Raw genomic sequence first — 72,089 nt, forward strand, 5'->3', positions numbered from 1 at the left:
TTTATTCAATGTATCTTGGCAAATTTAATTTCTTAGACTTTGGTCACATATACTCTAAGAAGCTAAGAATCTTTAAAAAAAAAAAAAACACAAAATCATTGCTTTTCAAATCACTAGTTAAGAAACTCCTTTCTATAGCACCTTATTCACATGGGTGGAAGTGAAGGAGGAAAAGATTGCAGTAATTACTATTTTAATTCTTATTATTTGATCTTATTATTTGGTGTCTTTGTTTTCCTGTGGTGTTTGTTTTAGGACTTTGTGGTCTTTTCTGATTCTTTTATTAGTAGGGAGGGGCTGACTGCACAAAGACCCTTGGATTTTGTGCTTTTGAGCTTTCTGGGTCTTTGGTCTGGGCTATAGCCTGCAGCATGTGTATTGATCACCTGGGTACAGCACAGTGCAGCATCCCTCCAAGATAGAGCCAAGTACAGCAGGGGGAACCAGGTCATGTTATCACCTCTGGGGGGTGGGGCAAGTGAAGGTGTGAAAGATAGAAAAATCATAAGTTGATCCCCTGAACCCTACTCTTAAAAGCAAAGACATAAAAACCTGTAAGTCAAACACTGTGTCGCCTCAGTCCCAGGAAATTAGCTGACCATTTGAACAGATGGCCCTAACTAAACAAACCTTAAGATTCATGGTGTCAGGATGCTATGGGCCCGAGATTAGCTTGGCCGGGCTTTGAACTAGCAGCCCTGAGACAGTTGGTGCCAGGATGCTAAAAGTTTGAGATAAGCCTGACCCCCTTGAACTGGAGCTCATGATATATAGTGTGAAACTGGTTCGAAATAGCCAATTATAAAGTGACACACCATCCATCTTAGGAATTTGAGATCAAATGTATCGATGACCTAGTGACCTGTTCCCCCTCCTTCCCCCTTCCCTAACTCCACTCTCAGCCTTCCCCCTTCCCTAACTCCACCCCCACCTGGTTTGTAGATGCCCCCTTAAAAGCTGTAAACTTCTTTTGTTCTTGTGCTGAATTCCGCTGCCCCTGCGCGGGCTTGAAGGAAAGACAGCCCTGGCTAGCCAGTAAACCTCTTGCAATTTGCATCAAGTTGTGTTTCTCGTGAGTGATTTGGGGTGCGTCTGCAGTTCTCCACGGATCGGTGAGGTCCTTTTCATTTGGGTTTTACAGGTGAAGTCTCCCTAGTTAGAGTCACTATGCCCCTCTCTGCACAGCCACAGCCATCTGAGTCTATCAGTGCCTCCAGTAACTTCTTCCCCTAAGTAGATTTTCTGCTGCCCAGAGGGAGGCAGTAGCACTCCTGTGTTTCCTCAAGGGCTCCCTCCCCCTTGGAGCCCAGGTTGAGGGTTCCAGGGTTGACATCTCTACTCCTAGGAAGGGCGTCATCCATCTAGCTGTCCCTGTGGAGTGCCTTCCAGAGCCTGAGCTCCTTGTTAGATGCTGGGAGCCTGGTAAAAGTTAGCTCCCACACTGATTCATTGCACAAAGAAGAGATTCGGTCTCTGCTCCCCCCCTCCCATACACCCCACAGTCTTTTAGTTTTTATCTTTTGCCTTGACCTGGTGGCCCCACATCAGCAATGCAGACTCCTGAATAGCCCAGGGGAGGCTGTCTTCCTTGCAGTGCTTTACAAGAGCATCAAGGGCTGTTTTAGATGTTTCCCTGGCAGGCTTTTCTCCAGTCTTTTCTCTGACCTTGACTCTGAGAGGACCCGGGTGTGACCAAAAGCATTGCTACCTTGCTCTACTGCTGGCAAAAGCAGTGCCCCACTAGAGCCGCCTGCCCCTTGAAGCCTGCTACCCCACTCGGGAATTCGGAGGCGGGGTTTGCACAGTTTCAGGTGTCTCTTGGGGGCCGCCCGTGTGCCCGTGAGTGTGCTCGTGGAGGGGGCAGGGAGGGCGGTGCGCCCTGCAGAGGCCAGAGGGCGCTTTCCTACACCTTTCATCTCTGCTGCAGTTTCTCTACCAGTGCACAGTAGGCATTCCCACATGTGCAAAAGCGTGGTGTGTGTTTGTTTGTGTGTGTGTGTGTGTATGTGTGTGTGTGTGTAAAAAGGTACCTCTTAAGACCATGTGCCCCAGGCTAGCCAGGCCTGATGATCATAGGGGGGCGGAGGCCAGCCTGGTAGTGGCTGCTGTTTCATTTTCTTCCAGCCTTTTCCCTTAGCCCTATATTCTGACTTCCTTGGGTTCTTGGTGTCTCCAGTTCTCTTCATCTGCTCACAGCCCTTGCTGGGGCAAGAGACCAGTGCTTTCCCATTGAGGTATTAGTTCATTCCCAGCCACTGAGCCCTCAACATTTAGCACGGCTCTGGCACGTGCTAAATTTAGGCACACAAGCAGACCTCTAATGCTAGTAAAGACATTGTGTCATTGGGGAAGGGAGTAGCTCCCCTACCGGAGCCAGACAAACCTTGACACCATTGCTCTGATGCAAAGCAGGGGTTGGAACTGTTGAAGGGGCCCTAGGCAATTTCAGAGTCAAGAGTCAGGGCTAGGATTTAGCAGGGCGAGCCCAGTGGTTGCAGCTGCAGTGGTTCCGGAGGCTTTCTGCCCGCGGCCCTCCTGGGCAGCCCAGAGTTGGCCGAGGCTCCTCAAAGTCACAGAGCAAGGGAGGCCTAGTGTCTGCAAGGAGGTGGTGCCCGGGCTGGAAGAGGCATACCTGGGTAGCCAGAATTCTGGCGCCCTTTCGCCTCATATGCTTCGTCTGGCCAGTGGTGCAGCCGCCTGAGAAAGAGCAGTCAAATTGCAGTCTCCCCAAAGAAGTTATGTAGGTGAGCCTGCTCCACAAGCACGCTTATAGAGGTGCCGCAGAGCCCTCCAGGGCCAGCAGGTTGAGGCTGGGAGCAGGGTGTCGTCCCAGAGGCAGTGAACCCCAGGAGCTGGTTGCTCTGCTAATGCTTTCGGGTGCAGAGAGGGGGCATGCAAAGCTCCAAAGCCTGCTTGCTCAGAACCCATGCCCGATCGGGGTGCCCCCTCCTCCCACTCTTGGAGCAATGTACCCCTCCTGCCCCTCATGCCCTCAGGGAATGAGTCGAGCATGGAGAGGTCGAGTAGCGAGGATTCTTCGATCACCTGGGTCGATCTTTGGACAGCAAGGGCTCGGACTTTGCCAAGTCGTCCACCTCTGGCCGTCTCTTTGGCCAGGGCTTCATTGCTGGCACCTTCTAAGGCACCTTTGGTTCATAGATCAGATCTGCACGGAGGCCGGCATTAAGACTGACAAGTACAGTGCGCCCAAAGGCAGCAAGTATGTGGGTTTTACCTGGACCTGTCCTTTGTGTTCCTCCTAGAATTTACAAAGTGCAGCTTGGCCAGGGGCTATCTCAGCTGCTTGAAGCACAAGATGTTCCTCTTCAATGTGATATTCTGGGTAAGTCCTCACCATTGAGTCTTCTGTTGCTTCTTCTCCTTGCTTTCCACACTATGAATATCCTCTACTTCCGCCTCTCACTATCTTACCCTTCTCTGACCAAAGGTAAGTGCTTTTAAAAACTGCAGCCCCCTCCCAACCCCTGCAGCTTTCTGTTCCCCTTTCCCTGTTGTTTATGGCTGAATGAAGGCTTCAACTTGTCTGTCTTACAGGAGAGACATGCTCTCCTAGAAAGATGGCAATGTTTGCCACTGCCTGCTTCTCCTAAGGTAAACTGAAGTTCCTGCACCAGGAAACCTGCATCCATGGGTGTGAGTCAGACCGAGCAGCTGTGCCCCTACATTGATCCGGGACAGTGAGGATTGTTTCTGAGTTTCTTCTATTGCTTCTGAAAGCAGGCACAGTCTGTAGCATGGTGGGAGTGGGATGGGGGTGTGGAGGTCACAGTCTCCTGCTCACTTAAGGCGCTCCCAGGAAGACCAGGAAGCAAGGATACAGGATGGGGGTGGGCAGGCTGCTGCTTTTGAGGGATTGCTGTGGACTGGGTAGCCAGCAGTCTGGCAACACTTTTCCAGGCTCCAGGAGGCTCCAGGATGAGAAAAAGACAAAGGGAGATGAATTTTTCTAGAGAAAGTATCAATGGATGGGCTGGCTTGGAAATATCCTGTTTTATGTGTAATACTGGTGACTGTGCATGCACAAGTACTTCCTAGTTACACAAACTGGATGAAATCGTAATTCATATCTGCTTCTTTCGTCCTCACTACTGCCTCCCCCATCTCTCTTCACCACACCTCAGACTACTCAGCAAAGATGTTTAGCTCATCCCCAGTCTCCATCCTGCCATTGGCTCAAAGCCCTCAGCTGCTAGGCCTGGTCCAGCAGGATGCCTGGGGACAGGAGAAAGACATCCTCAGGGAGGCTGCATGGCAGTCCTATGCATCTCCTGTGGCATGATCAGGATTTTAAGAGAAACTTGTGTGTGTGTGTGTGTGTGTGTGTGTGTGTGTGTGTGTGTATAGAGGAAGGAAGGAAGAAGTGTGAGTCTCATTTGCGTTCTGTTCTTTGTTAGAGTCTTGTGTGACCTTGGGTGACTCATGTGCCCCTTAAGATTGGGGCTTCTTCTCCAGTCCAGGCTGTTAGGATGGATGGTCTTCTTCAAGGCCCTTATAGTCTTAGATCTGGGATACCCTGGGGGTCAAGGAGGCACCTGAGTGCATCAGTTTTTTTTTTTCCTGTGAGACTGGTTTGAGGTGACATGGATATTTTCATAGTTGGGGGTGGGATAGTTAAGAAGGTCAGAGAGGGGGCACTGTAATGACTAGTGTTACAGTTCACATGGTTGGTGTTTTAGGAAAGCTGGGTCAGGTATTCTGATTCACTTTCTGGTGACTAGAACCATTGGGATGTTAAGAATTACTCTGTCACTGTGTTGTGGGACGAGGCCTTATGCTCTTTCCATTCCTTTGCCAGGATCTGTGTCCACCAAGTGCTTCTGTGTGTTTCCCTGGTGTCTCGGTCTACATGAGTGCTGCCATGTTTGTTGTTCCCTCCAACCTTCTCTTTCCTGTTTCAGAGTTTCATCCTACCATTTTGGTTTGCCCACTGCACTCATATTAATTATATGAAGACTCTGTGTGCATAGATGTTCATTCAGTGCCTTCTGACCAGTGACTGTCACTCAGCAGCCTGGGCTCCTGGCCACTCTCATCTCACCTCCTGCTGGCCACAGGTGGTATAACTGCCTGTGATGCCTTCAGAATGATTCTAGCTTGGTCTTTGTAGGCCATGGTCTGTGTCATGCACACAGCATGGATCTGGAACATGTTTAAAAATAAACCAAATACGTTTATCTTTTCTACAAGCATGGCAGCAGTTTGTTGGTGCACCTGCCCATTCTAGTGTGAGGTTAGAAGTTAGAGATCTTACAACCTGCTCCTAATTAGAACTCTTCCCTGGAAGAGAAGAGAATTTTACTATCCTACTACCTGTTCTAATTACTTAGTATTTTCAGAATTCCTATGACAAACCACAAACCAGAGCAAGTCGAGTTTCAATGACACATTTCTTAAATGTCATTACCACATGACATGCTGAAGGCAGGTGCGAATCCTAGGAAGAATGGGGATTCCTGCAGAAGGGGGATGGTTCCCTGTGTACTTGCCAGTGCTTTCTAGAAATTGGACGGATGCGGGGATGGTGGGTGGGTCCTCATGCTGTACTCAGGTGAGCACCTCCTCTAGGCAGGTGATCCTCAGCTTGATGGAGGGTGGAGCAGGTAAAAGTGATGAAGGAGTGGAGACAGCATGGTAGGAAGGGCTTAGCCCAGATTCAAAGCTTCCTCACTGGAACCAAAGGAGCAGGCACATGTCAGTGGGGGAAGGGAGGATCAGCACGGTGGGTGAAAAGGCAGCATGGCTCTAAAGCCAGATTACTCATCACAACAGCTTTCAGCCAAATTACACAGCAAGACCTGTCGTGGTGGCCTCCATCAAACACTCACACACACAAGAGACACACTGAAGAGTTTATCACCGTCTTCCACTTGTCTGGATCCTAGTCTCACCTGCTCACCTAGTTCCTATCAAAATCCAAGGGCAACTTGCTTAGCTTTGCTATCTCTGCATCTGGTCTCTACTCAGCAACATCCAGCAGGTGTGAGATGCTACAGTGTCCTTACCTAGCTTCTTGGGTACCAGGATACAGACGTCTTTTTACATGTTAACTACACATTCTTTCCCCATTTTGAATCAGGTCTACTTTTCTATTGATTTGATTTTTTTTGATTGGGGGGGGTTTCATTACTTTTTAGCTTTATGTTTGCGATGTTTCTGTACTAATTTGTCAGCAGTTGAATGCACCGCCAACACTGTTTATAGCTTCCAGTTTTAAATTTTGTTTGTTTTTATTTTCTTTGTGGAATCTTTAGATACACAGAAAAACAAAATTGTTGAGGTTTTTTTTTTGTTGTTGTTGTTGTTGTTAAATTGGACTTTCTCTGTTATTTCATGGTGCCCTCACATCCTAATAATTCTATGCTGCCTGCTATCACATGGTCACTCAGGAACTGCTGACTTAAGTGAGGAGGAGCTTTTATGTTTCTCAAAGTTTTTATTCATGTATTTAAGACCTGAATGCATGTGGATTATTATTCATGTTTGACACAGGACAGAACTCTAATTTTTACCTTCTGTGTATTCTATCTTCATTGATTAGATATCTTCCTTCTACAGATACATGATACTTCCTAGGTTTTCATATGTGCGTGGGTCTTTTTTGTGTGTTACTATAGCATTTTAAGTCTCCATGGCAAGGCAAGTCTCTAGTTTTTAAAGAGAGTTTGCCCCTTCTTGGCCCCTTGTTCTTCTGCATAAATGCTGAAATCAGTTTAAATATTTCTTACCTGAAATCAGTCGGTACCATTTCTTTGACATTTTAGTTAGCTGTTCTTTAACTGAGTGTGTTTATCAACTCCGGAGGATTTCATCTCTATATATGTTTGTGAATGTGAATTTTATAAATTATATCCCAGTCTTTCAATCTATTAATAGTTCATATTCCTTTACACACTAAATCATCTTTAATGTCAGGGGTTGTTTTGTGATATTTGAAGGTCTTACCCACCATTTGTTAAGCAAAGACTTCTGAACTTTTCTCCACTTTGCCTAATCTCCAGGGCTTGCCTACTCTACCTGTACTGAGTACATATGGAAGTAAGAGAGAACCCATAGCTACCCCTTGGCATGTTATGGTGATGGAGGGCATTACCATGCCACTTGATTGGGTTTCATGTGGGTCACTGCCTGGTCGACTTACCTGCTCCAGTACCTGATGGGATTATCCAGGGCTATCTCATTTAGCCTCTGAGGAGATGAGGGCCTGAGGAGGAGGGATTTTGCCTTGGATCACTAGGTTAGCAGTGGTGGAGCTGAGATATGAACTCAGTCTGTTGAACCTTAAAAGCCCACATTCTTTCTTTGACCTTGTCCGGGAGGTCATCCTGATGTAACTCTCCTCCCCAATCAGCTTCTAGTTGTGCTTATCTTGGGTCTATGCTGGACAATGGGTGGTCCTGTAGTGACAGGGGTGATTTGTACACATGTGGTATGATTCAGTTGACAGCTTGTTTTCTCCTTCTCCCAGCCCCATCTCCAGAAAGTGGGATAGAAAATTGCCACATGTGGTCTTTAGGGACTTTTGTAGTTGTCAGTTGTATGCAGTATAAGCTTCACGAGACACTTTGTGCTTATTTATGAGAATGTTCAAGACCAAAAAAAGTACTGCTTTCCTGTCTCCCCATGGCACAACTGCATGTCAGTTACCTCAGTACAGTGGGATTTACTATTACAGCTGTTCAGTTTTTGCTTTTGTATTTTTGCCTATGACCCCTGCCCCCACTGCTAACATCTTGCCTTTTAAAAAGCTTAGGTTTGTCTTACAACTTTATTTTTCTCGCTCATAGCAGTTCAGTGCATGCATGTTGGTTCATAGCTGGACAGTGGGCTACACAGTAGTGGTAGGCATGGGACATGGTCTGTTATGAGCCACACCCTTTAAGTAGCTATTTGGACTCATTGGAGGAGAGATTCTTCTGGGGTAGGACACCTCTGTCCTCAAACTGGCATAACCCTTTAGCCAATGGGATCCCCTCAGACATTCTCTTTGGGTCTCATCCTCCAGAGATTTGCCTGCATATTCTATCCAGCCACATGCACTTTTGGGTTCTAGAAAGAACTACTGCCTCCACTACTTCATTTCCAGAGATATTGACTCTGCTGGGCAGGCTGTCGGACTGACTATTACAGCAGGGAGCTGTAACTGTTGTTTATTGTCATGCCTTTTCTTGGTTGAATAGGATGAGTACACGGCTGCCAAGATCCAGACACTGGAGGAGCAGTTCTGCTACGCAGGAGGATGGGACACTGTCTGAAATATTTAGTGGAACACAGAGGTTGAGTACATTTTACTTTTTTGGTGCCCAAATTTATTGTGAACTTTTTAGGTTTAAGAAAAAAAATTGTTTTAATCCTCAATTATTTATAGTCTGTATTATTTAGTTTTCTGTTGCTGTAAAAAAATACTATGACCAAGGCAGTTTATGGAAGAGATTATTTTGGCTTTTGCTTCCAGAAGAATGAGACCATGATGGCAGGGAGCTGAGAGATCACATGTTAAACCCCAAACATGAATAGAAACAGTAAACTAGAATTGAGGGTAGTCTACATACTATCCTCAGAGCCTGCCCCTAGTGATGTGTAGCCTGTTAAGTCACCACCAGGGTTCAGATATTTGAGCCTATGGTAGACATTCTCATTTAATCCACTACAGTCCACTCCCAGGCCCCAAAGGCTCAGAGGCCATTGTAATAATGCAAAGTGTATTGAATCCTACTTCAGAAGCCCCCATAGTCTTCCACAGTCTCAATAAAACCCTGTCAGTTTGAATAGTGAATTAACTTCAGCATACAATGGCACAGATAGACATTACTATTCCTAAAAGGAGGAATGGGGGCATAGTCAGAAAATGCTGGACCAAACAAGACTGATAATGCAGCATGTAATCACTGAATCCCCAGCTCAGCAATTCCCAGCTGTGGGCCATGACCCATCAGAATCCAGATATTTACATGACAATTCATGACAGTAGCAAAATGATGGTCTTGAAGTAGCCACGAAAATAATTTTATAGTTGGGTGTAGCCACAACACAAGGAACTGTATTAAAGGGATACAGCATTAGGAAGGTTGAAACCCAGTTTTCTAGCTTAATATCTGATATCTGAGGGCTTAGCTGGCTCCATCCCACCATCTTTTCTGCCTGCAGAATATATATTTTTTTTCTTTTTTTTTTAAATTTTTTTTTTTTCTAGACATGGTTTCTCTGTGTAGTTTTTTCATTTTTTATTTATTTATTTATTTATTTTTTCTAGACAGCATTTCTCTGTGTAGCCCTGGCTGTCCTGGAACTCACTCTGTACATCAGGCTGGCCTCTGCCTCCCGAGTGCTGAGATTAAAGGCATGGGCCACCACTGCATGTTTTTTGGGTTTTTGTTTTTTTTTTTTTTGAATATGTCTCTAACAGGCTGGTTCCACTCTGTGTAAGCCACTCTTCCTGGCAGATGTCTCACAGCTTTGGTGCCTCCAACATCTTGGAGTCTGTAGAGTGACCCAGGCTTCACTTCATCTCTCAGGGTCTTCATGCAGGGACTCAGGATTAGGGTTGGTGTGAGGTCTTTTGGGGTGCATGCTTGTGATTTTCCTAAGAAAGGATCTGATATTCTTTTTTTGCTTGAGAAAGGGTACATATGCAGCAGAAAACATTTGGTTTTGCCAAACAAGTCAGGAGAGGGCCATATTGTCAGTCTCAAAAGGGTATCTCTAAGGAGCAAGCCCTTAACAGGACTGACTCCATATTTGTTTTTTTTTGTTTGTTTGTTTGTTTGTTTTGGTTTTTGTTTTTTTGGGGTTTTTTTTTTTTGGTTGTTGTTGTTTTTAAATTTATTTATTTTGGTTTTTGAAGACAGGGTTTCTCTGTGTAGTCCTGGCTGTCCTGGAACTCACTCTGTAGACCAGGCTGGGCTTGAACTCAGAAATCCACCTGCCTCTGCCTCCCAAGTGCTGGGATTAAAGGCATGCACCACCACTGCCCGGCTGTTGTTGTTTTTAAATTTATTTATTTTGGTTTTTGAAGACAGGGTTTCTCTGTGTAGTCCTGGCTGTCCTGGAACTCTCTGTGTAGACCAGGCTGGCCTCAAACTCAGAAATCTGCCTGCCTCTGTCTCCCAAGTGCTGGTATTAAAAGTGTGTGCCATCAATTACTGATCATTATTGGTATTGGCATCATTATTGATAATTATCAATACTAATTGGTGATTGATTACCATTTATTGATTATTGATTGGTATTGATTATTGACTGTTACTCCATCACCTTCATCCCCCTGCCTCTGCCTCCCAAGTGCTGGGATTAACTGCCGGGAACTATTTTAATTTTTATTATCTGGTCTTATTCTTTGGTGTCTTTGCTTTTCTCTGGTGTTTGGTTTAGGACTTTGTGGTCCTTTCTATGGTCCTTTCCGATTCTTTTATTAGTAGGGAGGGGCTGACTGCACAAAGACCCTTGGCTTTTGTGTTGCCAGCTCTCTGATCTTTTGTCTGGGCTGTAGCCTGCAGTGTATTGATCTCAGGCAGCCTGCAGTGTAACTATTTGTGAGAGCTGGTTTGGCTGTCCTGTGCCCTCTTTAAAAGTGTGTGAGGGTTGGGAGGGGGAATGTGAAAAATCAGAAAGCCTGCACAGGAAGGCTGACATAGGGCAGAGATGCCTAGATCAGCTCTTTGTGTCTGTGAGAAAGCTTTGGAAAGATAGCTGCTAACTTTTGAGATGCTGATCTACAGTTGTGAAGGCTGCTTCCCTGGCATCCTTGATGGTGGGTCCCAGTTTTTTCTTTCAGGGAACCCCAACTATGTTGTGACATTGGCACCACCTTGTGTCCCAGCTCAGGGTTGGGAAGCTACCTCTGGTTGTCTAGGTTTGCTTGGAGCTTGAGGAGGGAGCCTCTCAGTCAGCTCTCTGTAAACTACTTAGCCTCATTGCATGCTAAATTTCCACCCTGATGCAGCTTTAGAGTGAAGCCCTCATTGTTTATTTTGTGGGGAATAGGGGTGGATTTTCATCTCAGCATAATTCGGTTCTAAGCTGGACATAAGGTGCGCCAATTTGTTGTTAAAATTTCCAACCCTAATAACCCATATAAATGACACACAATCCAAATATTGTAATTATAAGTCATATGTCAAGATTCTGCAAATCTAATACAATACTGACTTATTTCCCAAAACTAAGACTCCTTATTAATTGTGGTTTCTCCTGGCCACGTGGTTCTGGTTCATAGTGGCTTCCTCCTCTCTTCTTCCTTCTCTCTTTTTCTTCCTCTACCTGCCACCCCCTTTTGAGCCTCCAGTCCTACCTTTCCCTGCAACTATCCAATCACAGGCTCTGTTACTTTTATTGACCAATTAAAATAGAACATTTATATGGCATCACCTAAGTACATGATGGTCTGCTTATGGGGTCTGACTTTTTAGTACAAATCCAAATAATGTTAGTTATTTAAATGTGTGGTTTACTATATTTCTAACCCAGCTGTTTTCCACATGTGTATTTCTAGTCTGCTGTAGCAGCATAGAACATGTATTGTTAATGGTGTATATTCTCTTTTTTAACTAAAAATATTTTTTTATTAGATATTTTATTTACACTTCAGATGCCATCCCCTTTCCCCATTCCCCCCCCCCTTAGAAAACCCCTATCCCATGCCCCTTTTTCCTTTTTGCATTTATACTTTTTTAAAAAAATGTTAATCATTGGCTTTATAAGTTTGGTATTGTTCAATCAGAGGTGTAACCCACTACCCAACCTAGATATAACCACTACCTTTGACTGGTGGAGATACATGAACATCTGCCTCCCTGTCTCTCCCCTCTTTCTCTCTTTCATCACCTAGCTTCTCCTCTCCTTCTTCTCCTCTTCTCCTTACTCCTCCCACCTTAGCTCCTCCTACATATCACCCTTCCTGTTAAAATGAAACTTCTCTCTCAAAATACAATTAGAGCATAAATATGCCGATTTGTACCGGTGAGAAATAAGATGGTCCTAATACCCATTCCATCGTTTTGTTGACTAACCAGCACCTCTGTCATCTATCCTAACTAAAACATTTAGTTCTGAACCTGGCTTTAGGATGAATGTCAGCTGACGACCATCCACTCAAATCTTTTCTCTCAAGGTAAATAGTCAGGATTGGCTATGAGGCTATAAGTTTTCAACCCTGTCAGAGATCCAGAGTGACTGAGTTAACTATAATTGTGGGAAGCACAAAGCATAGCTTCTAAAACCTAGCCAATTTATAGAGACCTCTGAACACCTGGACAGTCCCTCTACTTCAAAACGTGGGAGCATCTGTTCTTCTACCTTCTGGCCCAGGATCATCTGACAGACCTTAGTGCTGCAGAACTATTAAGGGCTGATTACTCTGTCTAGGCAGATATAATCAGTCAACTATTCTGCAAGTGTGTCCTTTTCTGGACAGTAACTTGTCTGTAGATGGGAAGAGGCAATTCTTGCCTAGTGGCTGTCTCACCACAACTGGAGTACTCCAAAGATGTTCAATTTCTTCTTAGAATTCAATATAGGAAGGTGTCAGGAGCAGACAGATCTCTAATCAAAATGAACATTAATACAGAAATGTTTGTCATGTCAATTCAGAACAATTTAATATATTTTAGTTTATCTCAGCATTCCTAGTAATACTGAGAATTGGGAAAAATATATAAGTATCTAGTACATAGTATCGTCAGTTAATCATCTATACAGAGTAAAACATTTTCTTTTCCATGTGTCTATTTTGAGAAAATACAGGGAACATACAAAATTTTAATAATCAGTAAAAACACGTCGTTTGCAGTTTGGACAACACATACGATTGTTGTCACCTATAGCTTTACTTTAAAAACATGATAATCAAAACAGTGAAGCCTAATTATTTTAGGGTTAAAAAAGTGAGACTCTATTTGGAAATCTGCAGGGGGCTTTTAAATTAATTGTGTGGCAGGGAGCTGTAACTGTTGTTTATTGTCTTGCCTTTTTTTGGTTGTAGGATCAGTACATGGCTGATAAGATCCAGATGCTGGAGGAGCACTTCTGCTATGCAGGAGGATGGGACACTGTCTGAAATATTTAGTGGAACACAGAGGTTGAGAATGTTTTACTTTTTTGGTGCCTAATTTTATTGTGAACTTTTTAGGATTAAGAAAAAAATTGTTTTAATACTCAATTATTTATAGTCTGTATTATTTAATTTTTAAAAAAGATTTATTTATTTTATGTATATGAGTACACCATTGCTTTCTTCAGACACATCAGCAGAGGGTATCAGATCCCATTACAGATGGCTGTCAGCCACCATGTGGTTGCTGGGAATTGAACTCAGGACCCCTAGAAGAGCAGTCGGTGCTCTTAACCACTGAGCCATCTCTCCAGCCCCTTACTTTTCTGTTGCTCTAAAATAAACTATTGACCAAGGCAATTTATGGAAGAAATTATTTTGGCTTGTGCTTCCAGAAGAATGAGACCATTATGGCAGGGAGCTGAGAGATCACATGTTAAACCCCAAACATGAGCAGAGATAGTGAACTAGAATTGAGGCTAGTCTACATACTATTCTCAGAGCCTGCCTCTAGTGAGGTGTAGCCTGTTAAGTCACCACCAGGGTTCAGATATTTGAGCCTATGGTAGACATTCTCATTCAAACCACTACAGTCCACTTCCAGGCCCCAAAGGCTCAGAGGTCATTGTTATAATGCAAAGTGTATTGAATCCTACTTCAGAAGTCCCCTTAGTCTTCCACAGTCTCAACAAAACCCTGTGAGTTCGAATAGTGAATCAATTTCAGCATAAAATGTCACAGATATACATTACTATACCTAAAAGGACAAATGGAAGCATAGTCAGAAAATGCTGGCCCCAACAAGACTGATAATGCATCATGTAATCACTGAATGCCCAGCTCAGCAATTCCCAGCTGTGGGCCTTGACCCATCTGAAACCAGATATTTACATGACAATTCATGACAGTAGCAAAATGACAGTCATGAAGTAGCAACAAAAATAATTTTATAGTTGGGTGTAGCCACAACACAAGGAACTGTATTAAAGGGATACAGCATTAGGAAGGTTGAAACCCAGTTTTCTAGCTTAATATCTGATATCAGAGGGCTTAGATGGCTCCATCCCTCCATCTTTTCTGCCTGTAGAATATGTCTCTAACAGGCTGGTTCCACTCTGTGTAAGCCAATCTCCCTGACAGATGTCTCTCACCTTTGGCGCATCCAACATCTTGGAGTCTGTAGAGCAACCTAGGCTTCACTTCATCTCTCAGGATCTTCATGCAGGGACTCAGGATTAGGGTTAACATCCTTTGTGGTGCATGCTTGTGATTTCCCTGAGAAGGGATCTGATGTTCTTTCTTTATTGAGAAAGGGTACATACACAGCAGTAACCATTTGGTTTTGCCAAAGAAGTCAGGAGAGGGCCATATTCTCAGTCTGGAAAGGGTATCACCTAATTACACCTTTGTTTTTGCTGTCTCTTCTACCAGCTCTGTCTACTCTTCCTGGGTCTAATCTCTGCAGTGGTTGAGTAGTTTGTCTTGTGGGTTGGTGAAGATATCTGGAAATTTTAAGTTATATGTAGTTTTAGCTATGTACTTCCTGTCTGAAGACTTATCTACTGTAACAGTTTGAATAAGAATGGCCCTCATAGGTTCATGTGTTTGAATGCTTGTCCCATAGGGAGCTGCACTATTAGGAGGTGTGGCCTTGTTGGAGTATGTGTGGCCATGATGGAGGAAGTGTGTCATTGTGAAGGTGGGCTTTGAGGTTTTAATAGATGTTCAAGCTATGCCCAGTGTGGACACAGTCTCCTGCTGCTGCTTACAGATCAAGATGTAGAACTCTCAGCTCCTTCAGCACCATGTCTGCCTGGATGCTGCCATGCTTCCCACCATGATGATAATGGACTGAGTCTCTGAAACTGTAAGTCAGCCCAATGAAATGTTTTCCTTATAAAAGTTTCCTTGGTCATGGTGTCTCTTCACAGTAATAAAACTCTAAGATACCTACTCACCCACTTTCTTTTGCATGGTGAGACTGTTCCATCAGTTTCTGTCCCCACTCCCAAATCATTTATTTATTTAATTTTATTTTCCTTTTTTTTTTTATTCCAAATAACCTCTTTCTCAGTTTTAATTCACCCAATCTAGATTCTTGCCTTTCTGATCATTTTAGCACTTGTCTTTGTTTATTTGGTATTACTCTCCAATTTTTTCTTAATTTTGAGTCTTCTTATGGTCACATTTGTGTATGTTTATCCCCACAGCAAATTGTTCTCAATCTGTATGTCAGTATTCCATTTTTTTTAACCTGTGCAGCTGGCTGATACACATTTTGCATTTAAGATCTCTGTTCATACACCACTGCTGATTGCCTGGTTTAGATAATTTTACATTGTTTCTTTGGGGCCAAGACTCTTAATGCATGTGCATATTAGCACTCTTCAGTGCTTAGTGTAGTTCCTTGTCATGTAGACAAAAGCTGGAGCTACATTTTCATTACTGTGGTATTGTATTGTTGTCTCTGTGATGACTGAATCATTCTGGAGAGGTGTGTTAAGATAAAATTAAGTACTAATCAATCAAAATAGTTGCTTTGCTTAATGAGGGCAGATCATACTGTTTGTTTGATTGATTGATTGATTTTTTTTTTTTTTTTTGAGACAGGGTTTCTCTGTGTAGTTCTGTCTATCCTGCAACTCACTCTGTAGACCAGGCTGGCCTCGAACTCAGAAATCCACCTGTTTCTAGCTTCCAAGTGCTGGAATTAAAGACTGCCTGGCTAGATCATACTGTTTATAATTACCAGTTTTGCTGGTAAATGTTACTTTAGAGTGAATCCTGGTATAGTTTTTAGAGTTAGTCTCTAGAATATGCAAAATTTTCTTCAATGTATCTTTGCAAATTTAATTTCTTAGACTTTGGTCACATATACTCTGAGAAACTAACAATGGTAAAAACAAAAACAAAATCACTGTTTGTTAAATCACTAATTAAAAATCTCCTTTCTATAGCACCTTACTCACATGGGAGGAAATGAAGGAGGAAAAGATTGCAATAATTACTATTTTAATTCTTATTATTTGGTGTCTTTGTTTTCCTGTGGTGTTTGGTTTAGGACTTAGTGGTCCTTTCTGATTCTTTAATTAGTAGGGAGGGGCTGACTGCACAAAGACCATTGGCTTTTGTGGTTGTGAGCCTTCTGGGTCTTTTGTCTGGGCTATAGCCTGCAGCACATGTATTGATCTTAGGCAGCCTGCAGTGTAACCATTTGCAAGAGCTGGTTTGGCTGTCCTGTGCCCTCTTTAGAAGTGTGTGGGGGTTGGAAGGGATGTGGGAAATCAGAAAGCTTGCACGGTAAGGTTGACTTAGGTCAGAGATGCCTAGATCAGCTCTTTGTGTCTGTGAGAAAGCTTTGGAAAGATAGCTGCTGTTTTTTCAGATGCTGATCTCCAGTTGTGAAGGCTGCTTCTCTGGCACCCTTGACTTTGGGTCCCTGGTTATTCTTTCAGGGAACCCCAACTATATGGTGACATTGGCACCACCTTGTGTCCCAGCTCAGGGTTGGAATGCTACCTCTGGATGCCTAGGTTTGCTTGGAGCTTGGGGAGGGAGCCTCTCAGTCAGCTCTCTGTAGACTTCTTAGCCTCATTGCATGCTAAATTTCCACCCTGATGCAGCTTTAGAGTGAAGCCCTTGTTGTTAATTTTGTGGGGAATGGGGGGCAGATTTTCATCTTAGCATAATTCGGTTCTAAGCTGGACATAAGGTGAGCCAATTTGTTGCTAGAATTTTCAACCCTAATAGCCCATATATATAAATGACACACAATCCAAATATTGTAATTATAAGTCATATGTCAAGATTGGGCAAATCTAATACAATACTAACTTATTTCCAAGTGCTAAGACACCTTTTTAATTGTGGTTTCTCCCTGCCACATGATTCTGGTTCATAGTGGCTTCCTCCTCCCTTCTTCTCTCTTTTTCTCTCTTTACCTGCCACCCCCTTTTGAGCCTGCAGTCCCACCTTTCCCTGCAACTATCCAATCACAGGCTCTAACCTTTTATTGAACAATTAAATAGAGAGAACATTCACATGGCATCACCTAAGTATATGATGGTCTGCTTGTGGGGTCTGACTTTTTAGTATAAATCCAAATAATGTTAGTTATTTAAATGTGTGGTTTACTATATTTCCGACACAGCTGTTATCTACATGTGTATTTCTAGTCTGCTGTAGCAGCATAGAATGTGTATTGTTAATGGTGTATATTCTTGCCAGTAATACATGCATTTTTTTTTTGTTGGATGTGCTACTATTGATTATCTATAGAGTCATAATGGTTTTACACAGGAAAGCTAATTGTCAGAATTTTGTTTTGTTTTTGAGTCAGTGTTTTCTGTTTAGCCCTCACTGTCCTGGAACTCACTTTGGACAAGATTGCCCTCAAACTTACAGAGATCTGCCTGCCCTCTGTCTCTGAGGGCTGGGGTTTAAGTCCTGCCCTCGGCTTGATATATTGTTTTTTAATTCTTACATCATTTTGTTAACTTCTGGGTGTTTGGTGAGGGGTAGTATAATTTGCACTTTAAATATATTTAAGTGGATCTTCACTTAGTGCTCTATCCTTTATCTTATCAGGCAGGCTTCCTTTGATTTGGGACTAAGTAGGCTTTCTTTAATTATTTCCAGTTTGTGTTCTTTCACTGGCCTTTTATAAGAGTTGGATGTACTCAGAATTGGCTGTCATAGTGCATGAAAGATTGAGCCAGAGCCTGACACAAGTAGAAACAAGTGGGGATTTTGTTTGATTGTTTTTGCATCTTTTTACTACGTAGTCAGACCATCATTACCAAGAAGTCAAGTTGGCACTAGGGTGAAGACCTTAAAACAACATCTGTTAAGGCTGTAGTCTGACCCTCAGTCTACAGTGGGAAATATAACTAGAGTAACTCTGTAGATAGACATTTGAAAGAATGAATAACTTGTGTAGTCCAGTTTTGGGTATTGTTACTCATATATCTTTATGAAGAAATAAAAATTTTTTATTAATGTTACTTAAGCAGATTTTGTACTTATTAATGCTACTAAAAAGAAAAAAAAACTGATAGCATAGCCACGATGTGAATTTAGTATAGCGTTGTCATAAATCCTGCATTTATAAGCCTGTGACCATATATTTGTAGCATCTAAATACACATATTTGTGTTACATGTTCAAGTGTTGTCATTTTTTCCCATAAAAATTTTTACTGAGTTAATCCTGAATACTTGATTCTTACGTCATACCATCTGGAATAGTAGTAAGCCAGTGTTGCGGCCCGAGCTGCCCCACGCTGGAGGGCCAAAATGTCTTGGACCGCTCTGTCAATGTTTGAACTCGATCTGCCAACAGCCTTGGGGGCTAAACTGCTAGAGCCTTCACTGTACGAGCTGCTCCGGTCTTCGGGTCAGGGTTCAGCAAGAGAGAGAGAGTGAGGACTGACTGGAAGAATGGAGACCAGACAGAGTGTGACTCAATCCTGTTTATTCTTCAGTCTCTCTTCCTAGTCCAAGTCCCAAGTCTTGAGTCCCTAGTCCCTAGTTCCTAGTGACTCCAAGTTCCAAGCTTCTTTCTAGTGCTAAGTGTAGTGAGACCCGCCCTCTGGTGGCGGAAGCCTTAATAGCAAGCCATTAGCACAACCGCAGGCCAGGCTGGCTTGGCTCTGAGGCCCCAGCCCTGGCTGCAGGGGATGGAGCGCGCGCAAACTGGCAGCCTGGAAAGTGCAGAGAGACAAAACTGCTGGTTACCAGTTCGCTGGCGACTCCACCTCAGGATGCAGCTCACATCCGTCTCAGGCTCCATACGTAAGCGCTAGGGTTAAGGGCACGCTGACCCACACAGGACATAGTATGAGTTATGGGCAAACAGCCAAACAAAAATGTACACGACACTCTAAGGGCTATTTAAGCTGACACCGCTCGAGCTCCCTTTGTCCTGTCCCTTCATATTCATGGTGAAATAAAACTTCTTGCAGAAGGATCCTGGTCCACGTGTCTGCTCTTGCAGGCGAGAAAAGTACACGCGGATTTTTACAGCTAAGTGCCTAATGTCTAATGCCTAATTCTCTGTTCTTCCTCCAAGTGCCAAGTACCTAATAACTAATAATTCTTCGTCCCAGTTCTCTAGTCCAAGTGTCTCCTTGCTCAATGCTTAATTCCTACTCTGCCTAATTCCTACTCATAATCGTACTCATAATTGTACTCCAAGTTGTACTCTCCTAATTCCTACTCTTAACAATAATTTCTTCGGTCTGACTCTCGCCTTTTATATGTCTCACTTCTAAGCCACCCCTCTAAGTCCCACCTTTAAGCCATGCCCTTAGGTCTTGTCTCCAAATCTGATCTCTAAGTCACACCCTTAAGTCACACACCTTTAATCTCACCCAAGCAAAGATCCTGGGTATCTAAACCAAGATGTTATCAGAGTGTGCTCAGCTGATATAGAATGATGTAATCAAGCCTCTTCTCAGGGTATATGGCTCAAGATGGCTTCAAGGATGATAGTCGCCTTCTGTTGGCTCCCCACAAGCCAGCGGTTTGTGGCTGAATACAGGACTTCAATACTATATGTGGTGGTATAGGGTTTAATGTGTTAGAAAATGGCTTCTATAAAAAGCAAATGTAAAACCAGGAGCAGAAACTCAGGAAAAAACGTATTGTTCATTTTATGAAAAACATGTTATTCACATAGTAAATAAACGACAACTCCTATATTATAGATGATAGGTTCTAGTTAATCTTGTAGAGAAAGTTACAGAACACCAGTGGATATGCCTTTGTGTCCTTGTAATTTCAGTGCTTGATAAATGTCAGTAGAACACCATGGAAGTAGTAGGAAATTTAAACCCTATTTTGAAAATAGATGAAAAACCAGAAAACAAAGAAAATGTTCATGTCTTTAGTTTGGACAAGAATTATCCTTTGATCAAACAAATATAATGTTTATGGTTTAGCTTTCAAGTACTTAGATGGGAAACAGTAAGTAACAGGGAATTTGTATTTTAAGCTTTCAAGTCAGATACACTAACTTAAATTCTTTTATTCTTTAGAAATCACATAATTAAGAAGATTGAGACAGAAAATAAATGGAAAGCAAATGGGCTGAGCATCTGGACTGTTTCCACCTGATATGTATAAAAGAAAACCCTTGAGGTTTGTTATAGTATATGAGATATTTACATACTCTGCATATCTATGTGTGCACATGTATGGATGTAGTGTATAGGTGAGATTATCTAGTTACACTGGCGTAGTTTCTGGATATGAGGAATAGAAAACCAAATTTTCTAAAAATGATTAGTAAGTTATTGTTTAATCAAATGGGCGGCAGAAAGTTGAAATTTCTGTAACATATTAGTTTTAAGTTCTATTGAAACTTATTGTCTGTTCACTGTTTTCCTATTACAGTGAGCTACACAGCTCTCCTAAGACAAGGCAGACAGACTGCATCTCCCTCACCACTTTTATCCTTGCCAACCCCAGTGACTGTGTGTTACAAGATAATAAGATGGTTTACATTTATTAAAACAGTTTGAGTTTATTGTGACATGTTTTTATCTTAACTATTGCTGAAGAGTAAAAAAAAAAAAAGAATTTTACTAGTTTTTGTACTAAATATAAAAAAAAATTTGCAGTTCATGTAGGTGTTTGAAACTTAAAAATTTGTACCTGAAAATAATCGAAGACATATTTCTTTAATAAGGTTTAAGGAAAATAAATTAAACATAATAATTAAATCTTATTTTAAGGGCTGGAGAGATGGCTCAGTGGTTAAGAGCACTGACTGCTCTTCCAGAGGTCCTGAATTCAATTCCCAGCAACCACATGGTGGCTCACAACCATCTGCAATGAGATCTGACGCCCTCTTCTGGCTTGCCTAAAGACAACTACAGTGTACTCATGTATGTAAAATAAATAAATAAAATCTTTAAAAAAAATCTTATTTTAATTCAGATACACCAGATTCATCAGTAGGGGAGACTTCAGGTTCTAAACAAAGCTATTGAATTGAGTCTTTCTTTTTTTTTTTTTTTTTTTTTTTTTTTTTTTTGATTTTTTGAGACAGGGTTTCTCTGTGTAGCCCTGGCTGTCCTGGAACTCACTCTGTAGACCAGGCTGGCCTCGAACTCAGAAATCCTCCTGCTTCTGCCTCCCAAGTGCTGGGATTAAAGGCGTGCGCCACCACTGCCCGGCTGAGTCTTTCTTTCAAATCTGAAATTGCTTCTTGTAGTTATGAAAGCAGGTATGGAGAAGCTAAGAGAGTTCTAGTTCTTAATGGATAGTCAATACTCATATATTTATAGAAAGATTAAGTGTTGCAAGTTAATTCTAAGACTTCCACATAGTAAATACATATTATGAAAGGAAATAATTTTAGCCTGAGTTCTTCATTTTACTACTATATAAATAAATTTAAATAACATAATAGTCCCTAATGATAGAGCCTCCAGTAAAAAGAAAAACAAAACAAAAAACAAACAAAAAAGGCATTGTCATTTTTATTTTGTTTCAGGCATAAAAAAGTAAGAAATTAAAAGTTACGTTTTCTTTCTTTTTGTATTTTAATGGCATTGGTGAAAGCCTTATTTGTTCAGTCTTTCCTTTACAAATAAAAAAAAAAAAAAAACTTTCCTCTAAATTGTCTTTGACTACAGTTCTGGGCCATCCATCTCTGTAGGACCCCAAGGGCTGTCGTGCCCTGGCTGAGACTTTCCTTGTGCTGCTGTCTGCTTAGTAACATTCTGTCGTTTTTCTAAGAACAAAACATCTTTCCCAGCACTTGAGAGGCAGAGGCAGGGGGATGACGGTGAAGGAATAACGATCAATAATCAATGCCAATCAATAAATGGTAATCAGTAATTATCAATACTAATTGATAACCAATAATGATCAATAGTTGATGGCACACACCTTTAATTCCAGCACTCGGGAGTCAGAGGCAGGCAGATTTCTGAGTTCCAGGCCAGCCTGGTCTACAGAGTGAGTTCCAGGACAGCCAGGGCTACACTGTCTGAAAAAAAAACAAGAAAAAAAAAAAGAAAACAAAAGAACAAAACATCCTGTTGCAGGATGATGCCCCAGGAAGGGAATTTACACTTGACATTCTATTGCCCCCCAGTTGAGTTCCTGTTTTTCCCTGAGTTTCAGTTCCAATCTTGAGACTATGGGAATACTCCCAACATCAAAAGTAAGGCTTTCATCGCACTTTCAGACCTAGTAATTTTACTCCCCAGAACAGTACAGTTGCCAAAAGTGCAGAGATCTATAAATCTATGAGCCATAGCTGTCCTCCCCTCCTCAGATACCCAGGCCTTTCCCACACTCACCTTCTATCTCTGTGTAGTTACTATACTATACTGTATATGTCATATACCAAAATATCCACATTTGATAATGATGCAACTGTTGTAAGTCTAACTTCATGGACTGTGAAGAAGCCATGGAGGCTCTGGGCTTAGATGATGACAGGGTTCCAGCTGGGTATAGACACGCAGAATCACATAGAAAGTACCTGGACCACCTGTAGAACATTTCCTACAAAACAAATTTGAACTGTGAAAAAACTAATATTAATATTTTCAATTTTCTACAAGAGAAATTTGAACTGTGAAAAAACTAATATTAATATTTTCAATTTTCTACAAGACAAATTTGAATTCTGAAAAAAACTAATATTAATATTTTCAATTTCCTATAAGACAAATTTGAATAGTGAAAAAAAGAATATTAATATTTTCAATTTTCTACAAGACAAATTTGAATTGCAAAAAAACTAATAATATTTTCATGAGTATTAAGGGAGAGAGTGAACAGAGAGAGTTTTTTTTTAAAAGGACAGTTTGGCCTCACATAGACTTGGTGCAGGCTTAGAGAATTTGTCAAGTAAAGTTACACAGGAAATCATTTAATGATTTAATGATTTAATTAAATTAAATCACAAATTAAACTACACCATTAAATCATTTAATGATTTAATTTTACAGTATCATTTTAATGATATTGTAATACTTTTCCTGTTGTACCAAAGAACTACAATAGTGTGTTTATGACAGAGATCTCTCTTTTTTTTGTCATCTTGTTTGTAGTTTATTGAATGCTTTGCTTCCAGTCCTAAAAAAAACAGTATTGAAGATTGAAAGAAACTGGCCTGTCAAATGCTGCTTTTGATTCTGACTTCAAAGATATTGAAAGTTTAGTAGAGAGAAAAAAGGTGGTGGCTTGGGCTGACCAAACTACCAAACATTCAAACCAAAGTGATCTTCCAGGGATTTCTCTTCCTGTGACCTTCCCAGAGCTTGGACCAATTCAGTCTATTCCTTGTTGTAAATATTTTATATTTAGTTCCATAAATGGAAGCTTATTTCCAAGATTTCTTTATATTTATTTTATATATATTTATATTTAATTTGTTATATTTATTTTTTATATTCCAATATAACAGTTGGTTTCTTTTAAATAGATTTTGTTATTTGATTACCACTGACAAAGAATCTAGCTTCTAAGTAATTTTAATTAACAAGAATCTCCCAGGACCTACCAGCATCTATATATTGATGTTCTGAATAACTAGCAGTTTCATTTCCTTCCCATTCTTATTTAAATTTTAATGTCAATTAATTTTCAAGTAGGGAACATGAGCCACACTAAGTCACAACATGGGGATTCACCTCACTTGTTCCAAGAAAAGGTACAGTATTTTTAAATCTCTCAGTTTCATTCTCCCCTCTCTTTACTCTCAAATAGGCGTGTATACAAATAATAGTCTGTTTTCTTTGCTGAGGCATTATCACCATTAGAATTTACCTAGGTGAGATCTAGAAAGCAATACTTAAAATATAATTTCATCTTTTGCAGTTGCTTCTTTATAGTGAAGTGAAGATGTTGGGAAGGAAGTGGAGTTTTAGCACCAAGACTAAAGACTATCAACCAATGTATACATTTATATATGTGTATGCACATTCATAAGATAAAATAATGAACAATAACCATCCAACAGCAGGTTGGATTAATAATATTAATAATATCAATAATATTAATATTATATAACAGTGTTATACATTATATAATATAATATAAAATGTAATAATATTAATATATAATATTATATCATATTATATAGTATTATATATTTATTATATTATATAATATTATTATGTTATATTATATATTATATAATATATATATACCCTTACCCTGATTATATATCATATAATATATAATGTATTATATATTACACATAATAATATTAATTTTATTAATTACTATTATTAATCCATATCTCACATATGACATACTTGTACAGATTATGTCAGCAATAAAGTAAAACGTTTATTTGGCTATATATTATATAATATAAAATGTAATAATATTAATATATAATATATTATTATACTATATATTATTATATTAATTATATTATATATTATATAATATTATTGTATATTATATTATATTATATTATATTATATTATATTATATATATACCCTAACCCTGATTATATATAATATATAATGTATTATATATTACATATAATAATATTAATGTTATTAATTAATATTATTAATCCGTATCTCACATATGACATACTTGTACAGATTTTGTCAGCAATAAATTAAAACGTTTATTTGGCTACCTTTCATGTTTTAAAAGCAAAGACGAAATGTTGTATTTTACAAACATGAATTTTCTTTTAGAAAAATATCCAGTAGGTTTAGTGTTCAGTGTTTTTCTATTGGTTGTTTTGAGTATTTACTTCAACTGATTTCATAGATTATGTAATTGCATGTATTTTTATTCCATGAGATGTATATGTTGCATCTATATATACAGTCTTAGAAAGATAGAAGAAAAGATGCCTGAGGCTATTTATAAACACACTTATTAATCTTAGATATATTCAATTATGTTCATGGAGAGGGACAATCAGTTCAGTTTAAGTCCTGTGTATAATTATAAACATTATCAACTGGTTTTGTTCTTAAGTTTACAACATACTGAATAGTATTAAGCGTGACTTTTTTCAACTGGTTTAAGAACCTTTAAATCAGAGGCAGTATTGTTATTTAAAGCATGTACACGACATGCTTTCAAAACCTGATTAGATTAACCATAATAAATTTAACTTGTACTCTTATTGAACATTTAAAATAATAAACGATAGAAAATAATATTACAAAAAGCAAGGATTTTGATTTCCCCTGGTGTTTATGGCTAAAGAAAGAAAGCAGAGTCCCATCTGCTTTCTTCTACATCAGCTTCTCCGGGTTATGCTGAAGTCAATCTTACATCTATCTTTTTTTCATTTATATCATTTGTCTCTAAGTGGAAATGTCTAATGTCTATACACCTAGTGTTATTTACTATATTATCAGTGTTTACATTTCCCTGTCACAGAAGTGACTTGTTTCTGTACTTGAGGTACAAAGTCAAAAATTGAGGTAGAAAGTCAGGCAAATGCTTTATTTCATCACTGATTAATCAGCCTCTTGTAACTCTTTTTGGCCCAGGGTCTCATTATGTAACCCCAGCTAACCTAGAACTGGCTATGTAGACCAAGCTGACTGAACTCACAGATATGGACTCCAGATCCCCCTTCCAAGCACTGAGATTAGATGTATACAGCACCAGTCCCAGCCGTACTAAATTTTAAATCTCAGGTTCTGTTGCATTTTTGTATTTGGTAATTGTGTGTTGCTCATTGTCTACTTAATGGGCATTAATATAATTTACATTTTTAATTTTAATTTTAATTTAAATTTAATTTTAATTTTACATATGCTTCTTATATAATTTACATTTTTTGCTTCTTAGCATATGTGATTTCTTTTTCTATTCCTTTAAGATTCTCTTTTCTGTGAATTGCCTACTAATTATTTCAGCACTTTTCTTGAACAATTGCCCTTTGCAAAATATTGTTTACAGACACCTAGCTGTGAAGACATTTATTTGTTCATTTTGTAATACTGAATTACTAAATATAAAGTACTTAGGAAATATTTATATGCTTAGGAATATGCACACGGGCACACACAGAGGCACACAGCAACAACTAGATTCATTGAGGAAATGAATAAAAAGAAAAGAAGGGCAGAATATAGGAGGAAAGCAAAGGGGGAAATGTAATTGTCTGAAAAAATTTAAAAAGGACAAAAAGAAAGTCCAGCACTGTGCAGTACAAGCCCCTACATAATTGGACTGATCCTCTAATAAGGACCATAGGTCACTTCAACAGAGATTAGGAGTAGGTTGCAGATAATATGCTGTTTTTTAAAACATAATCTTTTAGTTTTCATTAATAAATTTGAAGGATCTTACATATATATTATATATATGTAATATATATGTATATATTATTTTATCATACACATATTAATATATTTGTAATATTTAATATATACATATGTAATATATGTAATATACATGTAATATATAATATATAATTTATATATGTATATGTAATATGTAAAATATAAATGTAATATATATATAATATATATGTGTAATATATATTATATTATGTAATATGTGTAATATATATGCAATATATAATATATATGTGTATGTGATATATGTATGTGTATATGTAATATAATATATTTGTAATATGTGTAATATATGTATGTAATATAATATATTTGTAATATGTGTAATATATGTATGTAATATATGTAATATATGTACGTAATATATGTGTAATTTATATAATATATGTAATATATTATATATGTATGCAATATATGTAATATATGTATGTAATATACATAATATATGTAATATATTATATATGTATGCATTATATATATACATGCATATATATATATATATAGATAGATAGATAGATAGATATAGATATATATATATAGATATCTCCAAAGTATCTAGACTTGTTTTCAAGTAGAGGAAATGAGCCATACTAAATCATAACATGGGGATTCATCTAACTTGTTCGAAGGAAGTCAAGAATGTAACAAAGGAAAGTAAACGCTAAGAATCAGAGTTAGAGAGAAGGCAGAGCACATGCAATTATGGTCAGGAATTACACATTTATTTTGTATGATACATGTATGTTGAGCATGATCTTAGCATAGATGTGAGCTTGGCTGTGTATTAAATCTGGCAATGTTGATCAGATCATAATGTGGTCAGGAAAGGTCGCAGCATTAGGAGAGTATTACAGGAGCAAGTAAAGATGGAGTTGCCTCAGATGAGAATTAGAATTGCTGAGAATGGTATGGCTCGTGAGATTTTTGAGCCTGAAATCTAAAAGGACGGGTTAATGTTAAAATGGTTGAAAAAGACTTCACATGTTACAGGTTTTCAGAGTCAAAATAGTTTATATACAGGAGTTTGGTTAGTGCTTTGTTAAATTTGCCTTAGAATAGATCCGAAGTGGAGATGTCCTGGTGCAGAGGTAAAACTCGGCCTTTCAGGAGAGAGGTCTGGTAGTGAACTATACCTTTGATGGTTAGTGACATTTACATAATATTAAATAATAATAATAATAATTAAAATAATAATTTAAAGCTGCAGGACTGTATGAGGTGGGCAGAGATGTTAAGTTTTTCCTACATAATATTAAATAATAATAATAAAAATAATAATTTAAAGCTGAAGGACTGGATGAGGTGGGCTGGGATGTTAGATCTTTCCTACATAATATTAAATAATAATAATGATTAAAAATAATAATTTACAGCTGCAGGACTGGATGAGGAGGGCAGGGATGTTAGGTCTTTCCTTCAGTTCCTCCCTCACCTTTACTGGATTTCAGCTGTCAGGATGACCTTTCCGGTGCTAAAAATTTAGTTGAACTTTTTCTCGATGCTTTTAGAATCATTTTCCATCCATAAATTTTACAAATTCTTTTTTCTGTCCTCTCCTAATTTATCTTAATATAATAATCTTATACATTGTTTTCTTTTTCTTTTTTTTTCTTTTTTTTTTTCTTTTTTTTGTTTTTTTGTTTTTTTCGAGACAGGGTTTCTCTGTGTAGTCCTGACTGTCCTGGAACTCACTCTGTAGACCAGGCTGTTCTCGAACTCAGAAATCCCCCTGCCTCTGCCTCCCAAGTGCTGGGATTAAAGGCTTGTGGCACCACTGCCCGGCGGCTTTAATACTTTAAACACTATCATGTCTTCACATTCTTCCCTCTTCTCCAATCGCCTTTAAACCTGCTAATCTAAATTGCTACCATTTAGGAAAGCCCGCCCCCTCGCGGTCATTTTAAGTAAATACAGTAAAACAGGCTTCCATTTCTGTGGTCTGCTTAAAGCTGCCTTTCCTTCCTTCCTCCTGTTCCTCCCTCCCTCTCTCCTCTCTCTCTCTTCTCTCTTTTCTCCTCCTCTTCTTCAATTTACTTATATTCATGTGTGTAAATGTTTTGCCCGAATGCATGCATGCATGTGCCTAGTGTCCACGGAGGTCAGAATAGTGGGCAGATTCTTAGCTAAGGGCTAAACCAGAACTCTAGTGTCTGTCCTAAGCTTTTAAGTGGAAACTCCTGAGTTTTGGAGACCAGACAAGTTAACAATATAAAATATCTATTATAAGATGATGTTATTAACAAACTTTCCAAAGTACCGACACAGTTAACATTCCTTATATACCACCCCACTTTAATGCATTTGTGCACAGGAGTCATCGTAAACACAGAGACCTTCCCTATAGAAAAGTCACAAGATTTGGAGTCCTGGGATGTAGGCCTTCATCTCCACAATCACTGCATGGGTTTATCCGGCCACTTCCAAAGAGCAAGGGTTACAAAGTCTTAGGACTTGTCTGAGACCCTGCAATGCTGATGTATATTCTGAATTTACAAGCAGTGGTGACTTAGGCTGGAGAGATGGCTCAGCAGTTAAGAACACCAACTGCTCTTTCAGAAGTCCTGAGTTCAATTCCCAGGAACCAGAAACCACATGGTCGCTCACAACCATCTGTAATGGAGTCTGGTGTCCTCTTCTGGTGTGTCTGAAGAGAGCAATTGTGGTGTACTCATCAAATATATATATTATATGTATTATATATATTATACATTATTATATATTATATATTATATATTATATATTATATATTATATATTATATATTATATATTATATATTATATATTATATATTATATATTATATATTATATATTTTAAACCTTTAAAAAAAAAGTGACTCTAGCCTCTTAAGACCAGTCTGTGGTAGGCCCATCTTCCAGTATTCTACAACACTACAGTATTCCATTGAATATTATTGAAAATGCTGGTCTGTGGCACAAGTAAATTTGGTAAATATTTTTACATCCTCTAGTTGCATTGAAACAATCATCTCTCATTGAAACAACCCATTGAGAGACTTTCTTATGTTACCCTCAAGCTGAGTCTGAGAGCAACAGCATAGCTCACCTAAAGTCAGAAAGTACTGCAGTGAGTGCAGATCCAATAGTTAGGGTGACTGTGGAATATTTTTGTTCAAACTCATATACTGTTGAGGAAGGGGCTCTAAAATTCACTGTGTGGCTGTGAACTTAGTGTGTTTGGTGGGGGGATGCTGCGGTGTACATGTGATGGCCAGAGGGCAAGCTGCAGATGTCAGTTCCCCTTATACCATGTGGAACCTGGGAATTGGTGAAACCCAGGTCATCAAGTTTGGCAACAGATGCTTCATTTATCTCTCACCAGACCTTAGTTTTTGAAATATTTATTTTCCCCCCTCAAGTAGAATTTTACTGTATTGTCATATAAAATCTATTTTCAAAAATTAACCTTTGAGCTGGACAGTGGTGGCTCAACCCTTTAATCCCAGCACTTGGGAGGCAGAGACAGTCAGATTTCTGAGTTCAAGTCCAGCCTGGGCTACAGAGTGAGTTCCAGGACAGCCAGGGCTATACAGAGAAACCCTGTCTCTAAAAACAAACAAACAAACAAAAAAAGAAAGAAAGAAATTTTGTCTTCATTTGTGATTTCTGTTGGACCTCTCTTTCTTCGTCTCTTATGACCATTTTTTCTTACTGAAGTGTCAGAACACTGAGACTAATACCTGATGTGATCTGGCAGGTACACACTGGAACAAAAACCAGACCCCAGTTCTGCCAATACTCTTGTTCTTTCCATTTTGACTATGGGAAGAAAAAGTTATTTTAGAAAGAAGTATGTGGTACTCTGGCACATCTTCACCTGCATCCCACAGGTTGGGTCACGGGATATTTGTATAAACAATGCCCATTTCTGAAGGAGTTGATGTGAGTGTGAAATAAAGTAAGAAATAACTGTATCTGTCTTGGTACTGGATTCATAGCAGTTTATTTAATCTATGATGATTAAGTCTTGACTGGAGGAGTCTATGAAACACAATGGAGATGAAATAAGAAAGAAAGACACCAAGTTCTGAAATTACAGCCTTAGGAAACCACTGTTGGTTACCCCAGAGCTAGAACAGCCTGTCTGGATTGAGTCTTAGCCCAGTGGACTTGATGGATGGGCAAGACAGTACTATGTAGAGAAAGGGGGTAGAAAATTCTAGGCAAAGCTGAGCAAAGGCTCTGAGTAGTGAATATGTGGCCAGCATGTGCTGTACTCCATCACTACAGGGCATATTCTAGAGACACACTGCCTGGTTTGGGATAACAACTCTACTGCTTTACATCTGAAATCTTATGCGGTTCTTTGTCCCTCCACTTTCTCAACAGAAAAAAAAAATAGTATGAAAATAGTAGTTACTCTTAGAGTTGTTGTAAGGCTTAATTGACACATCCAAAACACCATAGCTTACAATAATAGCTGATGAGAGAAAAGACATGAAATAACGCTGCTGTGAACACAGCACTAAACAGTGCTGACCATGATGGTAGAGAAGGATGGGAGTATAGCAACTACATTTGGCAGTCGTGGTGCCCTTATCTGCCTCAACTGCAAAACAAACCATCTAAGTTGAGTGACAGATCCTGGTGCTGAGTAGGCAGTCACCCACTTCCTGGATGAATAAGCAGCTAAGACAAACTTGGGAGCATAGGACAAAATGGTGGTGGCAGGGGCATGGGGCACATGGCAAAGTGCCTCATCCCTTGGTTTCCTTCCATATCTAGCATCCTGTTCCAAAATGTTGCTTTTTTCATTTATCCTATTTTACCTTCTACATGAAGCTTTAAGACAGACTATGGAGCAAGATTAACTATTTCATGCCATTTATGGGTCCTTTTCTCTTTCTCTCTTTCTCTTTATAGGAAAGAACAACTGGAAGCAGCAGCCAGGTATTTTTTTTTATTATGAATACCCTCCCCATTTCACCATTGTTTTGCGGGGAGGATTCAGTCCTGCGTGATGGAAAGCTGCTAGGTAGCCATGTTGGTAACAAGTTAGTCTTTGGGGCTTACTCTGTTGCTGACCTTCAATTCCTCTGTCATTTTCATGTGAATTTAGTCAAGGACAACTTTATATGGATAATAGAAACAGCTATGATGTACTGAATGTCTATCTCCTCAGAGCTAAGCTCCATAAAGGTTATCACAGCTGATCTACACAGTCACCATGTAAGAGAAGTCCTAGTATCCTCCTTTGTGTTTAAGGAGACCAAGGCTCAGGATGGTTCCTCTACCCCTTCTGAATTCTCACAGGAATTAAGTAGCAAAATGAAAAATCAAAGTCAGACCTGAATGTTAAAAGAATGTTTACCGTTGTACATTTTTCTGTTTGTTCATTGGGCCCCTAGATGGCATTTCTGAAAGCAAATCCTGACTGCAATTCATGATCCCCATACACCTGAGGCTTTTCAATAAATCATAAACACTGCAGACTGCTGCAGAGGCAAGAAGAGGTTCGGGCTTGTGTATGACTACTTTTCTCAGCTTCCTATCCTGATGTCAAAGGTGCCCAAAGTCTGGACCCTATTCTAGTTTATAAAGAAAGATGGAGGATTCATTTTGACAAAATAGTGTGAGGTGATAAGAGGTGACAACGTACAGCTAAGAACAGTATTGATTTAAACTTATGGAGTGTTTTCTGGAAGTTTCCATGTAGCATTGTTGGATTAGAGCTGATACACACACACACACACACATACACACACACAAACACACATATACAAACACACACACACAAACACACAATTTTCTGAAGTGGACTATAGTTGCAAGTAACTGAAACCATGGATAAGTGTACTAAATATTACTCCAAATATGCCTTAAAATTTCTGCTTCTGGTTCAATTGGTAACCAAACTAAACTCTGCACCTCTGCAAGAGCAGCAAGCACACTTAACAATTGTGCCATCTCTTTAGCTCCAGCTTATTCTGAAAGTAGAACTTAATAGATCTCTTGCCCTTTTCCCCTAAATAACAAATAAAACAACTCAAGTGTTAGACACTCCACAGGTTACCTCACCAAGCAGTAGTAACATTATCTAAGTGAAATTGCCCTTTACTGGTTAACTGATTGCTAATTCTATTTAGATGGCTTTTTTCTGCATGTACCCTTGCATGCCAGCAGAGGGCATCAGATCCATTTGTCGTGAGCCACCATGTTTTTGCTGGGACTTGAACACTGGTTTTCTGAATGAGCAGATGGTCTATAACCGCTGAGCTATCTCACCAGTATCTGTTTACTGGTTAACTGTCCAAAAAGCAAGGACTTAAAAATTGGATCAACTAGTTAATCAAAAGCTCTCGAGTTAAAGGCCAACCTAGTCTACAGAGTGAGTTCTATTATAGCCAAGGCTACCTAGAGAAACCTTAACAAAACAAACAAATAAACAAAAGCCTGGTGTGTGTGGGGGGGGGGGAGGAGCTCACACCTTTAATTGAACCACTGGAAAGGCAGAGGCAGGAGACTCTCTGTAAGTTCAAGGCCAGCCTGGTCTACATAATGAACTCCAGCACAGCCGGGGCTTTGTTGAGAGACCCTGTCTCAGAGAGAGACAGAGACAGAAACACACACACACACACAGAGAGAGAGAGAGAGAGAGAGAGAGAGAGAGAGATTTCAAGGGGCCAAAGAGGAGGTGGCATAATAGGTAAGGGCAGCTGCCATCAAGCCTGACTGAGCCCACACTGAAGAAGGAGATCTCACTGCCACAAATTGTCCTCTGACTTCCACACGCAAGCTGTGGCACACACACCCGCTCCTCCTTCACACACACAACACAGACACACGAAGTGTACTTCTTTATTTTGCATATATGTGTGTGAGTCGGAGGAGGTCCAGAGAGGGCATGTTGGATCCCCTGGGCCAGGAACCCAGACTTGGATAACCCCACATACCGACGTTACAACTCATTGTCAGTTTCATGATGTTTCTGTAGAAGAGAACACAGAAAGCGACAGGTAAATAAATCAGGAGACCTTTAAACTCCGTCGGTGGAGACAAGTCGGAGCAGCGCAGGGAGGAGATAAATAAATAGATAGATAGATAAATAAATAAATAAATAAATAAATAAATAGATAGATAGATACATAAATAAATAGATAAATAAATGAATAAATAAATAGTTAAATAAGTAAATAAATAAATAAAATCAAGACAAAGGAAGCGACTATCTTTTTCAATTCTACAGAGAATCCAATGAGTTTTTGATGAAAGAGAATGGATGGCCATCCATTGAGTCCTGTGGCTGGGATTCAGAGAGAGTCTAGCCTTGGGAGATCTCTGGAGATCTTTGTAGGGAGGAGACCTCTGCGGTAGGGCAGGCTCCTGCGCTGCCTGACGACAGTCTCCAACTTGGAGCAGATGGGCGTCCGTTCGTCCATACCTCAGTCAGCCACAAGGATGCTGGAACCTGGGGAGGTATGCGGGGGGAGGGAAGGTCGGCTAGTGAGGGATGGGAGACGATGCAAGATGATTCATCTCTGGTCCTTCATCCCTCCAGCGCTGCGCAAAGCGAGAAAGTCCAACAGGGCCCGCGAATCGGGCAGCGAAAGTTAGGGATGTGACTGTCACCTCTGAGTGCTGACAGGGGCGGGGTTTATGCAGATGAGGGTCGTGCAGGGCCCGCCCCGGCCGCAGCCGCTGGGAAAACGCGCGAGAGATTTCGCCAGGGTGTGGGAGAGAGAGCGAGTCCGCGGGTGTCAATGGAGCTCAGGGATCGCGTGTGCGTCGGGGAGGCCGCCACGGGGTGGGGCGAAGTGACCATGCGTTAAGGGTGGAGCGCCGGCGGGTGTGAGTCTCTTCTGGGTGTCAGGAAGGCATACTTACCTGGCAGGAGAGTTGCTATGATCAAGAAAGTGGTTTCCCCAGAGCAATGTTCACCCATTGCATTCACACACGGCAGTGTTCTGGTCCCTGCCATTTCCCCAGATACATAATTTGTGGTCGTGGGAGAGCTGCGCTTGTGCGCTTCCCTGGTGTATAAAAACAGAGTTGTGTGTTCTGTCCTTTCTACTACTTCACTGTTTATTTACCAGTTTACACCAAGCAAAACCAGGAACCTTTACGTGTGCTGTGATTCTTGGGTCTTAAGGTTTTTACTATCAGTGTAAACAGTCATTACACTGACAACTTACTTGTTTTACCCTTGACCAACAAACAAGAAAGCTAAGTGGTCACTAACTATACTAGACTGTGCACGCCGGAATTGACTAGCTAGAGTGTGCACACTGGAACTGGCTAGCTATAGTGTGCATGCTGGAAATGACTAGCTAGTTTCATGTCGACACAAATGGGTTATCTGAGAAATACAAAAATTAAGGAGCACTTTCTTGTTTAATGATTGGTGAGTCCCGGCAGTGGTGGCGCATGCCTTTAATCCCAGCATTTGGGAGGCGGAGGCAGGTGGATTTCTGAGTTAGAGGACAGCCAGAGCTATACAGAGAAACCCTGTCTTGAAAAACCAAAAAAAAAAAAAAAAAAAAAAAAAAAAAAAAAAAAAAAAAGATTGGTGAGGATCTGTGTCACCAATGGGCTCACCTCTGAGAAGGTAGTCCTGGGATAAGAAAGGCTAAGCAAGCCTTGAGGAGCAAGCTTGAGTAAGGAAAAATATATTTGACTTTTTAATTTCAATTAAATATTAGCAGAAAGGTACAGAAATGTTAAAACAGGTTGCTGCAGAAAAGTTCTCAAAGCTTCAGAGGCCTCCGTGGAGGACAGTGCATGTTTTGAGCATGGCAGACCGACAGAAGGCGTGGTGTCCCCAAGCTCTGTAGCTTCCCATCCTAACTCAAGCCCAGCATCCTTACACTCTACCACTGACATCTCGGTGACTTTGGAGCGAGCTCTAGCATCTTCAACTTTTTTTTCATTATGATACTTAAAACTTTCAAGCCATAACCATTTCCCGATTTCCAAAGGCACAAGCTCTCTGCTCTTCATCTTAAGTGTAAGAATTTTTAAGTTTGCCGGCCAGTGGTGGCGCACGCCTTTAATCCCAGCACTCAGAAGACAGAGGCAGGGGATGATGGTGATGGAATAACGATCAATAATCAATGCTAATCAATAATCAATAAATGGTGATCAATAATTAATTATCAATATTGGTTATCAATTAGTTGATGACCGATAATGATCAATAATTCATGGCACATGCCTTTAATCACAAGTCCTGTGATCATGTGAACCTGTGGAAATCTCCTCACATACCCTCACTTTTTCAAACTCGTATTATTTCAATTCCTTTTAGGTAGCACTGGACACCTTTCTTCTGTATCCTTCATTTCAAGCAAGCTGTTGACAAGTTCTTCATAACAAAATGCTTCAACTGAAGACCAGGCCACATCAGGTCTTAGAGAAGGAAACAGCAAAGTAAAATATAAAAGAATATAAAATATAAAGGTAAATATAAAATATAATAAATTATATATAATATAATATGACTATAAATATAAAATATAAAAAAATTATATAAAATATAAAATAAACTAAAATTTAAATTTTAATATGTACAATAAAATATAAAATGTAAAATATAAAACATAAATATAAAATATAAAATAAAAATAAAATATATAATACATCAAATATAAAATATAAAATAAAAAATAAAAGTAAAGTAAAATATAAAATTAAATATAAAATATGAAATAATTACATACATAAAACATAATATAAAGATATAATATAAAATATAAAATTAAAAAATAAAAAATATATAATATATAATATAAAATATGAAATATAAAATAAATAAAATAAAGAAAGGGTCTCTCCCGTGTCTTATAACAGGCAAGAAGGTGGACACACACTTCAGGATGCCTTGGCTGTCCTGAAACTCACTCTGTGGATCTTCTGGCCTCAAACTCAAAGGATTTAGCTGATCTTTATAGGAGTAGGCTGTGTGTAGGGAGGTTGACTTTAGGCTGTGACTATCTGGGGGCTGAGGGGGAAGAACGCCATGATGGACATTTTCTGCACACACTATAACATTTGCATTAGATTCCCTGAGGAGGAAAGGCCTCTCTATCTCTCTGAACTTAACTAGGGGCAGGCCCACTTCAGGACTTCACATATTCAGAGCCTCCTCTGATCCCACAACTAGTTCTCCATTTTCTGTAAATTATAGGGTGATTTGTGTAACACATGTACTCTTGGCAACTTCTTTAGTTTTTAGTAAGCATTCTGTATGGCAAAGAGGAAAATAATCCCTCAGAGTCTGGTGGGGATGGGGATAGGACACTCACATTTATTGAATACTGTACTTTCATCAAACTTAAAGCAAATTTACATATCACAAATTCAAGTAATTTACTCCTGTAACTGGCATTTTACTCATGATACCAGAATATAAACCGTTTAAATAAATTGCCAACTACTGTGTAGTTTGTTGGTGCAGAATCAAGATTTATGTCCAGAACTGTATTCCTGACCCCCCCCTTTCATATCACCCCACTGGTTTTGTTGCCCAAGGATGGATTGAACTCCTAATACCCTGATACAGAAGAACACCACCACATCCAGCTTTAAAATCAGCCTTTATTTCTATCTCTAGGAAAGTACTTGTGAGAAAACTTCATTAAATTAGTTTTCCTTTCTCAACAAATACATATAAATGCATGTGGAATGCTTTAGGTGGTAGATATGTGTAGACACCCAGGGTGTGAGGGAAATAAGGCGATCCTTTTTCAGACAAAGATACTCAACACTATGCAACCGTCTCCCTTAAGAACATTTGTCAGCCAGGTGGTTGTGGCGCATGCTTTTAATCCCAGCACTAGGGAGGCAGAGGCAGGCAGATTTCTGAGTTCGAGGTCAGCTTGGTCTACAGAGTGAGTTCCAGGACAGCGAGGACTACACAGAGAAACCCTGTCTCAAAAAAAAAAAAAAAAAAAAAAAAAAAAAAAAAAAAAAAAAAAAAAAAAAAATTATCATTGTTATGTGTTATTCATTACCTGAAAACTAAGAATAATAAACCTAAAACTAAGAATGAATAATAAATCTAAATAATGGTATCCAGAGTAATGGATAGGTACACCAAAGCCTCAGAAACTACCTCAAATTCACACTAACGAGACATGCAGCCTTAAAAAAGAACATTATTATGCCTGGAGTGTCCACAAGTGGCAGAGGATATTGCCTTTCAGGTACATATCTCACAGCTGACCTCTGCAAGGTCATGATTGAAGAGACACTAAGGATGCTGGGGGAGAGCAGTTAACCAGAGTGAGAAGGCGGGGATACCTTGGAGACCTCAGGAACTCTTACATCTTAAAGGAGTCTGAAGGATGAAGGAACTTAGACAACCTGGATAGGTGCCACAAGGTTTGGCTCCCGGAGCCTGAACTGATCTCCAAGATTTACCCACAATGCACCTGTGCTCTTCCAGTCCTGGACGCTCATTCTTCTGCAGTCCTGTGAAAATCGCAGACATCCCTGATTTTCTCATAGCCTTTTCTTTCAAGTGTCTATCAGCTTTATCTACACAATGCCTCCTTTTGTGATTTCTTAATTTTGAGCAAAAGGCACTGGAGATCTGTTTAACACCAGACTCTAGATTTACCCTGGACATCACTGAATTGTCCTTTTGTTACCCATTTCCTTTGATCTTATGGGTCTGTTGTCAAGAACCAGCCAGAGGAAGGATGGAGAACCCACCATTAAGTCTGCTTCTAAGTTAGGACGTTTGGTTCATCCAGATGAGGTTATTGAGGGATCCACCCTTGGGATGAGGTCAGTGTCCTGAGACTGAGAAAATCCCAGAGAGCGACCCTTCCCTCCTCTGGGAGGTCTGCTTTATTGGGAATAGAAAAACACATTTAAAAAACACAATTTTTTTGTTTTGTTTTGTTTTGTTTTGTTTTTTTGAGACAGGGTTTCTCTGTGTAGCCCTGGCTGTCCTGGAACTTACTCTGTAGACCAGGCTGTCCTCGAACTCAGAAATCTGCCTGCCTCTGCCTCCTGAGTGCTGGGATGGGCATGCACCATCAATTATTGATCGTTATTGATTATCAATTAGTATTGATAATTAACTATTGATTAGCATTGATTATTGATTGCTATTCCATTACCATCATCCCCTTGCCTGTGTCTCCCAAGTGCTGGGATTAAAGGCATGTGCCACCAAGGAGGGTTGTCAGGATGTTGTGCAGCAGTCTGGAGCTTGTGCACTCAGCCTCAGACCTTGGAACAAGCCCAGCTGCATGTCTGCCCTGGCTCTGATGTTCGTGATGAAGAATGGTTCATTTTACTAGATTTGACTTCCTTGAAAGAAAGAACTCCATGGTCCATACTTCTTCCAGAGACCACGCTGATCCTTGGCTCTTGCTTTGATAGCCATAGTGATGTTCGCAGGTTGTACTGCCACCAGAGACCAAGTTCTTAGTCCATGCTGTTGCCAGAAAGCATGTAGAAGCCCAGGATTTGTGCACCCGCTGACTGTAAAGAGCAAGAAACCTACTCTCGAAGTAGTGTTGATGTCTGCAGATGCATAGTTCAAAATGAGGACTGCAGAAGGCTTCAATGACAATCCCTGTCTCCACCACAATCCAACCACTAAAAAAAAATCCTAAAAAGGAAACCATCAGAGAACTCAAAAGGAGTTTTTGTTTGTTTTGTTTTTTAACTCATTTCAAGTGAGTACACTGTTGCTCTCTTCAAACAGACCAGATGAGGGAATTAATCATTACAGATGGTTCTGAGCCACCATACTGTTGGTAGGAATTGAACTCAGATCCTCTGGAAAAGCAGTAAGTGCTCTTAATCACCGAGCCATCTCTCCAGCCTCAGAGAACTCTTAAAAACTGTGATAGGGTGTTGAAGCATAGCTCTCCACATTGATGGCTTCTGGTGGGAGGCACAGTTGGAGGATTCATCTTCCCTTGGGGGGCTGGCACTGGGAGTCCGTCCATGCTCCAGTGAGTGTATACGACAACACAAAATGGACTTGGGTTTTTCCATTTATTATTTTCCTCTTTCTTTTTGTTCTTTGTAGGGGTGACATCACAAGGGAAGGGGAGTGGGAACAGGAGGATTGGGAAGTAAACGTGATAGTGATTGAGGTGCATGATTGGAGGTTTTCAAATACTTAATAAAGTATTATGCTGGAAAATATTGCCAAAAAGACTTTTTTTTTTTAAGTTAGAGTTTAAAAACTTACAAGAGAATGCACTCCAACAATCACTTGGGAACACAGGGTCCTAATGCTGGTTCTTGGTTTTAGGGGGGAAAAAGCTTTTTTTTTTTTTAACATTTCCAGATGGTAACTTGAGGACAAAGACACTTGGACTAGAGAACTAGGAAGAAGATTATTAGATATTAGGCACTTAGAACTTGCAAGAAAGAACTTGGAACTTGGAGGCACTAGGGACTAGGAACTAAAGACTAGGAACTCAAGACTTGGGACTTAGAGAGAAGAAGAGAGACTGAAGAATAAACAGGATTGAATCATACTCTGTCTGGTCTCCATTCTTCATGCCCATCCTCACTCTCTCTCTTGCTGAACCCTGACCTGAGGACCGGAGTAGCTTGGGGCAGTGTGGGCTCTAACAACTTAGCCCCGAGGGCTTTTGGTAGTGCGGGTTCCAACATTGACAGAGCAGTCTGTGACATTTTGGCCCCCAAACGTGAGGTAGTGCGGTTCTTAACATTTCCACACCCAACGTGGGGCAACTCAGGCCGCAACACTCTAAGGTTGTAAAAAGTCTTTACCACATTGATCATATTCATGAGGTTTCTTTTAATATGGGATCTTTTATGCTTTCGAGACTAGTGGGACATGCAAAGGTTCTAGCACATTGATTACATCCATGCTTCGGTCCAATATGGGTTCTTTTATGTTTTGCAGAAAAATCTTTATAAAAAGTCTTTTACCACAATAATTACGTTCATAGGTTTCATTCCAATAAGAGTTCTTTTATGGTTTGTGAAAAAAAAAAAAAAAAAACTTTGTGAAAAGACTTTTACCATGTTAATTACATTAATACAGTTTCTCTCTAGTATGTGATCATTTATGTCTTTGGAGACTTCTCAGTTATAAATGGGTTTTTCCACACTGATTACATAACTAAGGTTTCTCTCTGGTATGGGTTCTTCTATGATATTGGAGATGACCTTTTGTGTAAAGCCTTTACCTCATTGGTTACATTCATGGGGTTTCTCTCCAGTATGTGTTCGTTTATGATATTGGAGATGACTGGATCTTGCAAAGGCTTTACCACATTGATTACATTCATAGGGTTTCTCTCCAGTATGTGTTCTTTTATGATTTCGGAGAGTACTGTGACATGAAAAGGCTTTACCACATTGATTACATTCATGGGGTTTTTCTCCAGTATGTGTTCTTTTATGATATTGGAGACTACTGTGATATGAAAAAGCTTTACCACATTGATTACATTCATAAGGTTTCTCTCCGGTATGCATTCTTTTATGTCTTTGGAGATGACTGTGATGTGAAAAGGCTTTACCACATTGATTACATTCATAAGGTTTCTCTCCAGTATGCGTTCTTTTATGTCTTTGGAGATGACTGTCATGTGAAAAGGCTTTACCACATTGATTACATTCATAAGGTTTCTCTCCAGTATGTGTTCTTTTATGATATTGGAGATGACTATGTCTTGCAAAGGCTTTACCACATTGTTTACATTTATAGGGTTTTTCTCTGGTATGTGTTTTCTTACGATGTTGGAGATTACTGTGACTTGAAAAGGGTTTACCACATTGATTGCATTCATGTGGTTTGTCTCCATTATTACTTCTTTTATATCTGAAACAATAATTAGCACATGTCAAAGACTTACAACATTTATGAGCCTGATCAATCATTTTACCAATAAGAATAAATTTTACAGTTGGTCTAATAATAAAGAACACTCAGATTTTAAGGTTTTATCACTTTGATGTTCACAGTTGTACTTGCTCACTGTGGGTTGCTTTACCTCTTTGAAAATACCTGTGATGGTAAGAATATTTATTACATGGCTCACATTTATAGCATCTTTCTTCTATATGAGATTTCTATATGACGTATTTCACATGTCAGAAGAAATATGGAACAACTCAGAGTATTAAAACACTGATTGCATTCTTAGATTTTTCTGTAGTGTGCAACACACCACAGCAGCACTGTGAACCAGGATGAACAGAAGAATTTCCAACCTTCTAGTACCTATAGAGATTTTTTTCAATGTGACTTTGGGGATGTTCCCAGTAAAGTCAGAAAACCAATTAACTGCAAACACCTATCATATTCAGAATGTCTACCAAAGGCAGAATACTATATATCTTCTCATTGTTCTGAAGTAGATAGAGGTACATTGTTCCTTTTAATATCCCTAGGCTCACATGTTTTCATCCATTCTGACACTTGATACACCCATTAAAAAAGAAGAATAACTGAAAGGTTTTCACATTGAATGCACACACATTGACTTTCTGTTCATTGTAGATATGATTAATGTTTCTCCACGACAACATTCTTGACTCTCATAAACTGACCTCATTATAAACTGGATTTCACTACAATAATATGAGTATCTCCAACTTAATCATGGAGTATTTGCTTATTAGAAGGTTATGGACACCTGTTTATCACTATTCAATGTGCAACATCTAAATATTATGAGACTTTACAAATTGGTAGTTATGCAACATAGCTCTAATGGAGATACAAATCGAATAAAGGACTCACTTAAGGCATTGCTTCCTTCTTTTTTTCTTACAGAATTGCCTTGCAAACACAAATCTGATAACTGACATTGAGGTACATAGGTTTGGGAGAATATTATAATCATAGCTACAATAATAGGACTGATATTTTTTACACTTGATTTCCTTTAGAGCTTCCAGATCATATTAAAATTTCCTCACAGGCATATTTGTATCAGCTTAAACATTAAAATTACCTTTCATGACTTCTAGAATTTTGATGTTGTTCTTCAGTATGATGGACTTCCAAATTATAGCCTGAAACCAAGGTACCACAAAATGAATGATATGGTATTGGAATTAGGCAAAATCAAGTTACTCTAAATTTTCACAGCAATGAACCTGATTTATTCAACTCAATATTACTTGTTCTCTATTGAAATAAGAGATGATCATCAGTAACCCAGAAACATTTTTCCCTTATTTTGAGACGCAAAACAAAATTCACAGTCTTACCTATAGCAGTGAGGTTCCAATAGGTCTCAAGCATCACATCTTTGTAGAGATTCTTCTGGGAAGGATCCAGAAAATTCCACTCTTCTGCAGTGAAGTTCACATGCACATCATCATAAGTCACTGCTTCCTAAAATATCACATATATGTGTACAACAAAAAGCCTGATACTGACATCACTACAAATTAAAGTTATGCTTCCTAGACAATATAATCTTATAATTCACGTGATTCATCCACTTATTTGCTGACACATGAATTATAATATAATCACCATGTCAGTTTAGAAGAAACTTGAAATATTGACACTTGAACCCTTGACATAGGGTTCACCTGTGTCACTCCTGAACCCTTTGAATAGGATACAGCCTTGCAACACAAATGGCAATTGAGAGGGATATGCAGGGGGAAACAGGTCAGCTGTACTGAGCACACATCTGAAAAGCTGTATGAACAATTACTAACTACAAAGGTGATGGGCAAGCTCGGTCTATGCAATGAGTTTCAGGACAGCAAATGTTACATGTGAAGAGCCTCACTCTGCTACAAAAATAAATCAGGAAACAAAAATGATAGAATGAACTCACAGTTCTTTACTGAAGTTCCTACAAAGAATTATACATTCACTGCAGTTCTTATTTATTTCCAATGAACAAGAAATGAACCAGTTTAAACAGTGACATTAATTAAATTTTTAAAAAGGGAATGCATGTTTAAACAGTTAAAATGGGCAGATGAAAATATTAGTAATGTATATGTTGATTGTATATAAAGCACATAGTTCAGGAGATATAGCTAAGGAGTTGAAAGATCTTGCTGGTCTTCCACATAATGGTGGTCAACTTCTAGCATACACATGTGGACTGACACCTGACCATTTCCTCAAGATCAAGAGTTCCGAGACCATCTTCTGACAACAGTAAAGATGAGGCACACATGATATTCATATTCATGCACCCAACCATAGTACACTCATTTATTCAAAAATTTCAAAACAATCACAAGAGTTTAAGAACATCATGAACCTGCAACTCAATGAATCTGAAGCATCAGATAATATCAATGACATGAGCATAAGCCATCAGGAGAAATAGAATATAATCTATATATTTGTCCAAATTTCAAAATTAAAGATGTGGATTAAGAGCAGCACAAAAACATGTTGTTATTGAACAAAAATTTGTCACGTGGCCTATGTGCTTTCTATATCTAGTATCAGCACAGGAAGGGCTTCACTGAGAAATTTAGTCTAGAAAAACAAAAACAGAATGAATAAAGTTAAAAGTATAAAAACACCAGGTTTGCAAAATAGCATAGCATTGAATAGCAAACGAGTGCACAGTATCTTATGTGATTTAGGGACAGAGTCCAAATGGTGAATGTATGGAAGCATGAGAAGAAAGCTGAAGGATCAGGTTCAATCGCAACACTGGGGACACCCAGAACAAAATTTGTCTTGTCTAAAGGAAATGCAGAGGTAACGCTAGAGCAGAGACTGAAGGAATGGCCAATGAAAACTCAGAGCAGCCAAGGATACACTGGAATGGGGAGCTCAGAATCTGTGCTGACCTGGGGTGAGGCGTCTTTAACACTGGGTTGCCAAGGGAGTGCTACCAAACAGGTATCTAACACAGCTGGAAGGTGAAGAGAGAAGGACGTTGCCCCATAGACCTGGAAAAGACCACCAACAAAGGACAGGGGCTCTGATCCAAAAAAGATATGCTAACTTTGTTAGAATCGATGAAGAACAACCTTCATCTTATAACAGCTCCAAGTTCAAAACTACAGAGTCACATATGAACTGGGCAGAGGGTAGTTCAGGAGGTGGGAAATGAGGTCTTTGTCTTTCCACCCTGTAAAACAAGGTAGGCAGAGCCTGATTTTGCCCTGGATGCTGTCTTGAAGAACTCTCTTTCATGGACTAGTCAATGGGTCTGGGCCCTGTTGTTAAGGAGGATTTAACCCAAGGTGTGAGGCTAGTAACTAAATCTATGAGGATGGAGTCGGTCTCATTTCCTCAGTGAGAGAATAACAAAGTGCCACACACAAAATAGACAACCTCAAGGGGTTGGTAGAGGCTACCCAGCAGATTCCTCCACTTGGACAGAGGAGAAAATGAAGACAGGATGGCAGCTGTGAGCCCTGTAGCAGGCTCCAAGTCTGCTCTAACCTTACCAGAAATTAAGACCAGATGCACACCATCCACTATACCAGGCTCTGGAACATCTTCGAAGCACTTCGGGGCTGCAACTCTCCAGCATATCTACTGTAGCAGGGTTCCACGTTCAATTTAGTCATCTCCCTCCACATATACTCAAGAAAAACTCGAAAACCCAGGCACACAAACACCAATCTGGCAGACAAGCCACTGACCCAAAAACAACAATGGTGCATGTTAACAACCAGCCTTTCAATCCTTTAGTTGGAAGTCCTGAGGGTCTTGGGGTTCCAGTCAATGCACTAAGATGTTTTGTCACAGAGACTCCAACAACCAACAAGAAGCCTATTACAATGCAAACACATGGGGGCCTTTATTATGAGCTCTGTGTAATAAGGATTCCCGCCAGTCAGCCTCACATGAGATCAAAACTGAGAGACCAAGTCTAGGGGTGCTGGGTATTTACTGCAGCCTCACGTGAGATCAAAACTGAGAGACCAAGTCTAGGGGTGCTGGGTATTTACTGCAGTTACAGCAAGTTTGGGACATTAACATGCAGGTCAGTAACTTAATATTGTAAAAAGTGAATGTCTGGCATAATCTGCAGAAACCAATCAAGAAAACCATCTGACACCCATGATGGGTTGGCTAACTTTTCCTCTATAAGGTGTATTAGTTATTAGTTATCAATATGTAGCTTAACCCTGCAGTTGTACCTTGACTGGCTGTTGACAAGGGGGGCTTGTCATAGGATGTTTGCTCAAGTGGACCTTGTGCACTCTCAGAAACAGAATTGATTGTGCTTTACAAACTCATCTTTGTGCCTGAGGTCCTGATTATTGAAAGATGCCCCTGTTCAACCACAAGACATGCATGGCAGTAGAAAAGGCACTTTGTCTAAAGACCCGCCTCACTATCTGTTACTGCAGATCCTAATATCAGTTGCACTTACTTTGAGACAGAATACCAGTGTCTCTCCCCCTGTGCATGCCTCTTATAGATAAGATAGACAATCCCCACCTGCCCTTCCTTTCCTGCCTCATCCCTGTGTCTCAGCCCCACTTGGGCAGACAGTCCCTGTTCAACCACATGCTTTACCTGCCAGGACACAAGGTAAGCTTTCTATAGATCTACCACACTGTCTGTTATCCCAGATGCAATGATCACAGTTTCCCCTAACACTGTACTAAACACCAGAGGCAGGTTAAACTCTGTCCTGACTATGTCTCCCTGTGGATTGCTAAGATCATTTCTTCCTGACCACCTCTTCTCCGTGCTCCCAATATTAGCAAGCATTCCATCTTGAGGATACCCACCAAACATGTCAGTAAAAGAAGCAAAACTCAGGCAACCCTCTTTGTAAATCCAGACATCAAACAGCAACCCAGGAACAAAACTCCCACCCAAGCAAGACAAATCCAGAAATCATTACCTAAATCAATAATCACGTCAAACCAAGAGTCCTAGATACCAGAAGAGAAATATAATGAATAACAACCAGGAAAATATGTCACCAAGAAATCCAAGATATCTTATAACAGCAGGACCAGAGTAATAAAAACATGCAATAGATATGGTACAAAAGAGGTTGTTTGGAGGCAGGGAGATGAGTGAGAATCTGGGGAAGGGATAGAGGCACAGAAGAGGACCTGCAGACAGGCACACAGACAGGGAGCAGAGAGAGAGCCCTGAGAGTAGAGAAAGAGAATAGAGAGGGAGCATGTACAGAGAACAGAGACAGGAACAAACAGAGAGAGCTGTGTAGCTGGTGGTCCGTGTATATAAAGCACACCTGACAACAGCAGCAGGTGATGGAGGCAGGGAATGACTTAAGCAGTTGCTAAGTCCCTGACAGCAGAGCATTGAAATTGCCTTTGCTCTGACAACTACAGAGACAAGGTTCACCTAGGGAACAGGAAAGAAGAGTCTCAGACATTAAAGATGAATATGACAAAATGAATACATTGGTCAACAAAAATGTGGATTCTAAAAGTTTCCTAACCCTAAACAACCAGGAATTCTGCACCATATGAGAAGGGAAAACTACAGATGATTGGAATAGAGGAAGAAGAATCTCAATACAAAGGTCTAGAAAATATTTTCAATAAAATAATAATGCAAATTTTCCTAAACCAAAGAACATGCATGTTAATGTACAAGAAGCATCCAAAAGGCCCAAGAGATTGGAGGGAATAAAGTCCCCTTACCTCATAATAATCAAACACTAAACATAAAAGTAAAGCAATATAAAATTCTGCAATGTAAAAAATTAACAAAAACTAAAGAAAACAAAAACAAGTAATGTATGAAAGCAGATCTATTAGATTTATGCCTGTCTTCTTAAAATCAGATTTTGTTTGTTTGTTTGTTTGTTTGTTTTTGAGACAGGGTTTCTCTGTGTAGTCCTGGCTGTCCTGGAACTCACTCTGTAGACCAGGCTGGGTTTAAACTCAGAAATTTGCCTGCCTCTGCCTCCCAAGTGCTGGGATTAAAGGCATGTGCGACCACTGCCCGGCTCTGCCTGTCTTCCTAATGTATACTATAAAAGACAAAAGGGTTTGGACACATGTGCTGCAGAGTCAGAGAAACCACCCGTGTTTCTACAAGAAAGTAACTGGTCCAAATGTTTTAAGCAAATTAGGAATCAGCCAAGAAAGTGACATTACTCACAGGTCACCTCCTGATATAACACGTGAGGGGCATCACCAGGGACCTTACAGGTGGTCACATCTGGCTGATGTTTCCCATGCAGTTCCAGAGAGGACTGAGCACCCCAGCTCCCACTGCTCAGCCGCCTGCCCCTACCCATTGTGGGCAGTGATCCTGTTCTCACCATGACTCTATTTCAGAGCTTCCCTGAGGTCTCCACACAGCACCCACAGCAGAGCTCAGAGCAGGGTACAGACGACCATTCAAGCCTGCACAGGAACCGTGAACCTGCAGAATGGCACCTGGTAGAACACACCTCCTTGTCTAATTGGCAGGTCTGCCTGGGAACCTCAATTGGCCAGTGAATCTTACACTCCTCAAGGTTAAACTGTGCTTCCAGACCAGGGTCAGACCTTTTCCAGAGCTCAGGAGGGGTTTGCACTGCATTAGCATTTGTTTCTGTCTTCAAAGAGGAATCACACCCCACCCAGCCCAGGGGGAGAACCCAGCATTCCAGCTCTGGCCTTTCAGATGCTTGCTCCTCCCCTCTGAGAGCAATGATCCTGCACCTACCAGGACCTGACTCCAGACCTTGCATGAGTTTTCCTCACAGCACTTGCCTTCTTCTTCATGTAATCAAGGTGAACAGCTTCCATAGCCCAGTACTCAGTGTGCAGTGGAGGTATCAATCTGAACCACAAGTGGAAGGATGTCCTGGTTATTGGTTAGCATTCTGTCTAAACCCCACCCCAGTTACCTGGCAACAGCCAGGTGTGCTCCTCCCCATAGTTACCTGGCAACAGCCAGGTAAGCCTGGACCCCCTGTAAAGGTGGCTGCTTGCCCCTTCCTCTCTTTTGATCTCTTGTTCTCTCTTTCTCTTGTCCTTGGGCTCTTCCCTCCCCCTCTCTCTCCTCATGCTCATGTCCAACCTCTGCTTCTCTACTCTCTGCCTCTCTCTGCTTGTTTCTGCCTCTACTACCCTCTAAACTTCCCTCCCCATGTCCTAAATAAACTATATTCTATACTATACTTATCCTGTCTTGTGGCTGGTTCCTCAGGGAGAAGAGATATCTCAGCCTGAGGCAAGACATCCCTTTACCGCACACCTCCCCCCACACCCATAGAACACATTCAATCTCTCTTTAAAGAGAGAAAGCTGTGGGGAGCATACCTGGCTGTCACCAGGTAACTGTGAGGTAGAGTTTTAGACAGAATGTTAACACCATTAACATTAAAGAGGGATTTTAGGAAACAAGAGTCTTGTTTTGTGGCTTCATGCTGGGCTCAGGGAAACTGCAGCTCCATTTCACCAGATGACAGGTATCAATCAACCCTGGAGAAAAGCCAGAAACATAAGGGAAACACAGGTGAGCACTATTGTTTGCCAGCACATCTTCATTAGTGGAAAAGTGGAGAAAAAACAGAGTTGTATTAGTACAGATTCTGTAGATGAACATAGCTCAAATCAAAGAGAGAATGAATCTTTGTATATAGAAAGGTTATGTAATAAACTGTCCCAATAAAGACTGTTGGACAAGGTAAATTAGAAAAATCAAGGGCTGGTTGATTTCATGTTGCAGGATATTACAGCTGATCTTCAGTGAATACCAGAATTCTGAGGAAATAAGTACTTACTAATACCAGTTTTAAAACACAAATAAACAAACAAATCACCTTTGTTTTGTAAAAAAGTAGGGCAAATACTATAAATAAAAACACCACCCTGTTCAACGCCCTTTATATATGTAGGTTGTCAAAAGAATCTGTAGCCCAGATTAATGGTGGATCTGAACATCTCAAAAGAGCAAGATTAATAAAGGGTTTCTCACTTCAAAAGGTGTAATTAAGAAATATGCCCCACAGCAAGCAGGGTTTGAGTTAGGGTTAGGGGATTACACAGCCATATTTTAAAATTAAAGATGTGGATGAAGAGGTGCACAGAAGCATGTGCTTATTTTATTGTATTGATATTGATAGAGTCAATGCATAGGAAATGTGGCAATACCTCGGTGTTACAATAGCTTTAGCATTGGTGATAATATATTGTTTGTTGTGCATTATTAAAGAGCAATTAAATATCAAACCTCTGTCCCTGGCATACTCTCTCCCCTCTCAGGGAACTGACCATCTCACCGTCAATCCTGTATATGATTCCTGAGTGGAGAGGACCTGTCCCTCCTCTTCCCACAGGGACCCTAAACCCTTATCACAACCTGCTCATGACAGATAACATACTGGGCTCCAGACACCTTGTTTGTTGTTTTAATCCTCTACCTCTTCTGCTACTAGACCCTTTAAAAATTTGAGGTTTAATGTATTTTCATAATATTAATTCTTAACACAGTTCACAACTGAAGTGACCCATTGGTTTAAACATTTTTTGTTTGTTTATGTTTTGTTTGTTTAAACTAATGTATGTTTTAAGCCTACAATGTAAATTGGCTCCTGAAGGTTGCAGAATGCCACAGTTGGCAGCTCCAGGCACTAAGAACTTTAGAAAGGATTACCTCAACCTTCTTATGTTCTGAAAGTGTTTTTATTCTTTAAATGTGTTTGTGACAAGCTGAACTCCTCATTATCTATTTGCCCAAAGTAGCAGTAAATCTGTCTGAGATTCCCATTCACAGCAAATTGAGTGGACCAAGGCTGGGACTTCTCAGAGCTGTCAGCTTGAGCTGGACCTGTGCTGCTTCTTAGGCCGAGTGTATACACATCAACACCTTACCTGGTATTGGACAGCAGAGTCAAGTTCTTTTGTATCCTTGTATCCAGACAACTGGCTACATGACCAAAGATGACCTTGAACTCTTGATTCTCCTACATCTGGGACCCCCCAATTGTTGAGATTACAGTCATGTATAGCCACTGAACAATTTCATGCTTTCTTCACTTGAAGATGAAGTAAATAAGAGTAGAAGTAATACTTTCCCAACTCTTATTTTCCAACAGAAAATATGATCTAAAAATAAATGATCCAGGTGGTGGTGGCGCAAGCCTTTAATCCCAGCACTTGGGAGGCAGAGACAGGTGGTTTTCTTAGTTCAAGGCCAGCCTGGTCTACAGAGTGAGTTCCAGGACAGCCAGGACTACACAGAGAAACCCTGTCTCGAAAAAAAAAAAAAAAAAAAAAAAAAAATGACACTTCCAGTGATCACTATTTCATGAACAACCATCTAACTTTGTATTTACAGGTATATTTCATCCCTCTCAGGACTATTTGGCTTATCTTTCTTAATAGAATGAAGGACAGATAACATTGCATTGAGTGCATGCTTTTCCAAACATTTTCTTTTCTTTTCTTTTCTTTTCTTTTCTTTTCTTTTCTTTTCTTTTCTTTTCTCTTTTCTTTTCTTTTCTTTTCTTTTCTTTTCTTTTCTTTTCTTTTCTTGTTTGTTTATTTTGAGACAGGGTTTCTCTGTATAGCCCTGGCTGTCCTGGAACTCAGTCTGTAGACCAGGCTGGCCTGGAACTCTGCCTCTGCCTCCCAAATGCTGAGATTAAAGTTGTGCACCACCATTGCCTGACCCAAACATTTTCAAGTGCCAGGCCTGGTGCATTTCTTGTCATTCATGTCATCATCTGCCAGTATTATCAGGGCACATAGCAGCTCTGGGGAGGAGAAAACCAGCAAGCTCTGCTGGCATATGAGAGCCACTTGCTTTGTTATATTAGTCATGTAGAACTCTTTGGGAGATAGAAGGACCGTTAAAACTTTTGGTGAATGTCTCTTAGTAAATTGACCCTGAATGCATATGTCAAATTTTTGTACAGAGGTGCTACAATAGACACCTTGTCTAATTCCAATCCTAGGCTGCTACTTGGATGCTTTTTGCCACATGTATAGAGACAACATTTGTCTGAGGTTGCTGGTTAGAACTCCTTTCTCCTGATGTGGTACTTCAGTTTATCACACGATGATGATGACTGCTGCAACCCCAAGACTAAAGAATCAAATCCATCATTTTGGGTATCCCCATTTTCCTGTCACCGGAAAGGCTCTGGATTCAGAGTTCCATAGTAGAGTTTTTGCCTGAAAAGTTTAAACTCTAGGATTGCAAAATTTTGATATGCTCGTTCATATCTTTGAGAATTAGAATCAGGAGAATCAGAAGTTCAAGGACATCCTCAGCTGTATAAAAATTCTAAGCCAAGCCTTAGTTATGTGAGAACCTATCCCAAACAAACACAGCAAGACTGAAATAGACCATCAGTATACAGATACAAGAATAAGAATGCACTGGTTTCTGTGTGTAGAATGTTAAACACAGAAGAAAAGGAAAGCCTGTCTCATTCAAGTACTGCTGCATGTGGAGTAGTGGCCACTCTCCAGGGAGCCTACCTGTGTGAACTGTGAGGACACAGTGTTCTTTTCTTTAGTTTGTAAATGAAAGATCAGATATGTGTCACACAGCAAGTTAGCAGGAGCTAGACACTGGACCCTTCACATCATGATTTTTTCTTTCCCACCTGCCAATAAGTTGAATCCCATGTTTGTATATTTTGGGAAATACCTTCAGACTCATCATTAGGGAGGTCGAGACATTCTCTTGAAGTTTGTATTCTGGTCTGGAGGTTGTGTTCCGGATTTCAAAAAGCTGTTGGACATGCAGGTGATGACATCATTAACATTTTTTTATCCTGCGCTCTGGCTTGCATTTGCTTCCATTTGAGGTAAATAGGAGGTTAAATATCCAATTTTCAGACTTTCTATTTTTTTTAATCAATAAAAATCAAATTTTATAATGTCTGTTTTGTGTAAACTCTTCCATGAAGTGATCCAATAGCTAGCACATCTCTAATTTTATATTTTTTATTATTTTATAATCATCAGATAAGACATATTAATGTATCAGTTGTAGCTCTTCAGAACTGCTCACAAAATTACTTGTTAAGCCTCTGTACATGTGGAAGCCAAATTATGCCCCTGTCAGAGTCCAAAGAATAAAGCTGTAGAGTTTTTGCCTTTTTTCCAAGGGAGCACAGTAGTGTGAACCCTTGAGTTCATGTGACATGAATCAAGTCCCAGCATATGTGTGGCCTCAGTGAGAACTGCTGTTTGGCCTGATAAACTCCTAAATCCATTGTGCTGTGATACTGTGACTCATCTGTGTACATATGCTACATTTTTAAAATCATGCTGCTTGTACCTTATAATAAGGCTGGCTGAGTGCAGTGGTTTAAAGTAGGATGGAAGCCGAGTTGCTCAGAGACATAACTACATGCAGTGTGCACAAAACACCTCCCCTATTTTTCTATTTTAATCCCATTCTCTTGTTTTTTTTTTTAAATATAAAGAAATCCTGTCATCTGCTTAACCCCCAGCTGATGAATGTGTTACTTTAGAAGCTTCTTCTGGGATGATATGCCCTGTGAAGGTTAAACCTGCTTGTCACTTTAAGCAGTTTGAAACACACTTGAACTATTCCCTATGAGTCTGTGAGGGAATTTCCAGAAGCAACTGGAACATGGCTCAGGAAGGAGTGGGATGGTACCCACCCCATAGGCACCATCCATGGATGGAGTGGATACAAAAAGAGTGGAGAAGCTTGCACAGGAGTCTAAGTTCTGTTCACCTACACTGGGGTCTGGGTCTGTTGCTCCATCACACAGACACCTGACCTGAGTATGTAGCAATGTCTCAGACTTCTCATCCCATTCCCAACGTTTAGGCTTCAATAAAAGTGGGTACTGCATCTCCAGCCTGCCTTTTTCTGAGGTTTCCTGCACTTTGAACTGAGTTGCTGTTATTTAGCCTAGATCTCAAGCCTAGAGTTGGCCACTAAAGGACTCCTCACCCTCTCAAGTATAGGTCAGTCTCATCAAGACTACATTTTGGGAGAATTTGGGGAAGAAGAAAACCTGATCAAAATACATTGTATGAAAATTTAAAAAATAAATAAAAAGATACAGTCAAGAATCCACTATTAATTTAGGAATTCTTGGATTGATCACATACACACAGTGATATAAGTCTAGGAAGAGGGGAAATCGGTTTCTCAGAAAGTGGAGTAAAGTGAGTCAAGTGGTGGCTGCAGTTTGTGGGGGATGGGGGTGGTGGGGAACTTAAACAAAGGAACACAGGGATTGGCTGGGCTCACAGGTGCTAGGATCCCCTGCTGTGAAATGAGACAGGATGTCTGCTCTGAGGCAGGGAGCCAGATGTGAAAAGCTAAAGGTTCCTGCTTTTTTTTCTTTTTTTTTTTTTTGAGACAGGGTTTCTCTGTGTAGTCCTGGCTGTCCTGGAACTCACTTTGTAGTGCTGGGATTAAAGGAGTGTGCCACCACACAGGTGCCTGCTTCTTACAAGCAGGTAATCAAAGGATAGGATTCTAAAGTTTGATTTAATTGTTCTTAAAGATAGAAGGGAATACAGATTTTGCCTGAACCACATGGGGAATTCTTCCTGTGCTTTGGAACTATTAGGAAGAGCTGCCCACAGGCGCTGGGAGTCCTTGCTGTGCAGAGAAAGGCTGTTTGGTGGAAGGCAGAGGCAGACAGTAAAAGGCTGCTGGCCTCCAAAAAGCAGGAAAAGGACAGCGATAAGGAAAATTGATTTAATTGGTTTTAGGGACAGAAGGGAGTATAATGGTAATCATTTAAGTATACAGAGATATTAAGCTCCACAGAAGAGAGACTGAGTGAAAAACTGCTTTAGAGAAGACTTGAAAAGGTCTTGCCAGGATATACTCAAATTCTTTAAAAGTTGGTTCTTTGGGAATTGTGGGATTGATTTCTGGCATGACAGATAAGAGGCCTAAGAATAGACTTATACAGTAAGTGTGAGAACAAAATTTGAAAGCAGCATTGTAACAATAACAAAAATTCATGGTCAGCAAAGACCACCAACAATTTGTTAAATATAGTCATAATAAAAATATTAAGCCCCTGCAGGAGCAGGGTGACAAAAAATAAAGGCATACAAGGGAATGCCCAGACAAGTCCAAACTAGCCCAAGTGAGTAATGGGCTATCTGGTGTTTACTTTTCTCTCCCTCCCTTTTCTGGGAGGTCCGAGTTTCTGCAAGTTCTGCCAGTTCTGCAAGTTGCTGATGTTTGAAATATCCAATCATATGTAACCGCGCCAAATTTTCCCGCTCTCCCCAACCCCTACCGATAAATATCCCAAGTTCCCTGGGTCCAGGGCGCGGAACCTCTATCTCCTGTGTGAGATATGTTCCAGCCCGAGGGCCCTCGTCATTAAACCTCCTCTGCAATTGCATCAAGAAGGTCTCTCATGTGTCCTTGGGGCGTGGAGGTCCGGACTTGGGTGAGGGTCCCCTTGCCGGGGGGTCTTACAGAGGGTCCCCTTGCGGGGGGGTCTTACATAAGCAGAAGGGAATTTAATTGTAGATATTAAAATATTGAGGCATTTGATCTTTAAAAATTAGATCAAAGTCAGGGGATAGAGTGCCTAGCCTATTCTCAGACAGTAGAAATTTAGGCCACTGGCCGGCCACTAAAAGTATTTTTGAACACAGGGAATCAATGTGTTCATCTGAAGAATGTAAAATTATAAAAATCATTTTTATAGAATATATACATATATAGATGCTTTTCAAGTTTTTTTAGGGACATGGAAAATTTTCTCTGAAACAAGCCAGGCCAGTTCCAGGAACTGGCTGTAAGGAGTGAAAGTCATTCAGGTAGTAAAAACACAATGACAGGACTGTGGCTTTACAGCTGGAGCTAGTGAGAATATGTCGAGAGCACTTATTCCCCTAGACTGCCAGTTGGTTCTGACAGGAGGTGCCCTTGGGGTAGACAATAAGGCAACGAGCAGCTGTCAGACTGGTTTTCTAATGCTTTAATTCCACACTCGGGGTCACACACAATTGTTGTGGTTGAGGAGCGGACCTCCTCTTCCACTATCACACACAGACAAAAGAATGTAACTGCTGTGGCTAGTATTCCTAACAGAAGGATAGATAACATGTCATTACAAGACCTGACCAGCGCGTCTCAGGCTCGGGCTCCGACGTCTCGGGATCACCTCTTTGCATTCAGCGGGTCAGTTCTCTGGGCCTACTGATGATCAGTTGGTGGTCTGTATCTCGTTCATTCACTCGTCTGCCTGAGTGAACTCCAGACCGGCGAGGAGTTCACAGGCAGGTCATTTTGGACCAGCTTTCCTTCTCTGGTCAGGGTTCTTATACTCTATCCTACCCTTATCCATCCTTAACACTTTACTGCAAACGTCACACTTCTTAATCTATACACAGGGCTCCTCTGCTGGTTATCTCCTCCCAGCCTTGGCTGGGCTGGTCTTATCTTTTATCCTGGATGTCAGCTGCTTCTCCTAGCTGCTTCTCCTAGCCTGGCTGTCAGTAGCTGCCTTCCATGTTCACTACAGAATAAATAGTTGATAAATGACAATGTAGGGCAGTGACTTGGTGAAACCACATTTTTGAGAAAATGATTGTACTGGGTAATTTCCATGGCCATTAACCTTTTAGGGTGGGTTTCTTTGGAATGTATCACTATTCTCATGTTATGTATCCTCGGCAACCTCTTACCCCCTCCCCACTTTCCTGGTTTGTGGTTTTGCTCTTTAAAAGACCCTGGTACCCATCACTCAGGGCCAAAAACCCTGCTCTTGGAGCTAAAGAGCTTGTCGTTTTTGACCACCGGCTCCTCCCCTAATAAACCTCTGCTGATTGCATCCAGGTATGGTTTCTTCTGATTTTTGGGTGGTCGCGATCCGGAGGCTTGAGGAAGGGTCTCCCGAGTTCGGGGGTCTTCACATCCATTGGCACAAAGGCATGGTACAGTGAGTGGTGGACAGAAGCTATGCTATAACTAATTTATTGGGTTATAATAAATTTTGTGAACGGTGTTGGAACATGTGCATTTTTCAGTCTCAAAAATAAACTTTGTCAGTTTTCTTAGTGGAAACAACTGCTGTGTAGAGACAATTTTAAAAATAACAATTTTCCAAATCTTCAGTTTCTTTCTTTCTTTTTTTTTTTTTCTTCTTCCCTTTGGCATTTCATGACATGATGTGCTGGTGGTACATCTAGGAGCTCTGTAACTCCTGAAATTAAGCTGTATCTATCTTTTTCATGTGGGTCCAGAGAAACATGGAGCTTTCTAGGGATGGGGATGTAATACCGAAGTTGAATTTATGAAGGAGAGTGAAAAAGAGGGAGATCCAGAGCGATTTTTATTTGAATATCTCCTGTCTTTCTGGGGGGCGGGAACGTCAGGTTTGCAAAGTCAGTTTTGAAAAAAGTACTGAGTGTTTGCAAACTCTTTCAAATGTCTAAGTTCGAGGAAGTAAAGTGTTGAACTTTGGGAGAGGAGTTGGTTGGCTTCGTGTTTGAGTATTCCAACAATAAAGATTATTGCAATAACAATGGAGTCTCTGATTGGATACCACAGAGGCCTCCTTTGCCAGCCAGCAATGGACCACAAGGCTATGCCATCCCCAACTCGGCTGAAGGACCGGGACTGTGTTGCCTAGCTCTCTGCCCTAGCAACTCCTGTAAACTGTGCATACTGAATTAGAGTAGCTCTTACGAAGCTGTGCAGTCACTCAGAGGATGGGTGCAGGGCGCTAGAGAAGCCTGGTGGGGGAAGGAGCGGGGCGGGGCCACTGTGGAGGCGCCAGGCGGTGCCGAGACTGAGGAAGTGAGGGCTGCAGCGCGGTGCAGATGGTGCTGCTCGGAGCCCTGCTGACTGGTTCCCTACTCCGGCATCCTCCCGGCTGCGGTGAGGGTGGTGCGGTGGCAACAGAGAGGCCCAGGTGTGATGTGTTGAGGCATTGTGGAAGGTGATCTACCCTCTCGGGGACCGGCGGGTCTGGAAATGGAGGGGAGCCTGGAGGCCTCGTTCTGCCACGCTGCCCTCGAGCCTCAGGCTGCCTAATAGTGTAACCGAGACCCCCGGTTCCCTCTCTGCCGCAGTGCGGCCACCCCAGCTCTGCTGCCTGCACTGCGTGGTTCGCCGACCTGTGCGCCCACGGGCCTGCCTCTGAGCCCCCGAGACAGTGTCGCAAGTCAATCTTTCCTCCAGCGCTGGTGCGACCCGGGCCATTCATTCCCTCTGTGTGGGAGCATCTGCTCCCCCAGCTTTTGCAGATCAGGGCAGGTGTGCCAGGGGCCTGCACTGCGGTTCTCCAGCTTCCTATCACAGCTCACCTCCGGTGTACGGTTTCTCTCTCTGCCTTGCATAGTTTCCATAAATAAAAACCAAAATAAGTCACAGGGTAAGTTAAGCAGAATATTGGAAAAAAAGCAACCAAAAATACTTTTTCCTTCTTTTAACAACAATGCCAACTGAAACAATGTGGGTATTCATAGATATTTAGAAATGTAATTTTCTTTGAACAGAACTTGAGAGTATGAGAAAAGTGATTATTGAGAGACAAGTTGTAGGTTCTTTTAATATCTCATCTCCTTGTAAACCTTATACAAAAGCAAGTCTTAAGTTCTAGTGTCATCTTCCTTAGACTGTGGGATTAGTGCTGTCATTTGGTGTCCTTACTTTGCTTGCTGTGCCTCACATAATAAGAATGATCTTTTCCAACTTCTTTTGAAAAAGAACATGGATTGAACTTTTTGTGCTCAAAGTTTTCAAAAAGCTCTGAGTTAAGTACAGGATTGAATTTAAGCTCCTTCTCCCTGGCATCAGGGCAGCTGCCAACTTACCCTTAGCCTTACCTATGACTCTCACTATTGGGCTTCAGGATGCTACCCAGGCAGATACACTGGACACCTCTTCTGGCTGGTGGTAGTTGTTTTTGTCTTCTATTGCTGTTCTTTACTTGAGAGAACTCCTGATTCATAAAATAGAAGCAAGTCTCTCTCTTTTTGATTTTTGCCTCTTTTGTTTGGTATTAAATTAAATATTTTTCTCATTTTTATTTATTATTAGATACACTTTTCACTTGTTATTTATTCCCATTAGACTTTGTGGCTCTCCTCTCTCTAACTACAGGGTAGAGATCCATTAGATTATTTATAATTTTATCCTTAGTACTTAGAACTGTGCCTGGTACCTAATAGGCTCTTGGTAAAAATTTCTAACTAAATGGATCCTGTAGTTGATTTGAACATGTGACATCTTCAGACCAGATGCTGCTGGCCCCCATTTACTTATTGCATGAGCCTGGACTGGTTAGTGAAGTCTGGTGCTTCATTTTTTTCAGCTGTATATGATGACTATAGCATTACCTACTTCATAGCATTGTAGTGAGGAATTGAGCTAATACATGCTAAAGAACATAGGTCTGAGTTTTCTATGCTGTGTGTAGAGGCCCTAGGACTATGCCCAATGTCTTCCACTGCTCTCTACATTAATATTAGAGTCAAACACTGAACCTGGCCTTGCCATTTTGGCTGGACTGGCTGACTCCTAGGATCTGTGTCTTGTCAGACAAAGTGTTGGAGTTGGATAGAAACAGGCAGCAGTGCAGCAGATTTCAAGTGGATAAGAGTCTGAACTGAGGCCCTTCTGCAGGCAGGGCAGCACTGCACTTATTGAGCACCTCCCCAACCCTTGAAATCAAACAAGCAGACAACCCATACTTTCAAAAATGTTGTTTCTTTTCTTGATGCAGGGTTTTTCTGTGAAATGCTGCCTCTTCCTTGGTAGCCTATAGATCAGGCTGGTTTCAAAGTCAAGTGATCTGCCTACCTACCTCTGCATCCACAGTGCTGGGATAAAAAGTGTGTTACCATTGCCTGTCTTCTGACAACATTTTTTATTGTCATAAGATAAAATAGAATTCATCTTTATATTGTTTTTGAGTGAAAGTTTGTTGCCTACCAAAGTTTATTTGACTTTATAAATAGTTTCTCTGTATGTCTAGAATAAAATAAAAAGTGCTGAGAGTGAGAAAGCCACCAGAGTGGCTTTTCTAGGTTTTGCTTTGATGTTCTACTGGAAATATGATTGTGGTGATGGACAAAGTTACTGGGCCTTCTTGTTTCCAGACAGGAAAATTCGAAGATCTCAGGGAGGTCTGTGTTTTGAAGTGTTCAGGAAGGAGAGGTGTTTTATCATCTTTAGTGTGATGTTTTCTACCAGTTTGTACAAGGAGTTTTTCCTACATGTTATATTTTGGTTCTCAAGTTAGAGCATAAAGCAACCTAGTATATTCTACATACTTACCTTTGCTCTTTTTTAAGATGTGTTGTTTTTTTCCTTTATTGTTTATGAAAATGAAATCATATATTTAATCATAAAAACCTTGAGATTATGCATCAAATTATTCTTACAAACTCATGATTCTGCCTATGTCAATTATATTTCCATAATACTAGATATTTTACTTATCATTTATTGTTGGCAAATGGTTTTTTATAATTTCTTTTGTATCTCAGTCTCAACTTTAAGTCAGGATTCTAAGCCATGTGCCTGACACTTAAAAATGAAAATGAAACACTGCTTGTCTTTTTAACATTGTTCCAAAATTTAATAATAATGGGTAAATTACTATGTGATGAGCTCTGTTCCAGAACTCTTTGCTAAGTGGTTTCCCATTTAATATTCAAAAGCACCGTAAAACTTTGACACACTCAGAAACGGGTTTGTAGAGATAATAGTACTTGGTTGGGTCACATGGTACAAAGGAACCAGGATATTTATTTACTTCTCTTTGGCTCATGACTCAGGTCCTAACTCTTTTGTGAGCTACATTTTAAAAGGCAAAGTTTTGCATATTTTTGTAATTGTATGTTCCTCCAAATTACAAGCAGTTTTTCATTATTTCTGCCAAAGAAGATGTCTGAGTCATGGAAGCTGTAGTCACAGGTGTTTGAAGGATGCTGAGATTTGGACTCCAGGCTGCATGAGCAGCAAGTTTTTTTTTAACCTGGAACCAATCTGTCTAGTCCTCAGAACTGTAGTTTATAAAGCATTTAATATAGATTTAAAAGTGGACATTAAGGGAGGAGAAACACATGTGAGCATGATAGGCATGAGGAAAGGAAACTTAGATGTGGGGAATGAGCTATGTAAACCAAAGACAGATGTGAGCCTGGGTCAAGAAGAGATAATGGGAAAAACCTTTAATAAATACATAAAGTAAGTAATTTATAATGACCTTATTTTATTCTGTGTATGTATGTCTATATGTGTTCTTGTACATATATGGATGTCAGAGGACAATGAGTAGGGAGGTTGTCAGACCACAGGGATTCTGGTGATAGAACTTGGGTCCTCATGCTTAATGACAAGTGCTTTAACCCTCTTTTAAAATTACATTTATTGGAATGGAGAGATGGCTCAGCAGTTAAGAGCAAAGACTGCTCTTCCAGAGGTCCTGAGTTCAATTCCCAGCAACCACATGGTGGGTCACAACCATCTGTAATAGAATCTGATGTCCTTTTCTGGTATGTCTAAAAATAGCTATAGTATACTCATACAAATATAATAAATAAATCTTAAAAATTACATTTATTATTTTTATGTGTGTGAGTGTGCAGGAGTTGTGTATGTGGATGTTGTAGAAATTATTTAATCCCAACTCAGGGGTTCTACCCTGCCTTTGGCAATTTAGTTCTCAGATAAAAGACACACACAACGTTTGTATTTACAATAAGCCTTAATTAGCATAAGAGCAGCTATTGATCCTATAGCTGTTATGTCTCTATCCCAGCCAATAATCCCACTATATAATTTGCCATGTTTTGTCTGGGCTGCTTTAACTCCAATTAGCCAACCCACATGGTCATTATTTTATGACTCACCTAACTCATGGCAGCTTCCTCCCTTTACCTTCTTTTCCCCTCCAGGTTCTTCTTTGATGCAGGGGAAGTCCTGGAATGCTAAAACCTGCTTCTGTCTCTTCTGTCCAGGTATCAGGTATTGACTGTTGGCATCTCCATTCAGCTGTTGGAAATAATTTGGGGGCAGCATCACATAGCATCACTTGGGTCTATGTGTGGACTCTCTTGTCTCTGGGATAGTCAGGCCTTGGGGGCCTGCAGTTAGCATTATAATACTTAGTGACAGACTAAACCTCAACTAGTGGAGGTCAGGGGCATCTGGTAGGAGTCTGGTTTCTTTGTAGATTCCAGGTATTGAACTGATTACAGATATCCCTGGATTCCACTATACTTCATGTCCTCAGTTGTAAGTAACAACTTTGTTTTGTTTTGTTTTTCAAGACAGGGTTTCTCTGTGTAGCCCTGGCTGTCCTGGAACTCATTATGTAGACCAGGCTGGCCTCGAACTCAGAAATCCACCTGCCTCTGCCTCTGCCTCCCGACTGCTGGGATTAAAGGTGTGCGCCATCAATTATTGATCATTATTGGTTATCAATTAGCGTTGATAATTATTGATTACCATTTATTGATTATTAATTATTGATTGGCATTGATTGTTGATCGTTATTTCATCACCGTGATCCCCTGCTTCTGCCTCCCTCCCGAGTTCTTGGATTAAAGGTGTGTGCCACCCCTGCCTGGCTGAATTACTATATTTTTATTTCTTATTTATATATTATTTATAACTGAGACTATGTTCCTGTAGTCTGGTCTTTAGCTCATTATGTAAATCGGTCTTGCCCTGAACTCCTGATTCTCATTCAACCTCCCAGACACTGAAATTATAGGTGCACTACCTGGCTTTAAATCTGAAGATATATTTGACTATGTGTAGAGAAATGGCATGAGGAGACTGCTTCCAGCTTGCTGGCTTCCAGGCAACCTAGAGGCTTTGTCATTCTCAGATGAGTGAGACAGAGGAAGCTTATGTTCTCAAGCAGAGAATCCTGGTGTTCTGCCAAGTAAGCTGCAAACCTGAGGAAGCCCCCTTCCCATTCCTTTTCCCATGAGAGAGTAACTTTGTTTACAGTTTAATAGACATTATGATGGGAAGCAGTGCAACAAGCAGCAGGCATGGCAGCTGGAGCAGAATGCTGGGAGCTCACATCTTCAGCCACAAAGCAGGAAGCAGAGGGAGCAGACTGGATATGACAACAGTTTTCAACCTCTCAAAGCTCACCTCCTGGGACTTACTTCCTCCAGCAAGGCCATACCTGTTAATCCCTTCCAAACAGCACCACCAGCTGACAAGTGTCCAAATATCTGAGTCTGGGGGACATTCTCAGTCACTATTTATATTTAATGGCTGTGACATACACATTAGCAGAATTCTCAAGTCATTTGCTTTTAAAAGGAGGTATATAGATTCAGAGTTTGAACCAGTAATTTTGTAATAGGAATCTCTTTGACTCTTAAGGGATGAATTTTTTTTATTTTTTTTTATTTTTTTTATTTTTATTTTTATTTTTATTTTTTTCAAGACAGGGTTTCTCTGTGTAGCCCTGGCTGTCCTGGAACTCACTCTGTAGACCAGGCTGGCCTCAAACTCAGAAATCTGCCTGCCTCTGCCTCCCGAGTGCTGGCATTAAAAACATGTGCCATCAATTATTGATCATTATTTGTTATCAATTAGTATTGATGATTATTGATTATCATTTATTGATTATTGATTTGCATTGACTATTGATTGTTATTCCATCACCATCATCCCCCTGCCTCTGCCTCCCAAGTGCTGGGATTAAAGGTGTGCGCCACCACCGCCCAGCCAGGGAAGAAGTCTTTCGGACTGGCATATAATCTAGGTAAGGAGAATTTAAGAGAAGCATGGAAATTCTCGGCTTGATAACATGGACACCACTGAACACCCTTGCACATGCCAAGAGCAAGTTTAAAAGCAAAACTCTTCTATCCGCAGTATTATTAATTTATTCTCAGGGTCTTTTACATATGCCCCTAAAACATATAAATTGTCGTTCTCACTCCAGTGACTTAGCTGACAACCTCTGTGTGTCTTTAGCCATCTTTCATGTATATAATATGTCATTAATACAAATGTCAGAAAGTGAAACCAAATCAAAGGTGATTTCAAAAACTAGAGTCATGTGTGTTGATAAAATATCTTTTAAAGACTCTCATAAATCTTACCAAAGCCAATTTGACTTTCATAGTGTATGTAAGACTTCATATAATAATCTTTGATATAAACTTATATAATTACAGAAATCTATGTGAATATTGTATTTATGAACCATAATGCAGTGATAGCCTAACTTGTAGCTAGAAGAATTTGACTTTTTGCCTCTTTGGATCTAACAATGACTTAACTGGCTTACTAGTTAGTCCCTAAGCCTGAAGCTTAAGTCATGCCAGCATTTAATAATCTGGTGTTTTATGGTACAGTTAAGTGTTGCCTTACGAATGCCAGTGTTTTTTGTCCTCTGCCCCCTCTTTCCTTCTCTGCCTTCATGGCTCTGCTCTTGTCTGTCTGCCTCTACCCAGTCTGTAGGCCTCACCCCTCTCCCTTCTCCCAATAAACCTCCTTATACCTGACCTCTTGCATATAGTAATTTCTCGAGAGCACATCTTGGCATGGGGCTGCAGTAATACTCCCTTGCTGTATTATATTTCAGCCTCATGTATTAAATTTCTTATCACAATAATCAGCCCCTTATGATGTGTTCTTTTAATGAACTTCTTGGGGGATGCATTATTTTGTTTTGTTTTTCAAGACAGGGTTTCTCTATGTAGCCCTGGCTGTCCTGGAACTCACTCTGTAGACCAGGCTGGCCTGGAACTCAGAAATCCACCTGCCTCTGCCTCCCAAGTGCTGGTATTAAAGGCATGTGCCAAAAATTATTGATCATTATTGATTATCAATTAGTATTGATAATTATTGATTAGTGTTTATTGATTATTGATTAGCATTGATTATTGATCATTATTCCATCACTGTGATCCTCCTGCCTCTGCCTCCCAAATGTTGGGATTAAAGGCGTGCACCACCACTGCCCGGCATATGACATTTTCTTTTAATGAACTTCTTGGAGGATGCATTTGTATGGCGACTGTGTTGTACTGTGTGTGTTTTCTTGAGTGGCTAGTATGACACGGATTAAGGCACATTTTAGGTCAGATGATAAAGGGAATGTTTTAGTGCATTGTTTAACTAGTTGGCGGTAAAAAGTAAGTAACTGTTAGTTGGACTTATCGATATTTTATGCAAAGTGAATGTTAAGTGTTGTTATTCAGGAGGACATAGATTCTTTCTCCATCAACCCCTCTGACCTAGTTGAAAAATTGAAAAGTGTTTACATATGAGGCTTAAATTGTAGGGAGGATGTTCTCTGGACAGATAGAACAGATAAAGCAACCTGAAAATAATTCATTTTGATAAGGTTTACTTGGCAGTAATCTTTTGTCTTGCGTTAATCGGACATTTAAATTTTCAAATCTCCCGTTTCCCTTGATAGAAGATCAATGAAGAGTACATTATGGTATAAAATTAACTTATTTTTTTTTTCTCCCCATACAGAAGTTCCACCCAGCATGAGGCAGTATTGCAGGAAGCAAGCAGAAAATGATGGCTGGGAAATAGGTGTGTTTTAATGATTAAAGATATTTACATGTCTAGATAATTTTTGATATTTTATTTTATAATATGACTTCCGGTATAACGTGTGACTTTATACACCAACTCTGTATTTTCAGTGTTCATAAACTCTAACTCTTAAAGTTTATTTTACTGTCAAGATTTTTGTCCTGAGGAAGTAGATATTCTTGCACAGAACAATTTAATATATTTTAGTTTATCTCAGCATTGCACGTAATACTGAGAATTGGGAAAAATATATAAGTATCTAGTACATAGTATTGTCAGTTAATCATCTATATATAGTAAAACATTTTCTTTTTCATGTGTCTATTTTGAGAAAATACAGGGAACATATAAAATTTTAATAATCGGTAAAAACAAGTCGTTTGCAGTTTGGACAACACATACGATTGTTGTCACCTATAGCTTTACTTTAAAGACATGATAATCTTTATGGGAGGCAGAGGCAGGTGAATTTCTGAGTTCAAGGCCAGCCTGGTCTACAGAGTGAGTTCCAGGACAGCCTGGGCTATACAGAAAAACCCTGTCTGGAAAAACCAAAAAAAAAAAAAAAGATAAGCAAAACAGTGAAGCCTAATTCTAATTGTTTTAGGGTTAAAAAAGTGAAACTGTATTTGTAAATCTGTCAGGGTGCTTTTAAGTTAATTGTGTGGCAGGGAGCTGTAACTGTTGTTTATTGTTTTGCCTTTTTTGGTTGTAGGATGAGTACATGGCTGCCAAGATCCAGATGCTGGAGGAGCATTTCTGCTATGCAGGAGGATGGGACACTGTCTGAAATATTTAGTGGAACACAGAGGTTGAGTATGTTTTACTTTTTTGGTGCCCAATTTTATTGTGAAATTTTTAGGATTAAGAAAAAAATTGTTTTAATCCTCAATGATTTATAGTCTGTATTATTTAGTTTTCTGTTGCTGTAAAATAAACATACTATGACCAAGACAATTTATGGAAGAGATAATTTTGGTTTGTGCTTCCAGAAGGATGAGACCATCATGGCAGGGAGCTGAGAGATCACATGTTAAACCCCACACATGAGCAGAGAGAGTGAACTGGAATTGAGGCTAGTCTACATACTATCCTCAGAGAGGATATGCCTCTAGTGAGGTGTAGCCGGTTAAGTCACCACCAGGGTTCAGATATTTGAGCCTATGGTAGACATTCTCATTCAAACCACTACATTCTACCCCCAGGCTCCAAAGGCTCACAGGCCATTGTGATAATGCAAAGTGTATTGAATCGTACTTCAGAAGCTCCCATAGTCTTCCACAGTCTCAATAAAACCCCGTGAGTTTGAATAGTGAATTAACTTCAGCATACAATGTCACAGATAGACATTACTATTCCTAAAAGGAGGAATGGGAAGGGGACATAGTCAGAAAATGCTGGACCCAACAAGACTGAAAATGCAGCATGTAATCACTGAATCCCCAGCTCAGCAATTTCCAGCTGTGTGCCTTGACCCATATACAAGGGGGGTTGCCTAATAAAATCTGAAAACAGATGTTTACATTACAATTCCTGACAATAGCAAAATGATAGTCATGAAGTAGCAACAAAAAATAATTTTATAATTGGGGGTCGCCACAACACAAGGAACTGTATTAAAGTGATACGGCATTAGGAAGGTTGAAAACCAGTTCTCTAGCTTAATATCTGACATCAGAGGGCTTAGATGGCTCCATCCCTCCATCTTTTCTGCCTGCAGAATATGTCTCTAACAGGCTGGTTTCACTCCATGTAAGCCACTCTTCCTGGCAGATGTCTCACAGCTTTGGTGCCTCCAACATCTTGGAGTCTGTAGAGTGACCTAGGCTTCACTTCATCTCTCAGGATCTTCATGCAGGGACTCAGGATTAGGGTTGAGGTCCTTTGTGGTACATGCTTGTGATTTCCCCAAGAAAGGATCTGATGGTCTTTCTTTATTGAGAAAGGGTACATACATAGCAGAAACCATTTGGTTTTGCAAAAGAAGTCAGGAGAGGGCCATATTCTCAGTCTGGAAAGGGTATCACCTAATTACACCTTTGTTTTTGCTGTCTCTTCTACCAGCTCTGTCTACTCTTCCTGGGTCTAATCTCTGCAGTGGTTGAGTAGTTTGTCTTGTGGGTTGGTGAAGATACCTGGAAATTTTAAGTTATATGTAGTTTTAGTTATGAATTCCTGTCTGAGGACTTATCTACTGTGATGGTTTGAATAGGAATGGCCCCCACAGGTTCCTGTGTTTGAATGCTTTTCCCATAGGGAGCTGCACTATGAGGAGATGTGGCCTTGTTGGAGTATGTATGTCCATGTTGGAGGAAGTGTGTCATTGTGAAGGTGGGCTTTGAGGTTTTAATAGATGTTCAAGCTGTGCCCAGTGTGGACACAGTCTCCTGCTGCTACTTACAGATCAAGATGTAGAACTCTCAGCTCCTTCTCCAGCACTATGTCTGCCTGGATGCTGCCATGCTTCCCACCATGATGATAATGGACTGAGAGTCTGAAAGTGTAAGTCAGCCCAATGAAATGTTTTCCTTATAAAAGTTTCCTTGGTCATGGTGTCTCTTCACAGTAATAAAACTCTAAGATACCTACTCACCCACTTTCTTTTGCACAGTGAAACTGTTCCATCACTTTCTGTCTCCACTCCCAAATTATTTATTTAATTTTATTTTCCTTTTTTGATTCCAAATAACCTCTTTCTGAGTTTTAATTCACCCAATCTAGATTCTTTTGGTTCTGATCATTTTAGCACTTGTCTTTGTTTAGTGGGTATTACTCCCCAATTTTTTCTTAATTTTGAGTTTTCTTATGGTCACGTTTGTGTATGTTTATCCCCACAGCAAATTGTTCACAATATGTATGTCAGTATTGCATTTTTTTTAACCTTTGCAGCTGGCTGATACACGTTTAGTATTTAAGATCTTTGTTCATACATCACTGGTAGATTGCCTGGTTTTGATGGTTTCACGTTGTTTCTCTGGGGCCAGGACTCTTAATGTATGTGCATATTAGCCCTCTTCAGTCCTTAGTTAGTTCCTTGTTATGTAGACGAAAGCTGAAGCTACATTTTCATTACTGTGGTATTGTACTGTTGTCTCTGTGATGATCGAAATTAAGTACTAAATAATCAAAATAGTTGTTTTGCTCAATGAGGGCAGATCATAGTCTGTTTGTTTATTTATTTATTTGTTTGTTTGTTTTTCGAGACAGGGTTGCTCTGTGTAGTTCTGTCTGTCCTGGAACTCACTCTGTAGACCAGGTTGGCCTAGAACTCAGAAATCCACCTGTTTCTAGCTTCCAAGTGCTGGAATTAAAGACTGTCTGGCTAGATCATACTGTTTATAATTACAAGTTTTTCTGGTAAATGTTACTTTAGAGTGGATCCTAGTACAGTTTTTAGAGTTAGTCTCTAGAATATGCAAAATTTTCCTCAATGTATCTTGGCAAATTTAACTTCTTTGACTTTGGTCACATATACTCTGAGAAACTAAGAATGTTAAAAACAAAATCACTGCTTTTTAAATCACTAGTTAAGAAGCTCCTTTCTATAGCATCTTACTCACAAGGGAGGAAGTGAAGGAGGAAAAGATTGCAGTAGTTACTATTTTAATTCTTATTATTTGGTCTTATTATTTGGTGTCTTTGTTTTTCTCTGGTGTTTGGTTTAAAACGTTGTGGTCCTTTCTGATTCTTTTATTAGCAGGGAGGGGCTGACTGCACAAAGACCCTTGGCTTTTGTGGTTGTGAGCCCTCTGGGTCTTTTGTCTGGGCTATAGCCTGCAGCATGTGTATTGATCTTAGGCAGCCTGTAGTGTAACCATTTGCAAGAGCTGGTTTGGCTGTCCTGTGCCCTCTTTTGAAGTGTGTGGGGGTTGGAAGGGATATCTGAAATCAGAAAGGGTACACGGGAAGGTTGACTTAGGGCAGAGATGCCTAGATCAGCTCTTTGTGTCTGTGAGAAAGCTTTGGAAAGATAGCTGCTGTTTTTTCAGATGCTGATCTCCAGTTGTGAAGGCTGCTTCTCTGGAAGCCTTGACTTTGGGTCCCTGGTTTTTCTTTCAGGGAACCCCAACTATATTGTGACATTGGTGCCACCTTGTGTCCCAGCTCAGGGTTGGGATGCTCCCTCTGGTTACCTAGGTTTGCTTGGAGCTTGGGGAGGGAGCCTCTCAGTCAGCTCTCTGTAAACCCCTTAGACTCATTGCATGCTTAATTTCCACCCTGATGCAGCTTTAGAGTGAAGCCCTCGTTGTTTATTTTGTGGGGAATGGGGGTGGATTTTCATCTCAGCATAGTTTGGTTCTAAGCTGGACATAAGGTGCACCAATTTGTTGCTAAAATTTCCAACCCTAATAGCCCATATAAATGACACACAATTCAAATATTTTAATTATAAGTCATATGTAAAGATTGGGCAAATCTAATACAATACTAACTTATTTCCCAACGTTAAGACTCCTTATTACTTGTGGTTTCTCCCGGCCACGTGGTTCTTGTTCATAGTGGCTTCCTCTTCTCTTCTTCTTTCTCTCTTTTTCTCCCTCTACCTGCCACCCTCTTTTGAACCTCCAGTCCCACGTTTCTGCGCAACTATCCAATCACATGTTCTAACCTTTTATTGACCAATTAAAATAGAGAGAAGGTTTACATGGCATCACCTAAGTACATGATGGTCTGCTTGTGGGGTCTGACTTTTTAATACAAATGCAAATAATGTTAGTTATTTAAATGTGTGTTACACAGCTGTTTCCCTCATGTGCACTTGTCTAATCTGCTGTAGCAGCATAGAACATGTATTGTTAATGGTGTATTTTCTTGCCAGTAATACATGCATTTTTTTGTTGGATATGCTACTATTGATTATCTAAAGAGTCATAATGGTTTTACACAGGAAAGCTAATTGTCAGAATTTTGTTTTGGTTTTGAGTCAGGGTTTTCTGTATAGCCCTCACTATCCTGGCACTCACTTTGTAGACCAATGTAGACAAATTGTAGGCTGCCCTGGAACTCACAGAGATCTGCCTGCCCTCTGTCTCTGAGTGCTGGCTGGGGTTTAAGTCCTGCGCATGGCTTGATTTTTTTTTTTTAAATACTTAAATCATTTTGTTAACTTCTGGGTGTTTGGTGAGGGCTTGTATAATTTGCGCTTTAAATATATTTAAGTGGATCTTCACTTCCTGCTCTATCCTTTATCATATCAGGCAGGCTTCCTCTGATTTGAGACTAAATAAGCTTTCTTTAATTTTTTTTTTCTAGTTTGTGTTCTTCTTTCACTGGCCTTTTATGAGAGTTAGATGTACTCAGAATTGGCTGTCATATTGCATGAAAGATTCAGCCAGAGCCCGAGACAAGTAGAAATGAGTGGGGATTTTGTTTGATTGTTTTTGCATCTATCCTCTATGATTTTTCTATGTAGTCAGACCATCATTACCAAGAAGGCAAGTTGACACTAGGGTGAGGACCTTAAGACAACATCTGGTAAGGGTGTAGTCTGACCAGCAGTCTGCAGTGGGAAATATAATTAGAGTAACTCTTTAGATAGACATTTGAAAGAATGAATTACTGATGTAGTCCAGTTTTGGATATTGTTACTCACATATCTTTATGAAGACAAATGAATTTTTTTATTAATGTTACTTAAACAGACTTTGTACTTATTAATGCTACAAAAACAAACAAACAAACAAAAAAAAAAACCAGGTAGAGTAGCCAGGATATGAATTTAGTATAGCATTGTCATAGATCCTGCATTTTTAAGCCTGTGACCATATCCAAATATCCAAATAGCCTTTGGATATTTGTAGCACCTAAATATACATTTTTGTGTTAATTGTTCAAGTGTTGTCATTTTTCCCATAAAAAGTTTTCCTGAGTAAATACTGCATACTTGATTCTTACATCATATCATCTGGAATAGTAGTAAGCCAGCTGGTTTGTGGTTGAATACAGGACTTCAATCGTATATGAGGTGATATAGGGTTTAATATGTTAGAAAATGGTTTCTATAAAAAGCAAATGTAAAACCAGGAGCAGAGACTCAGGAAAAAAGTATTGGTCATTTTATGAAAAACATAACGTTATTCACATAGTAAATAAATGACAACTCCTATGTTAGAGATGATAGGTTCTAGTTAATCTTGTAGAGAAAGTTACAGAACACCAGTGGATATGCCTCTTTGTGCTTGTAATTTCAGTACTTGATAAATGTCAGTAGAAGGCCATGGAAGTAGTAGGAAATTTAGACCCAATTTTGAAACTAGATGAAAAACAAGAAAACAAAGAAAATGTTCATGTCTTTAGTTTGGACAAGAATTATCCTTTGCTCAAACAAATGTAATGTTTATGGTTTAGCTTTCTAGTACTTAGGAGGGAAACAGTAAGTAACAGAGAACTTGTATTTTAAGCTTTCAAGTCAGATACGTTAACTTAAATTCTTATTCTTTAGAAATCACATAATTAAGTAGATTGAGACAGAAAATAAAGGGAAAGCAAACGGGCTGAGCATCTGGACAGTTTTCACCTGATATGTACAAAAGAAAACCCTTGAGGTTCATTGTAGTATATGAAATATTTACATACTATGCATATGTGTGCGAATGTATGGATGTAGTGTATAGGTGAGATTATCTAGTTACACTGGCTTAGTTTCTGAATATGAGGAATAGGAAACCAAAATTTCTAAAAATGATTAGTAAGTTATTGTTTAATCAAATGGCCGACAGAAACTAGAAATTTCTGTAACATACTAGTTTTAAGGTCTATAGAAACTTCTTGTCTGTTCACTGTTTTCCTATTACAGTGAGCTGCACAGCTCTTCTAAGGCACGGGGGGATGGACTGCATCTCCCTCACCACTTTTATACTTGCCGACCCCAGGGACTATGTGTTACAAGATAATAGGATGTTTTACATTTATTAGAACAGGACAGTTTGAGTTTGTTGTGACATGTTTCTATCTTAACTATTGCTGAAGAGTAAAAAAAAAAAAGAAACAATTTTACTAGTTTTTATTCTAAATATAGAAAAAATTGCAGTTCATATAGGTGTTTGAAACTTAAAAATTTGCACCTGAAAATAATAGAAGCCATATTTCTTTAATAAAGTTTAAGGAAAATGAATTTTAACATAATGATTAAATCTTTTTTTAATTCAGATACACCATAATCATCAGTAAGGGAGAAATTAGGTTCTACATAAAGATATTGCATTGAGTCTTTCTATCAAAAGCTGAAATTGCTTCTTGTAGTTATGAATACAGATGTGGAGAAGCTAAGTGAGTTCTAGTTCTTAATGGATAGTCAGTACTTATATATTTATAGAAAGATTAAGTGTTGCAAGTCAATTCTATGATTTCCACATATTAAAT

General features: G+C 39.9%; 1 protein-coding gene across 2 annotated transcripts; it reads right to left on the reverse strand.

Moving 5' to 3' along the window:
* Positions 1 to 38,364: 38,364 nt before the first annotated feature.
* On the reverse strand, positions 38,365 to 48,256 carry LOC143437383 (uncharacterized). 2 transcript variants are annotated; one of them, XM_076922203.1, is made up of 4 exons: positions 47,934 to 48,256; positions 42,557 to 42,683; positions 42,298 to 42,358; positions 38,365 to 41,159 (listed from the first exon to the last, which is right to left on the reverse strand). In XM_076922203.1, the coding sequence occupies exons 2-4, from the start codon at positions 42,588 to 42,590 to the stop codon at positions 40,523 to 40,525; spliced, it is 732 nt and encodes a 243-aa protein (XP_076778318.1). In that variant the 5' UTR covers positions 42,591 to 42,683; positions 47,934 to 48,256; the 3' UTR covers positions 38,365 to 40,522. The 2 variants fall into 2 exon arrangements, with proteins under 2 accessions (XP_076778318.1, XP_076778317.1); XM_076922202.1 differs by having other exon boundaries at positions 47,545 to 48,256.
* Between the last annotated feature and the right edge of the window lie 23,833 nt (positions 48,257 to 72,089).

This window comes from Arvicanthis niloticus, chromosome Y (assembly GCF_011762505.2).
Source record: "Arvicanthis niloticus isolate mArvNil1 chromosome Y, mArvNil1.pat.X, whole genome shotgun sequence".
Lineage (NCBI taxonomy): Eukaryota > Metazoa > Chordata > Mammalia > Rodentia > Muridae > Arvicanthis > Arvicanthis niloticus.

Bases quoted from the DNA above. Each gene is read 5' to 3' on its own strand.
- LOC143437383 (XM_076922202.1), bottom strand. The intron at 42,359-42,556 runs GTAAGACTGTGA...CCTTGGTTTCAG, and splicing joins TTGGAACCTCACTGCTATAG to GCTATAATTTGGAAGTCCAT. The intron at 41,160-42,297 runs GTAATTTTAATG...TTATTGTTTCAG, and splicing joins AATTCTAGAAGTCATGAAAG to ATATAAAAGAAGTAATAATG.